The sequence below is a fragment of the Leptopilina heterotoma genome, unplaced genomic scaffold, assembly GCF_015476425.1.
Source record: "Leptopilina heterotoma isolate Lh14 unplaced genomic scaffold, ASM1547642v1 Lhet_479, whole genome shotgun sequence".
In the NCBI taxonomy this organism is placed as follows: domain Eukaryota; kingdom Metazoa; phylum Arthropoda; class Insecta; order Hymenoptera; family Figitidae; genus Leptopilina; species Leptopilina heterotoma.
In genome coordinates, this window is record NW_025111102.1 from 36,934 (window position 1) to 107,482 (window position 70,549).

Consider the following 70,549-nt stretch of genomic DNA (forward strand, 5'->3'; position numbering starts at 1 on the left):
ATTTTGAAAAGGTTTCAAATTATAATCTTTGAATGTTTGAATTTTTTATAAAATTGTGTAGATTTAATTTTTTTTAAAAGTTTAATTGAATTTTTTTTAAGTTATTTTAAGTTTTCATTTTCTAATATATATATTTGATTGAAGAATTTCCGAATAATTGATGAAATCTCGTAAAATTGAATTGTAAACAAAAGGATTTGAAAATTATTTTTTTCAAAAATTATTAAAAATAATTAATTTAAAGAAGAATTGTAGTTAAAAATTCTGAAAAACAATAATTGAATTGTATTATGATTATATTTTATCATTTTTAATTATTATAAAACATGAAAATATCGATGGCTTAGAGTCGAAGACTCGAAGTGATCGATTTCTTCATGTCTTATAACAATTTTTTACAAGTTGTTTAATTTCAAAAAGCAGGTTTGAATTTAAAATTTTTGAAAATCTTAATTCTTAGGGAAAAATTATAATGACTAATTATTTAATTTTGTAAAATATAAATGTAATTTTAAAAACCTGGAAAAATTATTGTTAGCTATCGCAGCTAATTTTTTTGCTGTTAAAGCTAATTATTAGCTATCATAGCTAAAAATAAGCTATCTGTATAAAAACAAATTCATTTTTCTCCGTTTACAGCGTATTAACGCTGTAATTATTTTGGAATATGTGGAAGGGCGTCTGTCCTTAGGTCTGCGGTATATGTATATCATCTTTGATATTCAGTTAGAGAGACTAGACGGTTCGGGACAATCTCAATATATCTCTGACGGTATCGCAAACCTGAGATAATTGCAAATGTATAATACGTCTAATTGATAATCACAAGATTAATACAAGATAATAATATTATATGCATAACTATGTCCCCAAAGTTCTGAACGTTCAAATGAACGAAATTTATTTCGCTTTTAAATTTAAACTTTATTATAAACAATATTGAGTCACGAATTGAAAAATAATTTTGAAGTTTCAAAATTTGTAATTAATGTTTTTCAATTGTATTTCACTGAGTAATTTATCAAAATATTCATATTGAGAAAATATTTTATTCATTTGAACGTTCGAAATTTTTTTGAAACTAAAAGCGATAGATTTAAAATCTCAAAAAAATTGTAGTTTTAAACATTTAAAATGTGGTTATTTCTACTAAAAATTTAAATATCAACAACGTAAACTAAAAATTATTACCTTGTTGACTCTTTAGTTCGTCTATTATTATTTGATTTTGAGCTATCTCAAAGTCCAAATTTTCTTTAATTTTGTGAAGCTCTCTACGAACATCAATGATAATGTTACAATTAACAAATTGTTTTAACTGTACTGTTAATCTGACGATTTCCTTAGAGATGTCGTCTTTCCGGTATCGTAAATCGTTTCCCTCCTTATAATAGTGTCGTAAACTTAAAAAAAAAATATTTATATTAAATGTATGTGAAGTGGGGGACCAACTTCACATACATTTCTTTGTGAAATTTTAATTATTTTATGAATATAATTAAATGTTTAAGCGCAAAATTTCATTACGATTTTTATAATTGAATTCTTTTGAAAAATTTTAGCAGATATGAAAATTATTAAATTGAGGAAAATTTTTGAAAATAATTGAAATTTTTGCCGAGAATTTTTTCAAAATTTTTTAAAATAATTGAATTGATTCGAAGAATTTTATAAAAAATTTTGAAAATAATTGAATTTTTACAACGAATTTTATTAAAATTTTCAAAAATAATTGAATTCCTACGAAGAAATTTTATGAATTTTTTTGTTAAATTAATAATTTTAAATTGTGTACAGTAAATTATAATCCTTCAAATTTTCTTTTTTTTGTTACAGGTAAGTGCTGTACATAACATTTTCACAAAGTTTCCCATTTGATGAGTGTAAGTAGATAGTTGAAATTTTATTTTTTTTACATCAATGCTATGAGAAGGTAAAACCATACGTATAATTACGAAATAACTCGCGAGATATTATTGAAGCTTATCTCTTTTTCAACTGAACATGTAGAGTTTTAAATTAACTCACTTTTGCGGAGTCTATTTTTGAAAAAAAATATTATACTCCTAATTCTGGTTTTCATTCATTTTCGAATTTTTGTTACAGTACAAAATCAAATTTTACTTGATTTTAATTTGGATTTATATATAAAATATATTTATAATATAATAAATAAATTAATTATAAATAAAAAGTAAATTAACTACAATAGACTAGTGTATGGGCTTGATCTGAGATTATAAGAAACGTGAACGTCCAGGCTGTGTTGGCATGGTGCATTGGTAGGCGTTAGTCCCGCGAAAGGCAACTATTAACTGGGGTTCGAGTCCTCACAGATGCACAGTGCAGTCGTTCACGCAGCTTATTTTTTCAGATCAAAAATTAAATTCAAAAATATAATTATTTACCGACAACCATATCGGAATAATTATCTTAAGAATAACACCTGACTCTAAACCAAAGAGTTCAATCGACGTCTAATAGATGTCACTAATTGCTGATATAGTCGAAATCTTCCTTAATTAATTCTTAATCAGCAAATAATTTCCTACATTAACTACAATAGGATCTTTCAATAGTGCAGTCGTCGGGAATATTGTGCACTATTCGAAGAGTGCATAAATGTAATAATTTAGGTCCGTGTCAAGAAAATAAAGGGTCCCTCACTACTAAATACTGGGCACCACTAAATGACACTAAACAATTAAATGACCGACGCCATTTTATTTGACGTCACAGATTCCCTTTCCCTCCCGGAACCCCTCGTCTAATGACTGCACTGTTCAGAACTGCACTATTAAAAGATCCTACTGTATTTAAATTTTTATTTTTAAATTTCTTTTTATTTTTAAATTAACTAATTAAACGAAATCACTCTCAGCACTAAAAGTATTTTTGAACGAAAGCTATAGTTTATACAAAAGATACAAACAAAAAATAATCAAACAACTCTACCGTGTGTTTCCTTATGTATTTTTTTAGTAATGATATAAAAAATACATCTTTCCACAAATAATTATTTTATTTTTTTGTTTGTTTATTATAAACGTATATAATAAATATGTTTTTTTTGTTTTAATATAATTTTAAGCTACTTCAACAACAGAAATTCTTTTTGTTTGTGTGGTTAAGTATGTGAGTTAGTGAGGTTAGGAACATTTGTTTACAAAGTGTACTGCTGAGGTGAATATCTTTCAATATTTTCAAATTATGTATATTTTTGTAGAAAAAAAGGATATTATAATTATGATATAATTTTCGTATTTTTTTTTGTTCGTATTTTTTTATTTTAAAAGTGTATAGATTTATTTAATTTAAGTTATTTAATTTAATAAGTTAAATTCACTCCAAATTCAAATATTGGCGCACTACTTCGATTCAGCCAATCAGAGAAGTGTACATAATTCGACTTCCGATTTATTTCGACTTTTTTCAGGCCATATCTTTTTTTTATTTGAATGATTTGATTAGTTAGTTTTTATTTGTTTCAGATTTAGGGAGTTAAAGTAGACGTATTGGATCAAATACCAAAAATTTAATGAAATTCTAAATAATATTGTAAATGTAACTTCATTTTATCTTTATTTTCTTCATTTCTCTTCTTTTAATTTTTTTCGCCCTTCGTCCTATACACAACTCTGTTGCAATGATTGTCGTTTACTTTTAAAATTTATTTACAGCTTCCTATATTATCTCTTTTACGTTTTTGCGTTGTTTTAAAAGCCAATAAAATATTTAATTGCTATTGTGACAATTAATTTTTTACATTCTCATAAAAAATGAGAAAGTCTCTTGGATTTGTGCGATTTTGAGCAATGTCTAATTTTTAGTAAATCTTCACGTTTCATGACCCCCTGATTCCAAAAAAATTAACATTTATCGTGCAAATAATAATAGATCGTTTTTTATATTTTTTACTTAACTTTGCTACGTATATGAAAAATTTTTTGTAATAATATTTTTGAATAATTGTTATTTTTATTAATTTTAATTTTTAAAGGTTAAAAGATTTCAATATTTTAGAAAAATGGTGTTCCTTTGTTTCGACTAGTGATAATTAATTATATTATAAATGATATACAAATATAATAAAAGATTTTTAATTGAAACATCTCATCAGTCGCTGGAGCATGCTCTTTCAATAAAGTAGATGAAAATCCTTAGGAACAACAAGATTGTCTATAGCTCTTTGTCTATTAAGAACAAGTGTATCAGAGTATATACGCATACGATTCATGGTTGTGAGTTTCCGACCCTTTTAACTATCGAAAACGATAAGTTTGTTTTTGCATTGTCAATGAGTATCATGATTGACAGTTTATCAAATTTCCTGAATCTATTTATTTTCTGTATTCACAAGACTGTCATCCCAAATCCTGTTGTTCCTGTTGTTCCTTTGCGAGTGTTCGATATGCCTTTATCATAAATCAATCATTTTTTCCTTTAATAGACAGTTATCCTCAAAATTTTTTATTCTAAAAAAAGTGATGAAAATATGTAAAGTATTGTTATCAAGATGATAACAACTTTTACAGAGTCCTTCTTCTCGTGCCAGAACTTAGGCCAACTATATAGAAATGATAATGGTTCACCGTCCATTGGCAAGTATCCCAGTAATAAGGGGAGAATTAAAGTGGATTGGCACTTTTATGCCCTTAAATTCCAAACCAATTCTATTTTTGTCCGCAAGCTTAATGAATTCCTTTTCTATTTTTAAGTTTCAATTCAGAATCTGAATTGATTTTAATGCTGTTTAAGGGAATCATTAATTGCGGAGTTAATGTCCTTCCATTAACTTGAATTCTTTAAAGGGCATTAAAGTGGATTAATATTCTGGTCTCGTGGTTACAGAGAATTGAATTGGATAGAAATGAACAACTTAACAATAAAAAAGGAATTCATTAAGATTGCGGGCAAAAACGGAATTGATTTGGAATTTAGGGGAATAAAAGTGCTAATCCACTTTAATTCACCCCTTATTACTGGGATGGTTGATAAAGTGATCATTATACTCCTGAGTTGCATAAAATGTTTTTATATTATGGTTAAGCTGTATAATTAAAAATAATTATTTAAGTTATCTCTAAAAATAAGTTTTTTTTCTTATATTATTATAATACTGTAATTACTTCAACGATAATTCTGTAATTGGTCTTTGTGACTCTAGGATTTATTCGATAAATAAATAAAGTTTATTTATATAAATATAGGATATCCACATGTTGATGACAATTTTTATGATAACAAATGGTCAGTGATAATTTTCATAGGGATTGTGTTTGACTGAGCCTGAATTCTTCTACATAAAAAGACTTTCGTTTTGCTATGGAACGTGGGAGGTTGGCGAGGTAGGCATCTATTCCGAACTGTGAGGGGAATTAGTGCATCCCCACCATATGATCGCCATGCCACCCCGTTGAGAGGACAATTCACTCCTCTGAGTAGAAGTAGGCTTCCTGCACCATGCCCGTTACTCGGGGGTTTCGGGGTCATTAAGAATTCGATAGCAGGTTTTCAAAATGTTCAATGACGGTACTAATATGTCGAAGAGTTTTTTTTAAAGGGAGTAAGACTAAGGAGATTGAACTGAATGTCTATGTCTTATTAAAACCACTCGGACGTTAAAGACTGCCTATATGTATTCTTTTAATTTGAATTCGTCATGTCATGTTTTTCAAAGCCAAACCTTGTCATATTTTTCCACCCAATCAGCGATTTCATGTTTTTTCCCATATCCTAATTTCTTAAATAAATTCAGAAATAGGTTTTAAACAAAATTTTTCCTTGAAAGCTTCGGCTCACCTGAGGTGGGAGCATGAATTGATATGATACATTCCCGTGAAGAAAAGACTGCTTCCCCTCACGGAACCACTGCCCGAGAGGTATAAGATACAACACATCACAAAAGAACAAGAAGAGCCCAACCGGGTCGAGCTACCTGCACCAGTGCAGGGATTATGGACGCCAGGTGTTTTCTCTTGGTTTGGCTCTCCTTAGGCCCCACCCCTCAACCGCTTTATTTCTTTACTTTTCTTCTGGCCTGACCCACACCGCTTTGGTCCTTCTCGACGATTAAAACTGTGTCTTGGATCAATAAGCACAAATATCAGTTAGATTGCACACTTGACACTCGCCGTACACCCCAGTTTTGGCACAGACGTATACTGCCTACTCTGAAAAATGTGGTATAAAATATTTAAAAAATCTCTTCTCAGAGATGGTATGTTGTAGTTCCTTTATTTAATGTTGTAAAAAGAGGTTATGTTGATTTTTTAATTAAATTTTTTTTATTTGTGTAATAATTCGAAACTTGTAAAAATCCAGTGGTTCTAAGTATTGAGAAACAAAGGTATAAAAGTTGTATTTTCGGCGGAAGTGACGAATAATATTGCGGCGAGCATATTGTTCATATATTATAATGAATCCAACTAGTCCAAGCGCCCTGTCAAAAAAGGTCGATTTTGTGACATAAATCCTATCCAATAGAAAAAAATTCTTTATATTATTTATTTTCCAATATAGCTGTTCCTCACCGTAAAATTTGTTTTCCGTCTAAAATGATATTCTGGAGAATAAAATTCTAAGAAATAAAAATTTTAACAAATTCGTTTTAGGGCCATTTTTATACGCTCCGATTATTTATTTTGTTAAAATAAATGACAATGTAATAAACGATTTCATTAAATTAATTGTATCCAATTAAACTGCGAAAGAAATTGTTGAGGGTCAGGTTTATCGGAATTAATAAAATAAGGGTCATTGATCGAAACGCGCGCCAGACTCGTGACACTTATCGTTTTATATTAATATTGTGTTGTATTTGATGGGGCCGTCCATATAGACCTCTTTTTACTTTTGTCCACTTGCGTATTGTACATTTAAAAAAATTTAAATATTTCTTGTATTTTAAAACCCTATATAAGTATTTTTAAAAATAATAAAGTTCATTTTTTATATTTTCAAATAAGGAATTACTACACTGAAAGAAAATTTAACTGAGCCAAGAAAGTTTTACTTGGACGATGTTAATATCTGAATTGCATAGGGACTAGTCAGTTATTTGACAAAATTTCAATTATCTTTAGAAATAATTAAATTCTTCTTCGAATTTCAATTATTTACAAAAATTTAAATAAAATTCTCGATAAAATTTCAATTATTTTCAAAAATTTTCCTCAATTCAATGATTATTAAAATCTACTATTTTAATAAAATTTTCCAAAATAACTCAATTATTTAAAAAAATTTTAATAAAATTCTACTCAAACCTTTAATTATTTTCATAAAATAATAAAAATTTCACAGGAATTCAATTATTTACAAACTTTTTATAAATTTCTTCCCAATCATTCAATTATTTTTATAAGTAAAAAAATTTTTACAGGGATTCAATTATTTTCGTATTAAATACAATTTTTTTAGGAATTCAAATATTTTCATAAATAATAAAACTCATCGCAAAATTTCAATTATTATTTTTAATACAATTTTTATCAAATTCCTCGAAAAATGTAACTATTCTTAAAAATTTTATTAAAATTCGTCAATAGAGTTCAATTATTTAAAAATTTATTGTTAAATCCGTTTTGGTGGATTTGTGGCCTTTGGTCTTTGTTGAAGTAAAAACGAGTTTTTTTTATATATATTTCAAAAATGTAGGTCAAAAAGTTTTTATAAGTCATCTAAATTTTCTATGCATTTCACCATGAATATGGATTTTCAGGACTACAAATGCACAATACAATTTTTTCCATTATCTAGAGGAGTGTGTCTAGAAACACACTAGTGAGACGGGTTTTGTTTTTGACCCATAAATTCTAAATGGGTAAACGAAAATGTAAATAAAATATACCGTTCGAAAAGTAACTTAAATAAGCAAATTTTATTCAAAGAAAGTATAGTGTTCAGATGGACTCAAGAAAAGTTATGATCAATTTTCCGAGCACATCACTTTAGTCAACAAAAAAAATATGTTCAGTTGTGAGACACTTATTAAAAATTGCTAAAATTTAAAAAGTTTGTCATAAAACGTTATGTTTAGTAGAAATAATTAAATATATTAATAATAATATATATTATTATATACTAAGTAATAATATTTATTCGTCAAAATATGACTATCAAATAAACACAATTTAATAGCTTCAACAAGAGCATTAAAATTGATTTCTTCTGAATCGGTTGACTTTTTGCCATTTGACGTGCCCAAAAATACGAAAAAAACAATCAAAACAACATTTAAATAGTATGCCTGCAAAGTCGTTTTTTTATGCTGCCCGGATGGGCGTTGACACCGTCTCACAACTGGTGATATGCTGTGTCTCACACCCAGAAATTGGCGCTATTTTGAAAAAGGAAAATTAAATTATCTTCAACCGTAGATTGGAACAATGCAAAATTGCATCACAAAATATAAGGAAAATACTAAAAGAAAATGCATTTCATTTACCTTTTCCAATTAATTAACTTGGAAAAAAAGTACTTTGCATTTATTGAAAAGACGCTTTTTAGTCGATTATCACATATTGCGTGTTCAAAAAATCGACTGTCTCACAAATCGACCAAAGGCCACAAAACTACTAAAACGGATTTATAAAAAATATTAAGGTCTACAAATAAATAAGAAATTATCCAATAAATTGTTTTTTTTTGTATTTAAATAATTAAATTCTAGTAGAATTTTCTAATGAAAATTGATTTAATAATGAATTTCAGTTAAAATTTTAGATTATAATTGAATATTAAAAGCATTATAGCGTGAATTCTTAAAAATAATTGGATTTTGAAAAGGTTTCAAATTAAAATCTAACTTTGAAAGTCTGAATTTTTCATATTATTAACAATTCTATGGTATCCATTTTTTTGAAAATTCTAGTAGAATTTTCTAATGAAAATTGATTTAAAAATGGATTCCAGTTAAAATTTTAGATTATAATTGAATATTAAAAGCAATAAAGCGTGAATTTTTGAAATAATTGAACTATGATATTATCATCAAAAAAAATTTCAATGGTATTATTAACTATGACCCTATAGTTAATCTTAAGGGGACATTCCAGTTCAAAATGTCAAAAAAATCGATTTTTTTTTGTTTTTATTTTCGGATTTCTTATAGTGTAAAGAATACTCTCCTAAAATATTATTGCAAAATTCGAAGTAAAACAAAAGTTATACATCCTTATTCTTCGCCATGTCAAAGATGTTTTTGTATGCGGATAAGCAATCGAATGATTTAAATGCTTTCTCATTTGCATTTTTTAAAAAAGACAAACAAAAATGTAAATACATTTTTTTTTTTTTTGTTGCTGATTACAAATTAGATATCAAATTTTCAAAATTCAAAATGGCGGATCCAATATGGCGGAAAAGAAAATTTTTTTTATTTTAATTTTTTTCCTTTAATTTTTTGTTCGTCTACCGTATTGCATCCGCTATTTTTAATTTTGAAAAAATGATGTCATATTCGTAATCAGCGACCCCAAAACCCCCCCGTAACGATTTTCAAGCAAATCCAATGATTTAAAAAAAATGTCTGCCATATTGGATCCTGGATCCGCCATTTTGAATTTTAAAAATCTGATTCCATATTCGTAATTAGCGACCTCAAAAACCCCCGAGTAACGATTTTCAAGCAAATCTGATGATTTTTTTAAAAAAATTTCGAATCTTATGAACAAAAACTTTAAATGTGTTTTTCTCAAAATGTCTTTTTTTTATCTGGTAAGAGTGATATCTCGAGTTCTTCTTTTAAGCGATTTTAAAAAATCGAACGGCTTTTGATTCAGCGTCATCATGCCTATAAGTGGAACCTCAAAAACTGGAAAATTTCCAACTCCCTTGTTTTATAAGAGAAATTCTGAATAAAAACACCCTTTTTTTTGCATATTTTTGGGAAAAGTACTCTAAAAAAAGGGAGGGGAAGAAAATTCCACTTTTTTGAGGTTCCACACCTAAAGAAATATCTAACGAAGAGAATGTCACTTCGTTTTTGGTTTTATCTGTTTTAGAAAGTTTGGAATCAATCTTACCACCAAAAATGGGCATTTTTAAAAATGGCGTATATCGACACCATTTTGAAATAAAAATGAAAAAATTTTTTTTTACAAATTCTTAAATAAATTATTTATTACATGTAAAAGAAATTTTTTAAATAAATGTCATATTTATTTTAATAATATATACTAAAAAAGCCTTCTTTTTGCCTGTTTTGAACTGGAATGTCCCCTTAACCTAGTAAAAGTAATAAGGATTCCTAATCATTATGGTTAGGATCGCTAGGTTGATTCGTTGATTCAACAAATTCAAGCCTGGCAAAAACAACCCTGCAAATCCTAGTCAAATTGACTAGGATTTTAGTAATTTTGCCTATTTCCATAATGCGCACGCGTCTGCTTCTGTTCTGACAGTGTTTACCTCTATATCTTTCGCGTCATTTATCGTGATTTCGTAAAACGATTTTTTATCATTACTCGCGTCTATTTTTTGTACATAAAATGGAGTTCTTACATACATCAAAATTGCTGGTTTCTCGGAACCTCTGGAAATATAGATAGTCCACGTTTTAGAAAGCAAACTATTTAATTATATTAGTCAATTCTTTCAGACTTTTTTGGTTAGGTTTCAATATAAATCGTCGAAATTTTTACGCACGTGGTGACAACATTCTTACTATTTTAATCGCGCAGTGTGTTTGAAAATTTACCTTTGCAATAATTTGTGTATTTAAATTTATTTTCATTTGAATGTCATAAATAATTAAAAATAAATAGTTGCTATAGCGCGATCCAATTAATTGATTAGTACATCCAACTACTGGATACTGTTTCCATGCGAAAAGGTACCTCAGCTATGTATGTAATGCAGCTAAGGTAATGCAGCTAAAAAGTTGGATGTATCAACCAAGAAATAGTTGCCCCATCCAATTAATTGGATCGCGCTATAGCAACTATTTAATTGGCTATGGCAGCCAACTCTTCTTCTGAGTGTAGTGTCTATTAAAAAATTAAAATACTAAGTCGTGTTTAGTGTAATAGTGGTTATCGTTCCGGGTTTCAAAGTGCGTATTCGTTAGGTTCAGGTGTTCGCGTCCCCCCTGCGTCAAATATTTATTTCATAAGTTTAAATTAATTCTAAGGTATATAAATACAAAGTCAAATATAAATATGTTCAAATACAATAATTAATTTTTTTTATTTCAATTAGTTTTTCTATTTTATTTGATAATAAGAATTTGATTAGCAATTTCAAAAAATTATGATACACAGTGTAAATCTAATATTATTCTCCTAGTTAATTTGACTATTTTTTCCTGATTGCATCGACTAATTTTCCTGGTCACTTTAACTATGTTTGAATTTTATTACTTTAACTAGGATTCTATAGTGGGTTCCTCTCGTAACTAGAAAACCTAGTCAATTCCTGGTATACGGGTCCTAGGCATTTTTTCGGTGTAATTTTTTTTTAAAGTCTAATTGAATTTGTTTTATATTATTTTAAGTTTTTATTTTCTAATATATATGTAATTGGAGAATTTACGAATAATTGAAATTTTGTAAAATTGAATATTGTAAACAAATGGATTTGAAAATTGTCAAAGAACTTTTTCGAAAATTATTAAAAATAATAATTGATTTAAAGAAGAATTTTATGAAAAAATTCTTTAAAAGAATAATTAAATTGATAATGATTTTATCACTCGGTAAAATGTTCTCTTTTTTGACTCGGATTGATTATATTTTTGTCAGTAATTGGTCCGTAAATGGTCCGTAATTTTTTATCTTTGATCCGTAAAATCCGCATTTTTTAAATATTTTCACTGGTTCGAGCCCTGGACTCGTTTTAATTAAAGAAAATACATATCCCTAAAAAGTATGCATTATTAACTTTAGATTGACTTAAATCATAAGATTTTGTCTCGGATTTTGTTTTATATTTTAGTAGAGGAAATATTTTTTAGTAATTACATCAAGTATCAGAACTATCTGGTTAATCGACGCTGTTAATACGTACATATATATATATATACGTTTGTAAATATAGAAAGATAGTGAGAAAATACAGTTAGTTGATCGGGCAAGTTATAGAGGGGTCGAAGCTTGCGTGCATTATCGTACAGGGAGTCCTCGTTACCATAGCAACCCCATCGAGAGAAACGCTTGGCGGTCATCATCAACATTTGTCATTTCATGTTGAATCGCCTACGATACCGTCTTCGATTGTACCCTCTTATTCTGAAGAATAACGCCAATACATAACTGACAATATTTTCATCACACAATTTCAAAATTATAATTACTTTATTAAATATCTCTGGAGAAAATAAATATTAAATTTTGTAAAAGTATTTTACAATTTGCATAGGGTTGCCACAAAAAATTAATTTTGTTTTTCCCTGATATTCAGACAAAATTTTGACTTTTTCCCTGACCCTAAAGAATATTCTGAATCACTCTAAAAATTATTAGATACTCAAAAAAACATTCTATTACATTTACTTACGAATTTCTTTAATTGTAAAGTTTTTCACAGACATCAATAACTTCATTTTTAAAAAAGTATTTAATTATTATTTTTATTTATTAAAATTCTTCAAAACATTCAAATTCAGACATTTTTAAAATTTAACAACTTATAAGAATATTTTCATGCTTTATAAAAATTTAGATTTCCATAAAATTTTTCAAAAAAAATTAAATTATTTATAAAAATTATAATAAAATTCTTCACAGAGTTTGAATTATTTTTAATACAATTTTAAATAAATTTCTCGAAAAATGAAATTATCTTCAAAAAATTTTTTGCAAGAATTAAATTACATTTCACAAATATAATGAAATTCTTCGCTGAAATTAAAAATAAATTTTAAAAGTTACTATGTTAATAAAAGTTTTCAAAAGAATTAAGTTATTTAAATAAAATAGAAATTGTTACGTATTATATTTTTCGTCGAACAAACGTTGGTAACTTCAGTTTCATAATTTGGAGAAGAAATTTATTATTTTTAAAGATAATTGAATTATTTAAAAAAAAATTTAATAAAATTGTACGCAAACATTTAATTATTTTCATAAATAATAAACTTTTTTATGAATTCAATTATTTTTATAAATAATAAATTTGTTTCAGGAATTCAATTATTTTCATAAATATTTTGAAAATTATTGTAATTTGGAGAAGAATTTTATTATTTTTAAATATAATTGAATTTTGATGGGAATTTAAAAAAAATTTTCAACATAATTGAATTTCTGCGAAGAATTTTATTACTTTTGAAGATAATTGAATTTCTGCAATATTATTTGTAACTTCTCCAAATTCAATTTTTTCCAGTACTTTAATAAAAATCCCTGACTTTTTCCTGAAATTCAGGATGGCCACATGTCAGTAAAGTCAGGGAAATGTCAGGGAAACAAATTTTTTGGCAGTAAAGTCAGGGAAATGTCAGGAAAAAAATTTTTGTCAGGGAAATTAAGAAAATTGATAATATTTTCGACATTGCAACAAACTACAACAATTTTTAATACTTAAAAAAGTGAAATTTATTTTGATTTTTATAATTCGAAAAATAACTATAAACAAACCTGTCAAAAATTGTTTGTGAATCATTTTTTAATATAATTAAATTTTTTAAATATTTATATAATAAAAACCTTTTTGAGTAGTTGAATTTTTGTAAAATTTAATTGCAAATTTTGAAAATAATTGAAATATCAAAAATTTTAATGATAAATCATTAAAGGTAAACTTAACAATGAAAATTAATGAAAATTAAATTCAAATTTTTGAAAATTCAATATTTTCAGTATTTTCAATTACATATTTCCAAAAATTCAAATACATACAAAAATAATAACATTTTAGAATTCTTTTTAAAATTTTGGAAAAAAACAATCAAGTTCAAAAATTTTTAATTAAAATTAAAAAAAAATTAATTAGTTTTTTAAATTTTACAAAATTTTTTTTAAGAAATTCAATTATTTTCGAAAAATTACATGAAAATATTTTTAAAAACTAATTAATAATTTTAAATAAAAATTTGTGAAAATTTACTTTTTGAACTTATTAAAATTTTTGAGAAATCATGGTCCTGTTTATAATTAAAATTCTTTAAAAATTTGATCATTTTTATTTATATTTTTCAAAAATTTAATTATTTTTAAAAGATTTTAACAAAAAATTGTTTGGAAGTTTTTTAAAATTGAAAATTATTATCTTTCAAAAATATAATTGAATTCTAGAAGAATTTTTGGGAAATTATTTAAATTAATTGATTCAGAGATAAAGTTTAGTTGAAAAATGTAAAAATTAATTGAACTCAGGAAGGGTTATAACTTTAATTTTTAGAAATTATTAAAATTAATAAATTTTACCCATTTTCCGTAAACATTCATATTTTCCTGTAAAAATAATTTTGTCAGGAAAATGTCAGGGAAATTGATAGACTGAAACTTGTGGCCACCCTGTGAATTCCCTGATTTCCCTGACCTGTGGCAACCCTGTGATAACTGGGTGCCAGCTTCAGCTTCATAAAAATCACAAAAAAGGTGGCAACAAATATTCACGTGCCTCATGTTCTGTTAAATATCACAAATGGATGATATTGGTAGCTAGATATTTTTTGCAATTGGTTAAAAAGAGGAGATCACGCACTGGAGGTTTAATTGGAGAAGATTACGCAGCCTAGTACTGTCCGAACACGTAGTATGTACTTTATGGAAAGCAGTGTTTGTGTGTGTGTGTGTATGTGTACCCACGTGCTTTATGCTAATTATTGCATTGCAGTTAATACTCGTGTGCAGCATACTGTATACGAGGCAGTTGCATCCGTTATATCAACATGAATGCTTTCTCGTAACTATTAGTATAACTACAAGAGAGAAAACTCTGATTTATAAATGAAATTATACTGTATATACATACATAAAGTTGATGTAAAACTTTAACTCCACACACCGTTGAAAAGTCATTATAGTTACTTTTTGCTACGTGACAAACATCGCACAAGCAGTTATCACTCACTAATGTTGGTATAATAACCTTGTGCACACAAACTTTGTCACGTTCACAAATTAGCATCTCAACCATCTCAACTAACTTAACCACAGCAACCACTAAAAGTTTCAAGATTAAAATTATTACCCTACTTTACATTTTTGTTTAAATTTAAATTAACTCTTGAGAAATAATTGTTATTCTAATACTCAAGGGATAAAATAATATGAAGCATTTCATTATGATTACATTTGCGAGGAAGACGTCAAGCAATCGATACGTGCATATCGTATACGTATTGGAAGTCTATTGTAATGCAAAACCCATTATGTTGCCAGATAATTCGCACCTACAGGAAATACGTCAGTACACGCGAAATGCTATGACGTCTAATTATGGAAATGATTAATGTCGAATTTGATAATCGATCGAAAGTGGCTGAAGATGACGAGTTACATCTCCCTAACAACATGGACACATCGGTATTATGTCAATTCAATTCGGGGAAAAATATACAATTTCAGAAGGATTATATTATCTACTTCTTTCTGGAAGGTGTCAAAAATTTTTTCACTTTTTGCTTGCTGGTTATTTAAAACAACTTCACTTTGCTGCACAATTTTTCTTCGTACGAAAGTACAGTTGAGTTTTAGTCACAAAGTTTCAAACTGAACCATACCGACTTTGTGTTGAGTTAATAACCAGGGCTCGAACTAGGTCCGTAAATCCCGTAAAAGTCCGTAAATTTGTTTAAAGTCCGTAAAAGTCAGTTTTTTTATAAAAGGTCCGTAATTTCATTGAAAAAGGAAGAAAAGTTCGTAAATTTAACGATATAATTTGGAGAATTTTTAGAAGTTACAAATAATTGCAAGAATTAAAATATTTTTCAAAATAAATAAAATTCTTCTCAGGAATTCAATTATTTTTAATACAATGATTATTAGCAAATTCGATTCTATTCAATAAATTAAAGAAATTTTTCAAAGGAATTCAATTATTTTCTAAAAATTTTAGAATAAAATTCAAGAACTAAATGTTTAATTTTAATTATTAAGAAAGAGGATTGTTGTAAAAACTTGAAAGAAATTGTTTATATAAAATTCAATTACTTTGAAAACTTTTAATTAAAATTATTAAAGAAACTCTATTATTGTAAAGAAACTCAAAGAAATTCTTTAAAAGAATTTAATTAAGATTATGAAAAATTTTAATAAAATTATTCCCAAATTCAATTATTATCAAATTTTTTGATAAAATTCTTTCTAAAAATTCAATGATTTGCAAATTTTTTATAAATTTTTTCGTAATAATTCAATTATTTTCATAAATAATATAAATTTTTTACAGAGATTCAATTATTTTCGTAAATATTAAAATTCTTTTTATGAATTCAATTATTTTTATAAATAATAACATTTTCGCAGGAATTTAATTATTTGCAAACACAATTTTCAAAAAAAATTTCGAAAAAAATCAATTATTTAAAATGATTTCGTTACAACTGAAGAGTTTTCGAATAATTGAAATTTTTCAAAATTGAATTGTAAACAAATGAATTTAAAACTTCTCAAATAACTTTTTCAAAAATTATTATAAATAATGAATTTATAGAAGAATTTTAATTAAAAACACGAAAAAATAATTTAATTTTGAAGAAAGTAGATACAAATTATTGCAGAAATTCAATGGTTTCCAAAAGTAATAAAATTCTTCTTACAAAGTTCAATTATGCTCAAAATTTAAAAAAAAATCTCGTCAAAATCACAATTATCTTTCTAAATAACAAAATTCTTCTCCAAAAGCAATTATTTTCAAAAATTTTCCTCATTTCAATGATTTTCAATAATCTACTATTTTAATAAATTTCCCAAAAAAATTCAATTATTTAAAAAGAAATTTAATAAAATTGTACGCAAACATTTAATTATTTTCATAAATAATAAACTTTTTTATGAAATCAATTAGGTATTTTTATTATTAGTACATTTGTTTTAGGAATCCAATTATTTTCATAAATATAAAAAAGCTTATCGCAGAATTTTAATTATTTTTAGTACAATTTTAATCGCATTCCTCGAAAATTGTAATTATTCTTAAAAATTTTATTAAAATTTTTCAAAAGAATTCAGCTATTTAAAAATTTGTTAATAAAATTCTTTATGAGAATTCAATTTTAAGAAATATTCAATTTTCAATAAATTATTTATTTGCATTTTATTTGTATTTAAATAATTGAATTCTAGTAGAATTTTCTAATAAAAATTGATTTAAAGATGAATTTCAGTTAAAATTTTAAATAATAATTAAATATATTAAAAGCAATATAGCGTGGATTTTTAGAAATAATTGAATTTTTAAATTAATTTTTTTTGAAAAGTTTAATTGAATTTTTTTTTATATTGTTTGAAGTTTTTATTTTCTAATATTAGGTACCTATATAATATTTAATTGAAGAATTTACGAATAATTGAAATTTCGTAAGATTGAAACAAATGAATTTGAAAATTGTCAGAGGACTTTTTCGAAAATTAATTGATTTAAAGAAATAATAATTGAATTAGAATGATGAAAATAATTTTGAAGAAGTACTCATATAGTTTTTATAATATAAAATAATGATTTTATCTTTCGGACATTTTTAATTATTATAAAACAGGAAGAAATCGAAACCTCCGAGTCGAAGATTCGGAGTGATTGATTTTTTCATGTTTTATATTTATGAAAATATTTAATTTATAGTTTTAAGTAAAATGTTCTCTTATTTGACTCGGACTGGTTACATTTTTGTCAGTAATTTTTTATTTTTGATCCATACTTAAAGTTCGTATTTTTAAATACTTTCACTGATTCGAGCCCTGAACTTTCCTAAAAATTTATTAAATATTTACTTGCAAAGTTTAGTGACAATTGTGTAAAGATTTAAATGTCCCACTTCAATAAATGTTTAGCGTGAAACTTTCCTGGACATTTAAATTACATTTTCACGTAAATCTATTATAGGCGAAAATTTATCATGCAACTTTCCTGAACATTTAAATAAACACAATTTTTACTAAACTTTGCAAGTAAATACTCCGAAATTCGCAAGTAATTATGAAAGTTTCGGTGCTGTGTAGGTAATTTAATATATATATATTCGAAGGAAAATTTTGAGTATGTGTTTACTTTTTCTTATGTTCCTCATAAGAATTGTAGTTTATAGAAAACTAATGTATATAGCAAAATTGCAATCTCAGCCCAAATAATTTGTTAACATTTATATTGATTTCATATTATAATTTATTCTCCACAAAGAATTAAAAATGACATTTAAAATTGAAAGACGAAGCTAAAGATTTGTTTACTACAATATTGACCATAAATATAATTAAATTCTAACATATATAACAATGCGCACGTTCTGTTCATTGATGGATTGGTGATGCAAAGTAGAGGACAATTACAGGCGATTCGCTCTCATCCTATATGTATGTATACGTGTATATCTAGGATTTGCAAAAGGGAATGTGGGGAAACGTGCGAACCGGTGAACTGAGTTTCGGCTATAACTGATCGATTGGCAACACGATCCGTGCCCATGGACTGACTGGAGTAGTAATTTACAGTACAATTCAGAATTCTATGTTGAATATATGGCATATACTCCCATATTTGTGTCATTTGTGTTACCTTTGTACGTGTTCTCCAATTTATCCAAAGTCCCTGTTTACTCAACCATATTTCAATTATAATTTCATAAATTACTTTCAATAATTACATTAATCACTCCAAAAATGTGTGTTTCTAAATAAATAATTTTAAGATATTTCACTTTTACTACTTTAAATGTAAAATGTAAATAAAATTCTTATACTATTTGGGTGTATAGTTCGTAATTTTTTGAGTCCAATAATTGTGAATTTGTACTACCCTCCGTAATCAAGTGGGCACTTTATTTAACAATGATAAAAATTAAGTCTAAAGAAGATTATGAATGTTGTGTGTTAAACTACAAGAAAGTGTAGCTTGAAATAGCTATTTAGATGTAAAAGAGCAAAGATATGTTTATTTTTTAAATTGAATTTATAACAGTTTTAATTATACCTACGAAATGCATTTCAATAGCAATAATCAATAGCAAATGTTATTAAACGAACAGTATATATATTCGAACGATATTGAATATGCCGTTTATTGCGACAAACAAATATGTCATTGATTCAATAATATTTTTTTCTCTCATTGCATCATCATTATAATCTAATATTAATATTACTATTTCTTGATATTTATTATTTAATTTTCTTATTAATTTACTAATAAAGGAAAAACTTAGGCGATATTTTGACGAAAAATGAGTTTGTGATATCACTGGGTTCATTGACAAAATGTTCCATCTGATTGTTATAATTTAAATTATTTTAAAATTTATTTCTTGTAAAAAATTGTTATTAAAATCTTAAAAACTCTAGAAAATAAAAGAATACTTGACAAAAACAAAATACACTTTCCTAGTCTGAAAATCGTACGAGGCTTCGTGCTCGAATATAAGATAAGAAGGAAAAACTTCGTCAAAGTCACTCCTGTGGTTTTTGTATCGAAAACGTGGTCGAAGCTGAGCGCTGGCTAAACTCGGATTGCCTTCGGGTTAGAAGTTAGATGATTTGAAGCACATTGGCGCAGACTTTCCTTAACTACTTACATCGTATTTGCATTTAGAAAAACACGTATATCCATTTTGTCATATAATTTTTTTAAACAACGAACTTTTTATAACATATAATTAAATAAGGCACCACCACTTTACCCAGTACGTGAAATTAAATTAAACAATTTTTCAGTTTAAATTTGGATTCTTAATGTTAAAAATTATATATCAACTAAAATTTTCTGCTTTTATTATTAAAAAATATTAATTTACTCTTTTTTATGGAGTAAATTTTTTCCCATATTTAAAAATGTATAATTTTTAAAAATAATAATTATGATTAAGAAATATACATTTATTAAAGCTTTGTATTTAAGAAGTAAATCTATTAATCAATTTTGGTTAATATATAATTTCCAATCATATTCTTGTTTCTACAAAAACAGTTTATTTTGAATTAACAGGATTTTTTTTATATTTTTACGTCATTACAATATTTATATTTTTTTTAATAAACTAGCTAAAGTTTCTTATCTCAGCTATAAGTTATGATAGAATACAAAGGTTTTTTCAAATAAAAAATTACCGTAACACAACTTTTTTTGCAATTTGAAGAATAAAATTTCCAATTTCCAAAAAATAGAATTTCTATCAGTATCAACTATTTTGAACTCTCTAGGTGAAAACGTGAGCGTGAGGGGGGTGGTACATGGCCATTTTCGTAACCGTTTTAATAATATTAATTTTAATTATATTTTAATAATAATTAAAAATATTTAGGTTTTTTAAAAAATTGAGAATATAAAAATTGCGAATTGTATAAAGGAAATAAAAGTAATAAATAAAATGAGAAGATTCTTCGTATTTAATATTTTTTATTTCCATTGTAGAATTGAAAATCTTTTTGTTCTCATTCTTTTAACAAAACATAATATTTTTATCAAGTATTGCGAGCACAAATGATGATCAAGAAAGATTCTCTACCATCTGTGCGTGAACAGCTGCTCCAATGTCGGATGCATATACAAAAAACACACAAAAGCCCTCCCCCTCTTCATAATGCACTTGCATTATATGTTATTCTTTTACAATTACCTGCATCTCAAATTTAAAATGCGGAATATTGTTTTTCACAAGTCGCACGTAAATTTTATTTTGCAATAAATTATTCAATTTTATATTTTGCACATCTTGAGACTAACCTGAAAATACGTGTGAAAATACATAAGACAGTGGGGTCATACATTTTTTTTCAAAATTCTCAAAAATTTCTAGTCTTTCGCTGAAAACACTACGAAGATCAAATCCAATCATTTTTTGCTATATTTTCATTAAATCTTTACATAAAAATACATAAAAAACAAAACTACAGTCTATAGGTCAAGAATTGTGAGCGCTATACTAGGAGGGGTACACATCAAAATCGATTATTTTTTATAATAATTTTATAATTCCCATGACATTTTGCTCTAAGTTAAAAATCCAAAAAGTTACATGAGTAAAATTTTCAAAAATATAAAATATACAGAGTTTTTAGTCATGTAAAGTTGGAACTACTTTTTTGAAAAATCAAAATTTTTACAATAGTTCTGGGCACTTTAGAAATAGTTCTAGATTTTTATAACGATTATTTAAATAGGTCTGATGATTAACAACAAAAAAAGAGACATTGAAAAATCATAGTCCTAATTTTGCATAGCACTATTATTTTTCCAAAAAAGAGTTCTAACCTAATATTCTGAAGTAATTACTTTCTACACAGTGATCTGCAAAGGGTATTCGACATCTGAAATTTTTTTTTTTATCTAAACAGTCATCAGCTCTATGAGAAAAAGTGTACTGAGAGCTTCTAGATTTTCTCCTCGGGTTTTTTGAAAAATTCTCTTTAGGGCATTTTAGATTACTAATTTAACTCCTAATTCTGGCATCAAAAAATATTGTTTGAAAGTGGTATATTTGGTATTATCAAACCTTTTGTTTGATAATAATTAGTGGAAACTTTTTTAAAAATTATTCCATCTTATTATCGTATAGAGCAAGACACGTTTTACAATTGCCTCAACACTTTGTATGTATTTCGCGTAACCCAAATTTAACAAGATATCGACTTGTGAATTAGCAGCAGTATAAGTGCTTTGCACCAGTATTTACATGAATAAGCTGAGACTTATCTTTCGGCCAAGTAGTTCAAAACAAGGACATCAACTATTTGGAGAAACTACTTCCGCTAATTGCAGATTATGGTTCAATTTTTTATACAGCTTATTTAAAAAAATTAGGCATCAATTCACAAAGAAAATTCTAGGAACAATTGAAAGTTAAATACAACGGTTAATTCCAGAATCAACCTTATGTTTATTTTTGCAATTTGATTTGATTTATTTCTGCTTTTTTCAAAAAATCAATTCTTAGAATTTAAGGGGTTACGCTACCCTGAACGCATTTAAATTGGACGGTTTTTTAAGAATTTTTTTTTACGAAAATATTTAAGATAAGACATTTTTATTGTTTTTTAATACATATTGTAAGCTATGTAAATACGAAATAGTTTTTTAAAAAATTAAAAATGTCGGAGATACACGCATTCCAGTACATTCCTTGATGGTGGACATGATTGGCATTTCAATTTTGATCTGAAACTAGTAAAAAAACATTTTTTCTAAAAAGTGATAAATTTTGAACAGAGTGCCGTAGCTGTTTTGAAAACAGCAATGCCGTTTGGCCGCTTGCCAATCTCTACCTACATGGCCATAGTCAAGGCACCTATGACACCTTGTGACCATAATTCTTCTACTAATTTTGCAGGACACGAAACCAATCTTAACGTGTGACCTATTTCCTCCAGTTTGTGAGCGTCCTCTTGGGTGATGACCACGGCAGCGAGTTTTATACCTAGCTTATTTGGTCCAATGAAAGTCACCTTCCTGCACCGTACATAATTTTTCTAGGGCCTCCTTGACGTCTTATTGTTCGGTAAGGATGTCCATATCGCGAATTTCCAGCACAGTTCGCCATCTGCACCTTACCTAGGTCACCGATTACCTTTTTCACCTCTTCGGGGAACAATTTCTTGTTTGAAGACCCTCCACTTTTAATAACGTAAAGCTCCCACAACTCTTGTCTGACTGGCCTCCAGGTCAGCCTCTTCACGAACTTTCTCCAGCACTTTGGTGAATGTAGTTCCTTCATCCACTTTGACGATCACTTTGACATCACTGTGGTTCTTCCTTTTTTGCCTGAATTTGCCTTTGGTGTTGTTTTGGTCCCCTCACTTTTAGTTCTTTTAGAAGGTCCCTCCTCCTTCTTCCTTTTTGTGTCCTTCGCAATCTCAGGATCGCTTCTCTTCCGCTTCTGACTCTCCAAGACAACTTTTTTTAATATTACTGCATTAAAACGGTCACGTCTCAGCCTTCGGTCCTTGCGTGCTTCTTCTGACCAAGTTAATCCTTGGTAGGACATTTCGTCTACTTTTGTCGCTGCTGCGTGTTTCTTGTTCACATCCTGTGTGAGCGATGTTAAGCTTCTGAGTCCATCCTTGATTGTCATATTGACATTCTTCTGGACTTCACAGGACTGCAGCATCTTGCTGACCTCTTCCTTCCGCAGCTTAATGCATTTGTCTCGACCTTCATTGCAGCTTGCAATGTCAATCGTAGAAGCATTACTGAAAACTCTGTCCAAGACAACTTTTGGTACAACCAACGCGTTGTTGCACTCCTGCTTCCTGGGGCCACTGGCCACCGTCCTCACGCCAGGCGCTTGACGATCGGAACCAGTGAGGGATTTAGCCGAAGCATTACCCCGCGGGTACTCTTCCTTGTTTTTACAATCGCTCATAGTGGATGTTTTCTTTTTTGCTAGTTTTGCTCCGCGACGAGTGTTTGATTTCCTCGATACCACCTATTTCTAATAGTCACACCTATCCGCCTTTTTGGTACGCGTCCGATAGAGGTTCAGCAACCCCGCGCAAGAGGACAAATCCTAATGCGCTCCACTTAGAACGAAAGTTCCAACCAGACACGGTCAGGGAACCGAGGTAGCTGGAATAGTTAAATATTAAATAGCTACCGGATATTTTGGATACTTGTACTTTACTTCTTCCCAGTATGCTAATGGATTTACAGTTCTAGGAGCTAGTGGTTCTTGTAAAAACCGATTTAATTCAGGTGTGATTTCTTGTTCTGATTTGTCGCGCTTAAATAAAGAACAAGTTATTAGGTCGTGGAATTCCCAAAGATTATCAGATTTTTGACTGTCATCAGTACAAATCTCTGATAGTTCTGTACTTTTTATGCAGCTTTTAACCGTTTGGAGATTTTAACTTCAGCTTTTAAATCAACCTATATTTTTATCAAATGAAGTGGCTGAAAATAAATTTTTTTGAATCTAGGATCAAGAAGGGTGGCTTTGGACCAAATAGCCTTCTTAATTTCTATATCTTTGAATCGATTTTCGACCGAAGTTTTTAAATTACTTTGGAAAGTTTCTCCTATCAAAGTTGTATAGGTATCTTTCGTTCAAGAAATGCTGTCAATCATTTAACCATAGGAATAGTTTTGCTGCAGGTAACGTTTTTTGAGCTAAGTTCTCTTGTTATTTGCTCAATTGGCTTCAGAATCTCCATGATATCTTTTGAAATGTCCATTTCCACAGAAAATAACATTTCTGGAGCATTTTTAATATTAAACAGAACCGAACTTAAAATCGGAGACATTAGAAATGAAACGCTCTATCATGTAGTAAGTCGTATTCCACCTGGAATCTTCTTCTTGTATTACTTTTAGTCGTTGACCTTTAGCTTTTCCTCCCTTCATTTGAAGTCGTCCTAAATAATCTGCTGCGTTGAAACTTTTTTTTACAAAAAGTCACAATAACTTTAACTTTTTAAATAAGATTAACGTTTGAAGTATTTTTAATAGGCATCTCAGGTACTAATTAAATGGAGTGGGCAAAGCATCTGAAGTGATGAGTGGATCCGAATTTGTTGCAAACAGCTTTAATAATATTAGGAGCGTTGTCTGTTATTATTGCGACTATTGCAGATTTTGAAATATTCCATTCCATACACAGACTGTAAAGTTTATCCCCCAAAAACTCCGAAGTGTGTCTCTCTTCTAAGGAGAATGCTCCAAGATTGACTGACGCTATTTTTAAATTTTCGGAATAATGAGCTGTAAGAACCAGAAAAGACTTTATATTGAAATCTGTCCAACAATCAGTTGTTAAACAGATGTATTCTTGTTTTTTTTAGAAAATTTTTTAATTTACTGCTTAACGTTTCGAACATGATGTCCTTTAATTTTGTAATGGTTTTCCTAAAAGGAGTTGTATATGATTGAGTTGCTACTTTGATAAAGTGTTTAAAACCCCTCTTTTCAGAGGGGTCCAAGTCAGTCTATCTGGAAAAAGGTTTATAAAATGCAAGAGATGATACTTCGAGTAATTTTGATAATTTATCGATGGTTTCTAGATCAATATTAAAGCATTCATACAACAAATAAGTTTTTTCGAAATTATACTCAATTAAATGCAATAGATTCAGAACAAAATATATGTTCGTCATCCCTATAACCAAGATTCAAAAGATTATCACTTCTTTTACTGTTGTGAACAATAATCTTTTTACAGGGTTGTATTTTACGTCTGTCGAGTTTAACATCTCCTTCACCCCATTTCAAATACTGTATGGATTAAGTAATTCGGACTAAAGTTTTATTAACGATTTATTTAGAGCTCTGCCCGTAAAATCCTCATGTATAGGAACTGAATCATTTATGGTATCAAAACTATATGACTCCATTGCTTCTCAGATATGTAGACCTCTAGTATGGTGGATAGTAAATTTAAACATTATTTTTAGCGCGACTTTGCGTGAGAAAATAATTATTCCAATGTATGTAGGTCCGGTAATAATCCTGAATTTTTTATAAATATTTATCGAAACTTAAAAATCTTGTTTATATATTATATTCATATTATTAATTAATAGTATAAACAAAGTCATTTACAAATAAATAAATTTGTAAATTTTGTTATTAGTTATAATATTTAATTATTTAATTAAATTCTTTACATTTTTGCTTACAGGGCAGTTACAGATCCCAGAGATGGTAGGAGGGTAGCTTTGAAGAAATTACCAAATGTCTTTCAAAGTCTGGTCAGCAGTAAAAGGGTCTTTAGAGAATTAAAGATGCTGTGCTTCTTCAAACACGAGAATGTAAGAAAATTCTCTAAACATAATTTTACACTTTATAATATCAAAAGAATGCATGCACCGAAATATATAAACAGCTTTAAAAATATTCTCATTTTATGGGCATTTGAACTATTATGACGTCACAGTCCGTACAAAGTATGTGTTCTAAAACTGTGACGTCATAATGGTTCAAATACCTTTAATGCCACAGCTTTGACATTCTCGATCTGAAGTTTTTTTTTAAAAAGAAAAAAAGTTTTTTTGTTTTTTTTTTGTTTTTTTTTTTAAACACTTATTCATGTTGTAAATTGCGGTATAGGAACAAAAGGTCGAACACTTTGAAGATCCAAAACACAAAAAGTCCAAGTTTTTTCAGACTAGAGATCTAGTAAAAATCTAGCGAGGGCCGCACTAGAGACAGGGACAAATGGGGAAATTTTTACACGGTAGACTTAGTTGAGATTTTTTCTTCCATAAAAATTGTCTTTCTATCTAAGTGGCTCTTAAAATAAATTAGTTGACTGGATTTATATTGTTCAGGGAGCTGCGCTTTGAGTAGGTCGATAAGATGATGCTCTTGACCAGTTTGTCAAGAAACACTTTGTTTTTTTTCAGGTCCTTTCTGCATTGGATATATTGCAGCCTCCGCATTTGGACTTCTTCCAAGAAATGTATCCTTTACTTAACAGCTTTAAATATTTATGACTGAAATATAATTTAATCTCTTCTGTGTCGTAGAAAAGTGAAGAGAATATTTTTAATTTAGGATTAAAAGAAACTTCCCAGGTGATAACTGATGCTCGGTTCATGCTTTCACAGAAAAAACGATAATCTAATTTTAAAAAGCACCTACTTAAATAGGAGCCAAGAATATTCCCTACTTAAATTAAGTGGCCCCACTTAATTTAAGTAGGGAATATTCTTGGCTCCTATTTAAGTAGGAGCTTCTTAAAATTAGATTATCGTTTTTTTCTGTGTTACGAAAGCATGAAACAATAAAACAATTTAACCATTTATTAATTAAACAATTATTTAATAATTAAATTATATTTTTATTAATAATTAAAATATTAAGTATTATTAACTACTACCATAACTTTCGAGTGCGGAACCAAAGGTATCTGTATGCAGATTTCTCAAAAGTCCCTAAGTAAAAGAAAAATATATTATAATATATACCTACATAAATTTTGTAATCTGTTATCTACTCTAAAGGATAGATAACAGATTATAAAATGTATCTGTCACGCAATGTCTTTAAAGAAACCTCAACTGGTAGAATAGAAGCCCTAAGGAACCTTGATACCATGATTACTTATCCCACGTTCAGAACTGTAGGTATTGATTCTGTAACTAACTCTAAAAATTTATTTCTTAATTACATCACTTAAATTACTTCTTGAAAATCTAAAACATTCTTAATCGTAATTAAAATATTTCTATCATTTGAAAAAATTACTTTTTGTTTATTTATTTTACTATTTTATTAAGTATTTATTCATTTTATTTTATTGCATTTATTTGTTTTAATTAACTACGAAGGAGCAACCTTACAAGCGGCACTCACCCTTGAGAAACAGATGGATTCACTTGTTTGAAAATAAATTATACATACCTTGAATAAATATATGTGAATGTGATAATTGATAATTAAGGACCTTTTTATGTTTACTATATTACTCTATTCCCCACAAATTATTTCAGTTATTTATTTTCTTTTTAATATTTTTAAGTAAAACTGTTTTTACACTTATTTAAATAGATAGATTGTTACAAATTGTTACTTGTTATAAATTTAATACAGACAAATTTTAATACTTTTAGTTTTATTGTCGACCATATTGGATTCGTCATTCTGAATTTTGGAAATCAGATGCAAGATTTGTAATGAGCAACCCGAACGCAACCTAGACTCATCTGGACGGTCTAACTGTATTATATATAAGGGATTTATCTGGACGGTCTAATCTAGAGTGTCTAACTGTATTCTATATGGGATTTCATTGGCATCACTAGAATTCAAAATTTTATAATTATTATCAAGACAGTCTCTTTAGTGCCTGATTAGCCGGTCTTCTTTGAATTTATACATGCGCAATGGGTTGTCACTTAAAAATTCAATATAATCATTTAGACAATTTAAAGAATTGTTCCAAACTTTTATGTAAAGCCCACTTGAACTCCTACTAAGCTATATAATGTGGGTTTATATTCATTATTATAAATAATAATAAATTTTAAATCTATAAATGATAAATTACAAAAGCCCACAAAAAAAATCGATGAAACTTTGACCAAACCTGGTGTATTATATTTTTTTGGGGTCGCTGAAAACGAATCTGAAGTCCGTTTTGCTCCATCACGTAAGGATTTTGCCTAACCTCAAAATACATATCAGATTTTACGTGAGAGACAAAATTTTATAAATATTTACGGATTTACCTCAATGTTGTTATCGAGGGAGAGTTTATTGAGGTTGCTGATTACGAACTGAGAGGCAGATTTTAAAAATACAAAATGGCGGATTCAATATGGCGGTCGGATTTGTAAAAGTTTCTTGAATTTTTACAGAACTTGGTATCTGCGAGTTTTCGAACTCTGTCAGGTCACGGAATGACTCCGTTGCCCGCCGTCACCACGTGGAGGTATCCTGGATACAGGCCCACAAAAGAATTCGCGGTCAGTGACCTTAAAAACACCTAGATACCAAGTTCTGTAAAATATAATGTTATTTAAAATAGGTACTAAAAGTTTTATTTCTAGCCCTTATACTATTTGAGGTTATTTTTAAAAAATATTTTTTTATTTTCTTTAATTAATATAGACAATTATATTTATTTAAATTAATGACTAAATTATTATTATTATTGTTAATAATTATTTAAACTTATACTTTATGTAACACTTTTAAGATGAAAAAAAAGTTTTGAACGTTCAAAAGAACGAAATATTTTTTGTTAAAAATATTTTCATAGATTATTGATTACAATTCAAATTAAAAACTCAAATTTTACATTTAGAAACATTATAATTAACTTGCTTAATAGTGACGCAGAATTATAGTAATAAAAATTTAATTTGAAGAAGAAATAAATAAATTTCGTTCATTTGAACGTTCGAAACTTTAACCTCCTCTTTTAAGAATTGTATACAAATAATTTAAACTAAGGAGGAAAAATATCGCACACACCGGGGGATCGAACCCTAGACCTCAAAGACGCAAAGCGGATACGCATACCGCATAGCCACGTAAGCTTGAAAGTAAGCTCACTTCAACTTCCTTTTGAATTTATGGGACTTACTAGATCACATATTAATAATAATTAAATTAAATAAATTTTTAATAAATATTTTTGGAAGTCATAAATATATTAATAAAAGATGGTCAAAATCCTTTTTTTTGCCTAATGGCTTCTGTATAAATTCTAAATAAATTTATTTATACAGATACGGTTGCCTAAAGTTATTGTTATAGAAATAGTATTGGAAGTCTGTTTGTAATTAAACAAATGTAAATATTTGAATATTGCAATAATGTAATTGGTAGAAAATATTAGGAAATTCAAGGGAGAAAGGATTCTCACTCTCTCCCTCTTTATTGTATATTCTCGGCGCCAAGCAGATAGGGTTTGCCGGTGTGCTAATGACATTTCATCTACGTATCAATAGCCATGTCATGCGCATTAATAATTTGTGGTTATATGTAACTAGGATATTCGTGATCAAGAACAGAGCACTAGATTCGTTATAGTATCTGAAACGTCGTTAATTGGGAACTACACAATATATACGTATACTCACACGATTGATTAAATACCCTGACTCTTACTACATGCACACATAGAACATATAAATTAATTGGTAAAATTATATCTACCTTCAATCACAATTCCATTTTAGTTTCATAGATGTATACATATATTATTTCCATTAGCCTACACTCAGAGAAAAATTTATTTGCAACCACTAAATTTTGGCTAAATCAAACAAATTAATATAATAATAGTACATAGCGTTAACGAAAAGTTTGTTTAATTCAACTAAAGTTATCAAGATGAATTTTTTTAATTAAATGAATTATAAACGTTGTTGCATTCAGGTACATTTTTATTTCCCTAAATAAAAATTTTGTTCTGTGCAAGTTAAACATTTAATATAATAATGAATTAATACTAACAGTCACACAAAAAATTTTGGTACTGATTTGGGGGTCTGAGTCTGTGTATCTGTTTTTGGGGTCGCTGAATTCAAATCCAAGGTTCATTTTACCTCATTAGATCAGGGTTTTGACATAACCTCAAAAAACCAATATGGTGGTTATTTTTTAGAAAAATCCATCTATTTTTAACTTTTGGAGTTTTTTTAAACAAGAAAAACAGAGTGTAGGGTGTCCAAAAATATAGTTTTGAAGTACAGCTCAATCACTAGCTTCATGAATTTTTTTAGAATTTTTCATCCACTCATAAGCCAGGAATAAACATTTTCGAAAAAACGCATTTTTAGACTCCTTAAGGGGGCCAAGGGGGCTTTTTCCCATATGGACCCTAGTTACCTTATTTTAGTACCCGAAAATACCCATGAACCGGGTCAATTAAAAAATCCAGACATAAGGGCATTTTGCCCATCTTAACCCTGTATACTCTTTAAAGTTTACTATAAGTCTACCACAAGTAATTAAGAGTCTTAATTCAGTCTTTTTAATTCTTCGCATAAAATTGGGTCTCTCCGACCAAACACAGTATTTTTGGTTAAAAAATGTAAGGTATTAAATTAAATTTAAATTATAAAATAATAAAAATTAAATACAGTAGAATCCGCTTATAATGACATTGAAGGGGCAGAGTAATTTCGTCATACTAAGCGGTAGTCACAATAAACGGATAATATAAAATTCTATAGTAAACCAATCACGTAAGACATTTTAAATTTAATATTATGTATTCACACCTGACATTCATAAAATATTGAAAACTTATTATAAAAAATCACTAATTGATTTCCAAATTCGCTTCGATTTTAGAACATTTGAATTGATTTCAATTAAATGAATTCTCAAAATTGTTTTTATTCTTGAAAATCATGGAAATAGTGGAATGTCCAACACCAAATTCTTTTGCAAGTGATGAGTTAGATTCTCCATTTTCCAATCTATTTAATATAATTGCTCCTTTTTCATCAATTGAGGCTCCAGATAATAAAAGAGCACATACAGCATTGATTTTAAGTGGTAAAAGTGTCCTTTTAAGATCCAGAGTCTAAATTTTGAAAACTTCGCGATGATGAGGCATTTTTGTGTAAGACTAACGAAAGATTACTGATCATATGTACAACTTAATCGTGACTGTGGGTTTAAACTGAGTTTTTTGCATTGTCAATAAAGTAAGACTAAAGTATTTTCATAATAAAATGAATCTGAAAACAAATAAGTAATTATGGCTTCGTCATTATAAGCAGTGTAACTAACCAAAATATTTCAATATAAACTTCAATATAAGCGGTATGTCACTATAAGCAATGTCATTATAAGCAGACTTAAAAACATTGAAATTGTTACGAGACTAAACATTTCATCAAAATAATGTCACTTTAAGCAGTTCGTCAATGTAAGCGGAGTCATTATAAACGGATTCTACTGTATATACTGAAAAAGGAATGTGAAAAATATACTTTGTAATTTCCTAATTTGAAAATGTCGATTTTGACAGGTAAAGCTGTGAGATTGGCATAAAGATATGGAAACAGAGTATGAAATAGGATAATGGTGGAATAAGGTCGATACGATGGGTAGATTGGAATGCAGGTAGAGGTTGTTTGCCACTTGCCCAAGTTGCCCGACTAGGTCGCGATCCAGTCCAGAAGTGGTATGCAAGTCGCCTGGTTCGGTTCAAGTATGTACCTCGGTCTCTCACTTTGCAATCTTTACTTCCCATTCCCACTAACATTATCCTTTAACCATTTTAGCATTCAGGCATGATGGGGTCAAGCGAAGAAGAATAATCAAATTATTTCCATTGGTTTTTTTAGTTTCTTGTACTTTATTGATACTTGGACAAAAATAAACCTGTGTCCTTCTGTATGTGAGATTTTACGTTTGCGAATGACTTTCATTCGTGTTGAAGAGATTCGCTTCAACTTCCTCACTTTATACTTGGTTTAAATTTATGTATGATTTGATCTTCCAAGTCAGAAAAATAAAAAAAAGTCATCTTCAGAAAGTAAAATTTATTAAATGTATGCAAGAACAATAATAATGATTTATGAAGTTATTATTTTATAAGTAACTTTTTTTTACCGAAAACGTGTGTGAGATAGAAAAACGATCAACCGTTTAAGACCTTGATAAACACACTGAACGAAATCAAATAAATAAAAAACACGAGTATAAGATAACAAATCAACTAACTTAGTAGTGGTGTTTACAAATAGTAAGTGCACAAGTGTATACAAAATAAAAGGTGAGTGATCTCTGAAATTATCTGTACAGAAACAGAAATAAATTGAACCTATGTTGAATGAAATTGATTAGAAGAAAAGTGTTCATAAAAATGACTCGTAATGTATAACATTTCGCTGCTTAAGGTTACAAGCGAGACAACAGCGATGACACCTGTTTTATAGCTATTTATAATTTTGTATTGAAACAATTTTTCTTAACAATTTACTTACACAGATACGTCATTACAGAGCTTCTTCAAAGTGATTTGCACAAAATCATCGTCAGTCCGCAGCACCTTAGTCCTGACCACATTAAGGTCTTCCTCTATCAAATTCTTCGAGGTAAGTCAACCAACATGTTGTGGACGTTGTGGTCAAAGTCTGGAAAATCCTAGGATACTTCGCAGTTTACCGACCCCTTTGGTTTTATTCAAATTACCCTTTTTTATAAAATTTATAAACTAAAAAATTTTTTTTAGTTTCTAAACATTACTTTGTAGGTGGCGTATCATAATTTGGGGCAAAGCCAGAAATAAATTATAATTTATTAGTATTTCCGACTTCGCTTATGAGGGCTCGGGCAAACTGCGATGTGACCGAGCACTTCTAGGATTGCTCGCACTCCGGACTTTTGACCACAACAAATCTTTTCTTTAGTTCAATTTTTTAACAATATTTTAATAATGGGCGATTTTAATTGTAATTTGAATACTTCTTCTCCTAATACTAATTATTTTGTTTCTATGGTATATTTGGTTGGACTATGTGTGGTACCTCACGACTCAACCCATTAAATAATCAATTCTAGCACTAGAATTGATGTAATGCTGGTTGATGATTTGGATAAGGTGCTCTCAGTTGGTCAGCATCGAATATCATTCTTGTCCAGTCATGATTTGATCAACATTAAATTTCACTTTGAAGGAGATTGGTCACAAACTGCTAATAATGCTGTTTTTATTCGTAGTTTGCACAATATTCATGCGACTGAGTTTCTTACTCATCTTTCAACTTATGACTGGGCAAGTGTGTATTCTGCATCTGATATTAATATTAAAGTATATAATCTTAGAATTTATTTGACATCTGCTTTTGAATCATTTGCACCTCTCCATGTACCTAATATTAGGAAAAGATTCGCCCCATGGATGACTGACGACTTGAGGGTGCTTATATCAAAGAGAGAAACACACTTTGTCGAATTGCTAAACAAACTAAAACGATTACAGATCATGATACATTTTACAAAAATTCGCAATTTAGTAAAGACTATTTTTACGCATACTTCTCCACCTGTGCCCTCTTCCACTTTTGAGCACTATCCAGTAAATACAAATATCTTTAATGAAAGCAACTTTTTGAATCTATAATGAGTATTAAATCTAATGCAGCAGGACCGAATTGTATATCTATTAAAATGATTAGATTAGCTTTATCTATTATATTTCCGGTATTGCTGCACATCTTTAAATTCTCTCTTAAGACAAGAGTCTTTCCTAAGATGTCAAAGATGAGTAATATTAAGCCTATTCCAAAGGTGTCTAATCCGAAAAGAATTACAGTTTTTAGAGAAATTTCATTAATTTGCACTTTATCTAAACCTTTGGAAAAAATTGCGTGTAAACAGCTTAAAAATTTTCTAAAGGAGAATAATTTTCTTGAACCTCTACAGTCTGGTTTTCGCGGTAATCACAACACGGTGGGTTTTAAAACATTTTAACCTAAAGGTGCTCCCACTGTATATGTCTTTCCACATATTGAATCTGGACACTTTTCTAAGTATTTTACCAAAAAAAACCAAAATCTTTCATCGAGCCTTTTTTAAGAAAATCGATTGTTTAGATTAAATAATTTAATTTTTATATTTTTATTTAAATTATGTGCAGAATCGTAAGGCAAATTGATACTAAAGTTAATTTTTATAAATAAAAAGATTTTGTAAAATTATTAAAATTTTTTGTGTAGAGAAAATCACCGAAAAATAAAAATTATTAAATATAAAAAATAATAGTCAAAGTTGTTGACCCTGTCCATTAAAAAAAATTTATCGATATCACATTTATACTCGAATACTGATTCCTTTAAGATTTTTGTCTGTTGATTACGAATCTAAAGTCAAACTAAGAATTCAAAATCATGTTTCTATCCAATATGGAGTATCTACTATGACACTAAAGTTTTGCAAAAATTTAAGAAATTCACTTGAAATTCGTTACTCGGAGGTTTTTGGGGTCTATAATTTAATAGCAGATCCCATATGGTAGACAAGTTTTGTAAAAAATTCAACGAATTCACTTAACCCATTAAAGCTCGGTAACAACTGATCCCCCATATTTTGTTCGTTATTTTGAATTTCTGAAATCAAACATAAAATTCGTAATTAGCGACCCCAAAAAGCCTTGTGTAACGAGTTTCAAGTGTATCCGATAAATTGTTGCAAAATTTGAATGTTAAATAAGATCTGCCATTTTGAATTCTTACAGTTTTGTCTTTAGATTCGTAATCAGCTGCTAATAATGTTAAAAGAACCATTTAGTTTTTTTTTAAATTAATATTCGAGTATAACTGTGAAATCGATAAATATTTTTTATTAGACATGGTCAACTTTGACCCCTTATATGCCTATATTTTCTAAACGGGGCACATAGTCACCTTAACATTTTTCAGAGATTATTGAGTCATTAAAAGTGACCACTTAGCAAAAAATGTTTAAACATTCGAGGTACGAAAACAATCATTTTTTGCGAGGCTCTTCAGAAGTCGCACTTTAATGATTTTCATTGTTTCAGTGATTTTATGTACACAAAAAATTGTAGTAAATCTACAAAATACTTTTATTTATAAAAATTAATTTTTGTATCAATTTGCATTACGATTCTGCACATACTTTAAATAAATATACAAAAATTAAATTATTTAACATTAAAAATAGATTTTTTTAAAAACGGCTCGATGAAAGATTTTGGATTTTTTAGTAAAAAAAAGAAAAGTGTCCAGATTCAATATATGGAAAGACATTAAATAGTGTGAACACCTTTGGGTTAAAATGGTTTAAAACCCACCGTCACAGTACATGTACGGCATCTTTAAAATTTGCTAGTTCGAGTCATACATTAATTTTAGGTTTCAAAGGGTTATTAATGGAAATGGCATTGAATCAGAATGGAATAGGCTGAAATGTGGTGTTCCGTTCCTCAGGGTGCTTCACTGTGGGGGGGGGGGGGTAAACCAATCGTATTCTAAGAAGCAGTGAAGGATCTTGGGTTGATAATAAATAGAACCTTGTCTTGGAGGGAGCAAGTTTTTGACATATCGCGCAAAACATTTAGTACTTTACAACAGTTAAATAGAAATAAAGGCTCGCTTCCCACATCAACTCGTTTAGTGTTAGTTAAATTAAATCTTTGATTCTTCCTTTCTTTGATTATTGTTGCCGTGTTTATGATGATACTATCAACAATTATTTAAATCAATCCTTAAATGCTTGCATTCGTTTCATTTATGATATTCCTCGGTTCGAACATATTACGCAGTATAGAATTAAATCTGGCTTATTAAATGTTGCAACTCGACGTAAATTTTTTATGGGTAATTTACTCTTCTCAGTATTTAAAACTAAGGTTCTTCTTTACTTATTTAATTTTTTCTTGAGTTCAACAAATTTGTTGAGGAAAATTATTACAGGCTTCGAGAAAGAAAATTGATCTTAATAATACTACCGCATCGAACTTGTATAATGCAACGGTCTTTCATTGTTAGAGGTGCAAGATTATGGAATATATTGAATCCAGCTTTAAGAGATGCACCTAATTCATTAGCGTTTAAAAAACTCTTTTTTGAATTATTATTTAGAGGAAACATTCATCCGCCATCTTGGATTTTTAAAATCGTCCAACGGTATACAAAAATAGACATTTTAAGCTAATTGTTCCAACAGGTTTTGAATTTTTTTTAATGAAAACAAAAATGGAGAGATGGGGTGGCCCGTTTGGTAAAGAATGTCCCAAATACACGGAGAAATTTTTATTTGTAGCGGTTACAAAATTTGTCTGTACTGCTCGGACGAAACTACCATTTTAGACCACTTTTGTTACAGCTACAGAGCAGTTCTACTACTTTTCAAAATAGATCTGCTTACAAAATAGATCTGCTTAGATTACAGAACGCATTTGTAACATGTCACGAAGCCTGCTGTACTTTGCTTCCGAATTTAAGTTCCGTTCTTAGTAAGGTTCGAATGGTAAGCGATTACAGAACTGATTTGTAGCGTTGTTAAATGTGGTGCCTTAGTGGTGTGTTTACGTGAGCGCCTGAAGTCAAAGTGTCGAAACAATTTTTTATTTGACTAAATTACAGGACGATTTTAATTACATAAATAAAATTTGGACTTAAGTAATCCTGTAATTTTTATATTTTAATTTAATGTAATAATTTTCTTCGCAAATAAAATTTGTAACAAAAGATTTACAAACTTATATTCATTTTTAAATGCATGATAAAATGCCCTAAATTAATAAATAATTTGAATTTAATTATTTTTTTTTTTTTTATTGTTTATACTCCTGCCCTATTGGCCTTACGCACTTCGACAAGAGTCCCCGAGAAATACTTTTTTGGATTAAGCATAACCATTCTACTTTAGAAATTTTCTATATATTAACCTAATTTTGCGTCTACAGCCGACTTTATTAGGAGTACTCGCATTACGCCTGGACCACCCGTCAATGGGTTTTCTCGCCAGAGAAGAGGGAAACTGTAGAAAACCTCTCTGAGTACAACCGGTTTATCGACAGTCGAGTTCTAATGGTGTGTACCGGACAATAATCGACGGTGCACATCATTATACCTCGACGTCAAACCTCCCGCTCAGATTGTCCCACGTGCCGGAAAAATACCAAGCCAAGTGGGCGCGAACCAAGGATACTTATACCCTTGGTCCTTAAACGACCACCAACGCCAGGCACTTATCCGACTGAGCCAATCTTTCGGTTGAATTTAATTATTTATAAAAGCATATAAATAATTCAAATGAATATAAATTATTAATATTTAATTTTATTAAATTATTAATTTTTTATTGACAATAAATTATTATTAATTTCAAAGATATAGATTTAAATGTTAAAATACTGTGAAAATAAAAGAAATTAAAACTTTAATAATTACAACTAAATAGAAAATTTTTCGAAATATATAAATAATAATTAATAATTTTATTAAATATAGTAAAAGATGTTATTTGTTTTTTAAAAAATCAATCCACATTTATTCAAACGATTATTTATGTCAAATGTGAAGCTTTTCGTCCATCGACGAAAAGCAATTATATTAAATATAATTGAAAAATTTGTGTAAATTCAAATTTATTATTATAGAATAAAGTAACTAATTTTAAGAATATTAGTAAATTACTACTTTCTTGTCATATAATTATAAAATTGACCCTGATCATAATTGATTTTTTAAAAGCTTTAATTAATTTTTAAAGTTAAAGTTTTATCGAATTGATAAACTTCTTATTATGTATTACGTTTCTCGCAAGAGCAAAAGAATTTGAGAAGTTAGTATATAAGAGCAGTTCGGAATATACTTAATATAGCGAATGTAATAGTATAGTGCGTTTATGTTTATACTACTGCGTTAGTTTAGGTTGGTGTTAGGAATATATGTATATATAAGCGAGCGAAATTAAAATGAATGTCCCAGTAAACGAAAACTAATTGAAATGAATTAAAAAGAATTCACAAAGAGCTTTCGTGAATCCCGCTTTGTGACAAATACGAATTGGAGCCATGATGCAATTTTCCTGAATTCGTGAAACTGTATTGAACTTCCGAACCTTCTATCCGTACCAATTCACTGGACAAGTTTTGAGCCTTTAATTTTTTTCAATTCGTTAGCACGAATTCAATGCATTCCTTGGCCATTTCTTTCGAATGCGAATTCGTTTGGACAAATTGGTACATATTAAATTAAATTCAATTGAATATACAAAGAGCTTGAGTGAATCCCGCTTTGTGACAAATACGAATTGGAGCCTACCAAAAATGTTAATTCGTTTCAATTCATTTGAATTAGTTTTTTTTTACTGGGGTGTGAAGTGAGAATGTGAACAAAATTTGAACGTGGTTGTATGCCAAAATGGTACAAATGTGTGAGTAAATGTGAAGAAAATAATTTTTATTTTTTACTTTATGAAATCAGAATTGCAGCTGTGATCTGTTATGATTACAGAACTGTTTGTGAACGGGGCACGCCTGCGCCTTTTCTGCGCAGGTGTCACCGGTTTCTTATTTTACAAAACAGATCTGTATTGAATAAGGGTACGATAATAATTTTTTCCATTTTTATTCCGTCTTTATTAATAGGCAATTTTATTTAACCATTATTGTTCGTGGCATTTCGTCCGAGCAGTACCGTGACAGTACTGTAATGGCTACAGATAAAATTTTCTCCGTGTATTAATTAATAGTTGGAGTTTTTTGTTGTGGCCTTTGGTCAATTAATTAATGTAAGTAATTAACCCTTTCAGTCACGCATTTTTCTTTTCACTGAATTCGCTTGAATCTCGTTACTCGGAGGTTTTTGGGGTTGCAAAATACGAATCTATAGAGTCAGATTTTTTTTTCTACAAAAGAGAAGTTTTTGGAAATATTGAAAGTTTATTGAAACGAAGGAATCGCGCTTCAACTCCCGCTGTAGCCCTGTGTTTTCTTTCTACTTTCGAGATATATCAAGCGCGAGGTCCAGTACACACCATTAGAACTCGGCTATCAATAAACTGGTTAGGTTGCACTGAGGAGAGGTTCTCTGCAGCTTCCCTCTCCGCTGGCGAGAAAACCCATTTAGACGGGTGGTTCAGGCAAATATGAGTACTTCTAATTCTATGTCGTGCTGTAGACGCAAAAATATAGGAAAATAAGATATAGTTTGTAAGACATTTCCACGGAGACACTTTACTTGTAACGTTAATATTAAGGCAAGAAGACTAGTGAATAAATAAATAAGATATGGACATTAGGCTCGAACTATCTGACAATAAAATATCTGAACAATCATGTTTAGGAAAAAAAAAATTTTATTCGTTAAAATAATTAGTAAATAAACAAGTAAGAATACGACAATAGTCGGCCACCTTCAAAAACCGTTAACATTTTTTTTCAATCACAAAAGCTTAGGTTTGTTTATGATGATATTAGAAGTGATTAGTAACAAACAAATTGTTTTTATCTCATACGGTTTTATAGCTACCTATTCAAAATTGAAAAGTGGCCGACTACTGTCTGGATTTACCCTATGTGGGCAATTCTTCGTGAAATTTTTCCATGACATTTTAAAATTGGTTATACATATTTTTTTGGATTTTTAAAAGTAGTGTTAAGACGAAAAATTATTATAGGATGTAGACATTCAAACAGTCATTTGTAAAAAAATCATATTGTGAAGCGCAGCGTAGTCCACGAGCAACTTGCAAGCTCGTATATTGTCAGGTACAAATAAATAAAGAAAAAATTTTAATTAATCACGCCCAAATTCAAAAAAAATTAATTTGTTTATATAAAAAAATAATTTTTTTAATTAAAAAATTTTTAAAATAATTTTTTTATATTACTTAAAAGTTGAAGAAAAACAAAAATTTTCTTTCTTTGACCATCTTAATTTTAAGGACAGTTTTGACCTATATGTCAAATCTATGTTAAGTTTGACGTAATTTTGACCTACAGGTCAAAAAGGGTCTTAATAAAAATCTTACACGGTGAGTTTGAATTCAATTTTAATTAAAAGTTTATTAACTGCAAATGTCTTTACGGATTTTAAAACTACATGTTTTTAGATTTATTTTTTTAAAAAAATGAAAATAATCGGCGGAGGGCTTTTTGAGGAAAACGGATTACATTTTATTTTACAAAAAAATTGTAGTTATAGTACGCTTTTTATTTTTGCTCTGATTGTACTTTGTTATGTAAATATTTTACTCACTTCACAAGTAATAATGTCAGATATTTTTCACTTTTATATGTTATATTATTGTGAATATTACTTTAACGTTGAAATGCCACATAAGGCATTTAAGGGGGACACTCGTGTAAACGCACGTTTTTTCAATAATTTTTTAATCAAAAATAGTAAAGTTTATTGAATTTAAGTAAAGCACATATATAATGTAATCTATAAAAATTATTTTTTTTTAATTAAAAATATTGCAAAATGGCGGCGTATGGCGAATTAGCTGCATAATCAAGGCTGTGAATCAAAAAAGTTTTATTTTTCAAAATTTTAGATTTTTAAAAGTAAAAATACTTTTATTTCGTGTCCCCCAGGAAAACCTAAATTTAAAAAAAAATGTAAGTCTACCTTCCTGGTTCTGAGATATTGAGACTAATGTAATGTTAGTACACACACATACTGACATTTCTCAAAAACACGTTTTTTGGACTCCTGCGCTCAAATTACACCAAAATATGTAAAAAAAAAAACCACAGTCGAAAACTGGGTAAATTTCTCGAATAGGTTCACGAAAAAAATTGTTGTGCATCAATTGCTCTGCCATGAGAAAGAACATCTTTTATCCCAGAAAAGGTTTAAATACGTCCCTTTTAAAGTACAAGATTTGTTTCGGCTTTTGGCACAACGGATGTACTCATATGTGTATCCAACGCACCGAAATTTTTCCCCTGTTGGCATTGATGATAATGAAAAGACACCCGGTATATGGAGCTTAATGTCCTACCAGATAAGGTTCCTCTTCTTGTAACGCTGGGACCAAAACCAGTCCTGCACCGCCCAACCGTGACCCCAGACCTCGTCATCCGGTCTGTTGGTGGTTATAGCATAGCTCCTTTCTTGCTTAGCAGCGTGCACTTCTCGTTTTTTCCTATCCTTATATACTTGTTTTTATTCTTTTCCATCACACCTATGACTCTTTACTTAACTAATATATTTTATGCAACGCACGCGCGTTATGGGTTCTTTATGATATCTATTTACCGGATCATATGTTTCTCTTTATAGCATAGTATATACATATTTTAGGGACGGTGGTGTCACTTTAATCCTCCGTGTTGGAAAATTTTATTATAACCATTATAGGCCGTAGTCCTATGTCAGCAGAAAGCTTTGTCTTGCTATGTCTCTGCCACTCATGAAATTTTACCTTTGGATGTATGCTTTTTTGCGCATTTTGGTTTCTTAAAACTTAACTTAATATTATCTTCTCAACATTATCAGGGTTGCCACAGGTCAGGGAATTCAGGGAAAAGTCAAGGAAATTAGAATTACTCAGGGAAATCAGGGAAAAGTCAGCGATTTTTATTAAAAGTACTGTAAAAGATTAAATTTTTAGAATATATAAGAATATTCTGAATTTGGTGTCTTTTTTGTTTGCCTCAATAAACTATGAAATTGACAAGAATTCTAATACAAACTCTTCAATTTTTCTATTTCTGACAATAATTTCTTTTTAAATAACTTAATTCTTGAACAACTATCATAAAATTTTTACTTAGAAATTATTTAATGAATAATTTTACTTAAAAATTTCAAAATTAATTGGATTTCTAAAGAGTTACGTTTACCATCTTGAACTTCAAAGGTTTATTACTTCATAGGTTTAAAATTTAAAATTTTAGAAAATTTCAATTTTTAATGAATTTAAATAGAAATTTTAAGAACAACTGATTCCAGAAATTCAATTATTTTCAAAAGTGATAAACTTCTTCGCATAAATTCAATTATGTTTAAAAATTTATTTAAATTCTCGTCAAAATTTCAATTATCTTCATAAATAATAAAAATCTTCTCCGAAATTCAATTATATTCAAAAAATTTAATAAAGTTCTTGGCAAAATTTTACTATTTTTTTGAACCGAAAAACTGCCAAAAAAACCTTAATTTTCGAAAATCTTTGTTTAAGTTGACGCCATTTTGTTATTTTTGCATAAAAATTAAAACTTCTAGTTTGGGCGATTAGTACAGTCCTACTGAACATAAATCAACTTGAATTTTCTGGTTCTGGTTTTTTTAACCGGAGAAATCAATTACGCAGCTGGCATCGGTACTTTCAGCTGGTCTAAAAGTATTGTTAACTTTTAAATAAACAAATAATATTTTTTTAATAAAATAAGGTTTTTTATAAAGTTAAAGAGTATATTTATTGAACTAAAAAAGATGCAGATCAATATAATCCATAAAGGAATCGTAAAAAAAATTCTAAAAATAGCTTCACTTTCAAGCGTGTAAAGTGGTATGAACCACTAAACAAAATTTTAATAAAAATTTCACAGGAATTCAATTATTTTCAAAAAGTTTTAAAAAATTCTGAAAACTTCAATTATTTAATAAATTATTTATTTTGTATTTAAATAATTTAATTCTCCACAAATTTTCAAATAAAAATTTATTAAAAATGAATTTCACATAAAATTTTAAATTATAATTCAATATTAAAAGCATTTTAGCGTGAATGATTTTATCACTCTGTCATCTTAAATTTATTATAAGTTATTGAATTTCAGAAGGTTTCAATTTGAAAATTTTAATTTCTATAGAAAAATAATAAATGAGTAGAAGAAGTTTAGGTATTTAAGAGGTATTTAAAAAGGGGTAGGTTATTTATAAAAGATTGTAGGTTATTTAAGAATAACTTAAAAGAATAAAAATAGAAAGAATAACGCAAATATGTGAAGCTCGGATTTTTTATATTTCGCTATTTTGAAGAAAGGGGATGTTTTTAAGAAAGGGATGATTTTTGAAATTCGGACAATGGACTTTTGAAGAGCCCTAAAAAAGACCAAAAATATAGCGTTTTGGTTTTTTTTAAATTCCTGTATTTTAGTTAGAGGAGGTGCTAACTTGATTTAAGTGGGCACCTCCACAAAAAATTTGTTTTTTCTGAAAATCTAAACCAGCCCAAAAATTGTCTCTACCGCTCAAAAATAGCCCTAAAAAGCCCTAAAATCTGGTATAGTAGATTATTGAAAATTGCTGCTTACTCTTATAAATTTGTTGATTAAAATTTCGATCATTTTAGCATTTCATAAAAAAAAATTATGTATAAGCTAAAATGAAAATATAATATAGGGATATAATATAATAATATTAAGAAATTCGAGAAGAAATTTGTTTCTCCAAATCAACAAAAAATAATATATATTTATATTCCAATATTCATTCGGTTTTCAGGTCTGAAATACCTTCACTCAGCCAGAATTCTTCATAGGGACATCAAGCCTGGGAATCTTTTAGTGAATAGTAATTGTGTTCTGAAGGTAATTTTCTGCAAAAAATGTTATTCTTATTTGTTTTAATAGAGTGATTAGAAATATCATTATAAGTAAGATTAGACTTTTATTTGTACATTGCACATAATTGAATTTTTTTTTAATATATATTTTTCTTATAACGTAACAGTTATAACCCTTGTGTCCATACCCAAGTAATTCTACGTTGTATACATCTATACTTTAAACTAATTTTTTATTTATTTATAAAAAAAAAAATTTTTTTAATGAAGTAATTGCTTTTATTTGTCATATATATAACGTAGATCTGGAGCGCTGAAAAGAAATTTTAATATGTATTTGACTAAAATGAAAAATTGTGTAGTCTTGTGGGTACCCGGGTATGAACACAAGGGTTAAATAAATCATTTATAATAATTTTAAATAAAAAATGTATAAAACAAAATATTACCAGGTTATGAGAAAAAAACAGTTCGGTTACTTTAGAGGACCAACGTATACTTTGATGTTTTTATTTGAAAGGCTATGTTTGTACCTGTGAGATTAAAAATTATTTATTACTGATCTTTGTAATTTTCCTTGAAGATCTGTGATTTCGGATTGGCAAGGGTTGAGGAACCTGATCAAACGAAACACATGACCCAGGAGGTGGTGACGCAGTATTATCGAGCACCAGAAATTTTAATGGGCGCACGACATTACACTGCTGCAGTAGATGTTTGGAGTGTAGGTTGTATTTTTGGTGAACTTCTGCAAAGGAGAATTCTCTTCCAAGCTCAGAGTCCTGTGTTGCAGGTATTTAATCATATTTAAAACTTCATTTTCAACTTATTAAAAATCTCTTTAATTAAATAATATTAAATAATATCTTTTTTTAATTTTATTTATAAACTTATCACTTAGTCGAGAGGTGAAAAAAACTCAAGTTTCGATGATTATTATGATCCTCGTCAACAGCTCCATTTTTTAATATTTTTAAGATGTAATTTTTGTTCGTTTACTCAATTTATTTTTTTACCGTTTATTATTTGTTCTGTATTTTTTACTACTGTTAATTTATTATACCTCAATATTGTTTAATGCATTAACCAATAATCTGCCCAATAAAGTTTTAGTGTCTGATGAAAACGACAATAGTAATCGCCGAAACGTTACGAGTTATAATCAGATTAAAAAACTTGTTTCCTATAGTTTACTTTAATCGATGTTTTAAAATGTATAATATTTTATTCTGAAGAATATTTTCCACAAAGATACTCAAGTAAAAATGTTTAATTATTGTTCTTGATAATTGTGTAGTTGGAGTTAATCACAGAATTACTGGGAACGCCAACCATCGAGGACATGAGGTACGCCTGTGTAGGAGCTAGGGCACATATGCTGGGACGCGCTCCTAAACCTTCCTCGCTCACGGCACTGTACACCCTCAGCAGTCAAGCGACGCACGAGGCTGTACATTTGCTTTGCCAAATGCTTGTCTTCGATCCCGTAAGATAGTTTTCACATATTTTTCATTAGAAATTTTGTTATATTGTTTTCTCTAATCCTGTTGTTAAATTATTTGTTATATTATTTATTTAGATATTTTTAAAAAATCGTTATTTTTAATGTTTTACAAAAATTTGAATAACTTCTAAAATAATGAACGCTTTTTAATGATCTTAGGCTTATTTAAAAGGTCATTTTCTACAGAATGAGAATTACTTATAGGCATTAATGTGTAATTTTTTTAGAAAATGCAGGTCGTCAAAGTTGGACCAAAAGAATTCCAGGGTGGAATTTGGTCTAGTAAAAGTTCAAATCTATCGGGTTGTAAACTTTTTTTAAATTCTTAGCGGCCAAATTGGGTAAAAAACTTCAAATTTTGTATATCTGACTTCAAATTCGTAATCAGTGCCAAAATAACTCTCGGAATTCAAATTCCGAGAGTATTAATAGTGAAAGAAGGTCAATGAAAATTATTTAAAAATACAAAAGGATACATTATTTAACAAAAATATTTAAAAATTTTTTAAATTCTACTGTTATAGGTGTACTTATTATGACAAGATAATTACGATGAGTAATTTTGAAAATAAGATAGATGCTGAAAGTTTGAATTGTTTTGTAGGACAAAAGGATTACTGTGGGGGACGCTTTGGCGCATCCGTACCTAGATGAAGGAAGACTGAGATATCATTCGTGTATGTGCACGTGTTGTTATACAACAAGCGCTGGCATGAGGCAATACACAGGAGACTTTGAACCAGCTACGTCACATCCTTTCGATGATTTCTGGGAGCGAAAACTCACAAGCGTTCATCAGGTGAAAGGTCAGTTTAGTTAATCTTTAACAAAACCTTTCTTTGAAATTTAGGTGGTTACCTTATCTTATTTTTCCAATTTAAATCAAAAATTAGAACTTCCCAGTTGACAGATCCTAAGAATGTTCTAAAATGGCCAGGTTAACTTTTCATCTCCTTGAGGTATGAAAAATACGACCATAAATGTTGTCCAATTATCGAATTATCGTTGTTTTAAATTTAGAAAGTAGTGAGACAAAAAATTAAAGAAAAGTATCAAAATCAATTACACATTTTTTAATTGTTTTTATGTTACAGAGGAAATGCACAAATTTATTGCAGAACAGCTCAACACATCACGTGTACCGCTCTGTATAAATCCACAATCCGCGGCATTCAAGAATTTTGCAAGGTAAGTACATATGTGCATTTTTCACCATTGAGAATGGTAACCTCCCCTTAAGGGTCAGGCTTTCTGAAGTGTATCATAAAATTTCGATGGGTAGTCTAATTTACTTCAACCTTTTTTTTGGTAGTAAATAATGATATAACAACATTCATAAATAATCGAAATCGAAATTTTATGATACACTTTTATAAAACTTGATGTGCAGCTAGATAAAGTTAATATAAAGGCGTAGTTAAAGTTTTGAGATCTCAAGTTACCTATGAAAAAAGTTATCAACCTTTTTGTTTCTTAACATTTAACATTGAGTCTTATGAAAAAATCTCGAAAATTTAGGGTACTTGAATTCGAGCACTCGAAATATTAAAGCAATAGTGAATTCGAGTACTGGAGAGAATTTGAATTTTAGAATTATTTCAAATAATTAAAAACATTTGGGAATTAGAAAATTTAGTCAATTGAACACCAACTACAGGGAATTTAGGTTTCCATCAAATAGTCATAGCTTTAAATTAATTTGTATAAGTGGCTTCTTTTGCCCTTTCAAAATTCAAATTACTGAAATAGTATATTAAGCAACAAGGGGACAAAGGCAACCATTTATTTACGGTGATTTTAGTGACACAAAAATCATCTTAAACAAATTGTGCTGCCTTTGTTTCCGTGTTACTGACAATATTTTTTTATTCCTAATGCACAAAAGTGTCGATTTCAGATAGCAGACGTATGAAAATGGTGTTCATTTTCATACAGTCGAACAAATGAATGACTTTACTCCCTGTCGTCAGCTATCTAAAAGCGACATTTTTGTGCTGGTGGGATAAATCATTTTTACTTTTTAAAGGAAACTAAAACTTAAAATATGTGATTTCTTACTATATTTCAATAGCAGAAAGCCTTTCTGCAAAATAATCAGTAGGGGAGATTCGAGGGAATTGTGGGCCACCTACATTATTTAATAATATTTGAAAGTTTGATCATACAATTTTTTTTATTTTCTTTTGTTTTGTGACGATATAGAAGCGAAATCAAAATATTATTGTTTAATTGTTTTTGAAATATAATTTTACATGTATTCGACGTACGGAATTTTGTGTACGCTCCTGAGCGCCGATAGTGCGCGTGCGCTCAGTTACGACCAATGGTGAGCGGTGAAGTTCTCTCCCACCGAGATCTTCTCCCTCCAGCGCAACCAGAATCGAGGACCCCGAATGCACGGTCCAAGAGCGTCACTTCTCGAAGCGGTATTACCGCGATAGGGTCTCTGATGTGGTATTACCACGATGAGATCGAAGTGGTTTCACCACAAGCGGTATCACCGCATAGGAGATAAAGAGGTGTTACCTCACGGGTAGGAACGCGCTCTCCCACGAAATCGTTCGGTGCCGTTTCGAAAGTCGTCGTTGTCCGAAATGTCGTTTATTGTATTGTAACTCGTCGCGTTACTATACTAAAATCCACGTTTGCTTCATGTTATCGTTTTATCGCTTTGTAACTCGCCGCGTTACTCTTTTACGGAAATCCGCGTCTCGCACGATAATGTTTTTATTGTAAATTAAACTAATCGTCAACGTCGTCGAAATCACAGTTAACGCACGAATTTATGTCGCTTTACGTACTTCGTTAATGTTCGCGATATTACGTTTACGTCGTTTTTCTCGTCTCCGCGTAGATGAGTTTATTCAGTTCTTTGTACTTTTATTTGTGTTTTGTAAATATATTTTGAAGTTTCGATTCTGTAATTAAAATGTTAAAATTATTTAAACGAACCCTGACCGACGAGCAATCCACACCCTTAACATTCATTACAGTTTGTCTAAAGTAAATTTTTCATAAGCAAGTAAGAATTTCTGAAACAGGCCATACCTAAAACTCGGTTATTTTTTCTTTAATGTTAATTTTCCTACAGCATTTTACATGAAAAAACACTATGAAAAAGGATTTTGCCAAAAATTTTTTTTACTCTTGTTATTAAAATTAAATTTTTAGAATTTATAAGAAAATTCTGAATTTTTGTGTCTTTTTCGTTTGCCTCATAAACTATGAAATTGACAAGAATTCTAATACAAAACCTTCAATTTTTTCTATATCTGCCAATAATTTTTTTTCAAATAACTTAATTCTTGAAGAACTATCATAAAATTATTACTTAGAGATTATTTAATGAATAATTTTATTTAAGGAGGATGATGACTCAAATAAAAATGTTAAGAATTTTTTGAAATTTGGAAAAACTCGTTGTTAAGAATGTCTAAATTATAGAACAATTTTTTTTTTAATTTTTTACTGTCCCGTTTTTGAGAATTTAATTGTTGAAATTGCATGTTTTTATATGGGCTCTTATGGGGAGTGTTATGTGAAGTGCACTATTTTGATAATAACTTGTGTAAAAAAGTTAAACTTTTTTTAAAAATCATACTCTTTTAAAGTTTAATACTTTTGGAATAATTTTAAAAAATAATTGAGTAAACCGACTGTCCTGATTTTTAGAAATAACATTAAAACTGACGTAAAATTACAGATTTTCTAACCTCTCTAACATAATACACAGAAACGTGGCAACGTCGCAATGTAATCATATACGAATGAAATCTTATTCAGTGTTACCAACACTGTTTCTAGCATGCATATGGAATGCGCTGTTGTCACGATCTCCATGCTCATAAAATTTTTTTACAAAATTTTTTTTACGTAATTAAATAATTATTTTTTAAAATATTTTTTAAGAATAATGAATTGGAATTATTAAAAATACTATTTTTTATGTCTAATATATTAAGTATTGCATATTTCACTTATAAAATATATATTAAAACAGTTGGTATTTGCAGTTTTAATCCCATATAAAAGCATGTGAATTCCCCTCTCGCCGCCTGCCCCGAAAAGACAGTCACCATCCTCCTTAAAAATTTAAAAATTAATTGGATTTCAAAAGAGTTGCGTTTACCATCTTCATAAATAGATGAAATTCAGAGGTTTCAATTTGAAATTTTAGAAAATTTCAATTTTTAATGAATTTAAATAGGAATTTTAAGAACAACTGATTACAAAAATTCAATTATTTTCAAAAGTGATAAACTTCTTCGCATAAAATCAATTATGTTCAAAAATTTTTAAAAACTCGTCAAAATTTCAATTATCTGTATATTAAATAAATAAATAAATAAATAAATCTCTATCAATAATAAAAATCTTCTCCAAAATTCAATTATTTTCAAAAAATTTTAAAAAATTCTTGGCAAAAATTCTTTACAAGAAATCTATTATTTTCATAAATAATAAATTTTTTTTCGAGAATTCAATTATTTTAAAAAATTATAATAAATAAATTGATCATAGAATACAATTATTTTAGTAAAATATAACATTCTTCCGAGGAATACAATTATTATCAAAAATATTTATAAAAATCTTCGAAACAATTCAGTTATCTACGTAAAAATTAAAATTCTTCGAAGCAATTCAATAGTTTAAGAAATTTTAATAAAATTCTTCCCAAGAATTCAATTATTTTCAAAAATTTTCCTCACTTCAATTATTTTTAATATCTACTATTTGAATAAAATTTTTCAAAAGAATTAAATTATTTAAACAAAATTTTAATAAAAATTCCACGGGACTTTAATTATTTTCAAAAGTGATAAACTTCTTCGCATAAAATCAATTATGTTCAAAAATTATTAAAAATTCTCTGCAAAATTTCAATTATTTTAGATATTTTAATAAAATTCTTCCCAAAAATTTAATTAAAATTTTCAAAAATTTTCCTCATTTCAATTATTTTTAATATCTACTATTTTAATAAAATTTTCGAAAAGAATTCAATTATTTAAACAAAATGTTAGTTAAAATTTCACAAAAATTCAATTATTTTCAAAAAGTTTTAAAAAATTTTGAAAAATTCAATTATTTATAACATTTTGAATAAAATTCTTCACAAGAAATTAGTTATTATTATATTATAAATATTAATATTGTACTTCGGAATTCAATTATTTTTATAAATAAAATTTTTCACAGAAATCCAATTATTTTTAAAAATTTTAATAAAATTCTTCATAAGAATTCAATTTTAAGTAATATTCAATTATTTAATAATTTTTTTATTTTTGTATTTAAATAATTGAATTCTCGACAAATTTTCTAATAAAAATTTATTAAAAATTAATTTCACTTAAAATTTTAAATTATAATTGAATATTAAAAGCATTATAGCGTGAATTTTTATAAATAATTGAATTTTGAAAAGGGTTCAAATTAAAATCTTTGAAAATTTTAATTTATAGTTACAACATTCTTATGATATAAAATAATAATTTTATCAATCTGTCATCTTAAATTTATTATAAAACATGAATAATATTCTCATAAGTATTATTGAATTTTAGAAAGTTTGAATTTGAAAATCTGAATTCCTATAGCAAACTAATAATCATTAAATATTTATTTAAAAAAGAAGTTATTGATGCTTTCGAATAATGTTCTTTTGAAGAAATTTTAAAATAAATGTAATTGAAATTTTTTTTGAGTATCAAATATTTTTTGGAGTGAATCAGAATATTCTTCAGTGTCAGAGAAAAAGTCAAAATTTTGTCTTTAATTCAGGGAAAAACAAAATTAAATTTTTGTGGCAACCCTGTTTAATAATGAAGAAAATTGTTTATTTATAAAAAAATATGTTAAGAAGTAGCTAAAATAATTATTTTTGATATTGCGTACGAAATAATTTCACACGTAACACAGACATGCGCATGCAAAATCCTTTTACGTAGTAATTTTTCTTGTAAAACGCTACAGGAAAATGTTTACTTAAACTGTGTGATTAATGGAGCTTATTTTACTTGTCCAAATTGTGATTCCGATTAATTTAATTTTCTTATTTTTTCTTTTCTAATTTTAAACTAATTAATAAACATTTATAACATTTTTAATATTTCTAACCATTTAATAAATATATTTCATCGTTATTTTCGATTTTGAACTTAATTCAGGCAGGGGCCTACAATTCCCCATACATTTTTAAAAATCATAAAACTGCATTTTTTAGTAAAACTTAAAATACTTTTAGATAAGTGATAATTTTGAGAAACTGACTATGATATTTATTATTATTTTATATGTTAGGTTATACCTCCTACTGATAAAAAATTGATATTGATTGATATTGAGCTAAGAAAAAATGTGGCCCACAATACCCCATTCTCCTCTAGATTTTAACTATTCAACTATTTTGATTCAACCCAATTTAAAATCCGATTTTATTGATTATTTTTACAAAAGAGATTCTTGCTGTCGATTCCAGAGGCGATTATCAAATTAAAATGGCTTTTCGCTTTTTCCAGAATCGATGGCATATCCCGCGTAAATCGCAGGCAGAATCCCCACTTAAGTGGGCCAAGAGACCACTAATTGGCGAAGATAATCCCCATTTTTCATGAATCTCGCGTCTTCACATCCTCTCTCCGCTAAATCGCGCCAAATTATTAGATGCCTATTTTCCAAAAGAATCGATCCTTTTGCAACCCGACTCGCATCTGATGTAGGAGGAATATTCATATCCGCTTCAAGGGTAATTCACTTCTATGACTATTTGTGCTGCATGACAATTCATATCTTTGACTAAAAAGAACATAAAAAGTAAACGAAACTCTCTGCTCAAATAAAATTCTAACAAAATGAACATTTGAACTCTTGGGAATTCTAACAAATAAACATTCTTACTTTTGGAAATTCTAACAAATATACATTCTAACTTTTATTAATTCGAACACATAGACATTCTAAGAAATGAACATTTGAACTGTTAATAATTCTAATTTCTAACAAATAAACATTCGAAGTTTTAGCTATTCGAACAGTAAGGCATTCTGACTTTTAAAATTCTAACAAATGGTTATTCTACCTTTTGATATTTAGACAAAAAAAGGCGTCTCCCTCGACATCCGGGTGTACCTTGTTGTTAATCTATAGCTATGATTATGCGATGCAAACCAAAATTCCCTGAAGATGATATTCAATAGGGTGGGCCGAAAAATAACTTTTTTTTAGAATCCTATTCTAATAGTGGGGAAATGTTGCCTTTTTAGCTCAATAAAACATGTGCAAAACAACAGCTTGATCCATGAACATCTTGATTATATTTGCAGTCATTTTAATGCATTTTATTTCCTTTTTATTAAAATGAATTAAAGTGTCAGCAATGTTTATGTCATAAATGGAATTCAAATAATTACAAATTTTATGGTATTAAACATAATTAAATTGCTTTCAATTCTAATTACCCTATTTTAATTTTTTAATTTTAATTTGTTTCAATCAACCTCTTATATATTATATTGGAATATACTGGGACTAAAGCAATGTTAGGACACACACATGGACATTTAAAAAAAATGTTTTTTGGACCCTTCAGGTCAAATTATATCAAAATACACAAAAAATCACAATCGAAAATTTTCACTAACACATCATTCGTCTATGAGAAAGAAATACAGGGTTGCCACAAAAATTTCATTTTGCTTTTCCCTGAATTCAAGACAAAATTTTGATTTTTTCCCTGACAATGAAGAATATTCTGATTCACTCCAAATATTATTAGATATTTAAAAAGAAATTTCTATTACATTTATTTACAAATCTCTACAAAAGTAAAATTATTCGAAACCATCAATAACTTCTTTTATAAATAAATATTTAATCATTATTATTTTTCTATAGGAATTAAGATTTTCAAATTCAAACCTTCTGAAATTCAATAACTTATAATAAATTTAAGATGACAGAGTGATAAAATCATTATTTTATATCATAAGAATATTGTAACTATAAATTCAAATTTTCAAAGATTTTAATTCAAACCCTTTTCGAAATCCAATTATTTATAAAAATTCACGCTATAATGCTTTTAATATTCAATTATAATTTAAAATTTTAAGTGAATTTCATTTTTTTTTTATTAATTTTTTCTTTTAAATTTGTCGAAAATTCAATTATTTAAATACAAAAATAAATAATTTATTAAATAATTGAATATTTCTTAAAACTTAATTTTTACGAAGAATTTTATCAAAATTTTTTAAAATAATTGAATTCCTGTGAAAAATTTTATTCATGAAAATAATTGAATTCTGAAGAACAATATTAGTATTTATAATAATAATTAATTTCTTGTGAAGAATTTTATTCAAAATTTTTTAAAGAATTGCATTTTTCAGAATTTTTAAAAACTTTTTGAAAATAATTAAATTTCTGTGAAATTTTTATTAAAATGTTGCTTTAATTGAATTCTTTTTGAAAATTATATTAAAATAGTAGATATTAAAAATAATTGGAATGATGAAATTTTTTGAAAATAATTGAATTCTTGGGAAGAATTTTATTTTTTACGAAGATAATTGAATTGTTTCGTAGATTTTTATAAACATTTTTTACAACAATTGTATTCCTAAGAAGAATGTTATATTTTACGAAAATAATTGTATTCTATGATCAATTTATTTATTATAATTTTTTAAAATAATTGAATTCTCCAGAAAAATTTTATTATTTAATAATATAATAGATTTCTTGTGAAGAAATTTATTCAAATTTTTTTAAAATAATTGAATTCTATTGGAAAATTTTATTAAAATAATAGATATTAAAAATAATTGAAATTTTGTCAATAAATTTATTAAATTTTTTGAAAATAATTGAATTTCAGAGAAGATTTTTATTATTTATAAAGATAATTGAAATTCTGACGAGAATTTTTTAACATAATTGATTTTATGCGAAGAAGTTTATCACATTTCAAAATAATTGAATTCCTGTAGAATTTTTATTAAAATTTTGTTTAAATAATTGAATTTATGTAATCAGTTGTTCTTAAAATTTCTACTTAAATTCATTAAAAATTGAAATTTTCTAAAATTTCAAATTCAAACTTCTGAATTTCATCTATTTATGAAGATGGTAAACGCAACTCTTTTGAAATCCAATTAATTTTGAAAGTTTTAAGTAAAATTATTCATTAAATAATTTCTAAGTAATAATTTTATGATAGTTTTTCAAGAATTAAGTTATTTAAAAAGAAAGTATTGTCAGAAATAGAAAAAATTAAAGGTTTTGTATTAGAATTCTTGTCAATTTCATAGTTTATGAGGCAAACAGAAGAGACACAAAAATTCAGAATTTTCTTATAAAATTCTAAAAATTTAATTTTTTCCAGTACTTTTAATAAAAATCCCTGACTTTTCCCTGACCTGTGGCAACCCTGAAATAGAATAATAAAAGATTTAAAAAAATAAAACATAAAATTTACCAATTTTTTCTAATGTTTTCTGTCTGAAAATTTTGCAGCTCAACAGTGGCGCATCCCTCGGAATTGCCACCATCTCCTCATCAATGGGAATAAAATGCTTCTTCGAGTTTGGAAAAAATCGTCTTGCAGTCTTCTTGTTCCGAAGGGAATCTTGGACGTCGACGCGCACACAAAACTTTTTTTGGACGAAACAAGAATAAAACTCAAGATTAAGCCAAGAGAGACAATAGACTGCCGAGCACTGTAGCATGAAAAAAATTTTCGATTAGCTGATTTAAACAAAATAACAAGAATTTTAGGACAAAAACGTAGCTAATTAATGTAATTTTCCAAAAAAAATCTACAATGCAAAAAATAGATAATTACATAAAATAGGGAATATTTTCAAGAGATAGAAGCGAGAGGCTGAATGATTAGTTTAAGGGAGAAAACAATGGGAAATGGGAAAATACGAGAAAATCTCGACAGTGAGAGGGCCAGTTTTTAGATTTAATTAACTTTTCATTTTGTAAATCACAAAGATGGCTGGCATTTAATGACTGTGAGTACTAAAGGTGGATACCTGGTACACCTTGACAATTTTTTTCCTTCTAATATTATTTAAATTGAGTTGATAAGATAGAAACCCTTTTCTACCATAATAGTTTCTTGTTTTTAGAGAAAAGGAACTCAGCGAATTAATATTTATTATTACATCGCCTGCCCGACGTGTTAATATGTAATTACAAAAATAAAGAAGAAACTATTGATCTTAAATTGCAAACGTCAAATATTAAGACTATTGTAGTTAAAATTATTAATATAAAGAAGATCAATCTGTAATTAAATCAATTGAATTATACTTTAATCTACTGTTCACCACAGTGACGAACGAGGCCAAGTAATAATTATATTCTAAGAAAGCGAACGCATTTGTGTCGATATTAAAAAAGAAAACAAAAAAATGATACATTGTGTACATTATATAAATATAAGTAGATACTCGTGTCCATCGATTTTTATATTATTTACGATTTTCAAAGGGAAGTTGATGATGACAAAAAGGGTTGACTAACACACTTTCCCTTCAAAAAGTGTTACTGATTTTATTAACACTCACAAATTTAGTAGTATATATTTAAAGAAAAAAAAGTTTAATCTAAACTTTACAGACAAACATTACAGACATTTGTCAAATGCAATTACATTTCATAAAAGTCAGTAATCTAATAAAAAATTACAATTAATGAAGATAAAAAAAGAAAAGAAAATTTTTGGTCTAAAACATTAGTTCCATTATTTGTCTTTTAATAAATATTTTTTAAAAATAAAATTTTTAATTCCCTTCCTGATGATTATTTCTAGTTGATTTTGTTTACAGATTAATCAAAATCGCTAAAATTTTGATTTCCTTGAATTTGTAAGCTAATAAATAATTATATTTTCTGAAATGTAATTGAATTTGAGAAAAATGTTAGAAATGTGTAATCGTGGGTAATTAAAATTTAATAGTTATGATCAATAATACGTATTTATGCGTATAAGTGAAATAAAAGAACAACTAATAATTAAGAATTACTTAAGGACGAAGTGTAAATGAGGGTGATAAGAATAAAGAAAACGAAAAAATTATTGATTTATGCAAACAAAAGCTAATAGACATTTGATAAATAATAATTAATGCTAAATGTAATTTTTTTCGCAATTTTGTAAGCGACTAAGTAAGGAATATTATGCGGCCTTCCACAATGACAATTTCAAAGTAAAGCACTGCCAAAAAACTTGAAATGTGATTTTAGATTAATTTTTGCGTCGTGCAATATCAGATTTTAAAAACAAATTCATCCGCAATATTTGCTTTCAAATTATAACATCATTCAAATCATTTTGAAAGACTATCTCTAACAGTTTTTTAATTTCGATTAAAAAAGTGACAATTAGAATTGAATTACATTAATATTTTCAGTCTATGATAAATTGTTTATCAATAAAAATTACAGTTACGTGAAAAAAATAAATTAATTAAAATTTTATCAATATTCAAACTTGGAAAAACACCTTTTTTATTAATTTATAATATACAGTGAGTTCTCCCGAGTTCAGGAATCCTTAGAAACTTTTCCACTAGTGATGGACAATACAGGGCTCGAACTAGGTCCGTAAATCCCGTAGAGGTCCGTAAATTTGCTTCAAGTCCGTAAAAGTCCGTTTTTTTAAAAAAAAAGTCCGTAATTTGATAGAAAAAGGATGAAAAGTTTGCAAATTGTACGATATAATTTGGAGAATTTTAGAGAAATTACAAATGATTGCAGAAATTCAATTATTTTCAAAAATTTTAATAAAATTCTTGGCAAAATTTCAATTACTTTAAAAAAAAATTTTCTCAATTCAATTATTTTTAATATCTACTATTTAAATAAAATTTTCCAAAAGAATTCAATTATTTAAAAAAATATTAATAAAATTCTACGCAAACATTTAATTACTTTTTCTAAAATAATAAAAATTTCACAGGAATTCAATTATTTACAAATTTTTTATAAATAGTTCAATTATTATCATAAATAATAAAATTTTTATAAGAATTTAAATTATTTTCGTAAATAAAATTCTTCTTAAGAATTCAATTATTTTTATAAACTCAATGCTGAATTTCAATTATTTTTAATACAATTTTAATGGAATTCTTCGAAAAGTGTAATTATTATAAAACTTTTCTTGAAATTCATCAAAAGAATTCAATTATTTAAAAAATTTTGATTAAAATTCTTCACAAGAAATCAATTATTTTCATAAATAATAAATTTTTTTTCGAGAATTCAATTATTTAAAAAACTTGTAATAAATAAATTGATCATAGAATACATTTATTTTCGTAAAATATAACATTCTTCCTAGGATTACAATTATTGTCAAAAATGTTTATAAAAATCTTCGAAACAATTCAATTATCTTCGTAAAAAATAAAATTCTTCGAAGCAATTCAATAATTTGCCAAAATTTTCCTCATTTTCATAATTATTATTAATATCTACTATTTTAATACAATTTTCCAAAAGAATTTAGTTATTTAAACAAAATTTTAATAAAAATTTCACAAGAATACAATTATTTTCAAAAAGGTTTGAAAAATTTTGAAAAATTTAATTATTTAAAAAAGTTTGAATAAAATTCTTCACAAGAAATTAATTATTGTCATAATTAATAATATTGATCTCCGGAATTCAATTATTTTCATTAATAAAATTTTTCACAGAAATTCAATTATTTTTAAAAATTTTGATAAAATTCTTCCTAAAAATTCAATTTTAAGAAATATTCAATTATTTAATAAATTATTTATTTTTGAATTTAAATAATTGAATTCTCGACAAATTTTCTAATAGAAATTTATTAAGCAATGAATTTCACTTAAAATTTTAGATTATAATTAAATATTAAAAGCATTATAGCGTGAGTTTTTAGAAATTTTAGAATTTTGAAAAGGTTTCATATTAAAATTTTTGAAAATTTTAATTTTTCATACTTTTAATTAACAATTCTGTAGAAGAATTAATTTTTTTGTAAAAGTTTGTTTCAATTTTACTTGAAATTATTTTTTTTTAAGTTTTTACTTGCTAATATATATATTTAATTGAAGAATTTCCGAATAATTGAAATTTTTGAAAATTGAATAGTAAAAAAATGAATTAAAAAATTTTTAAAGAACTTTTAAAAAAATTATTAAAAATAATGGATTTATAGAAGAATTTTAGTTAACAACACGAAAAAAAATTTTAATTTTGGAGAAAGTACTTGCAGAAATTCAATTATTTTCAAGAGTAATAAAATTCTTCGCAGAAATTTAATTATGTTCAAAAATAATAAAATTCTTTTTAGGAATTCATTTATTTTCATAAATAATAAAATACATCTCAGAATTTCAATTATTTGCAATACAATTTTAATCAAATTTCTCGAAAAATGTAGTTATTCTTAAAAATTTTATTAAAATTCGTCAAAAGAATTCAATTATTTAAAAATTTGTTGATAAAACTCTTTGTGTGAATTCAATGTTAAGAAACATTCAATTATTCAATAAATTATTTATTTGCATTTTATTTGTATTTAAATAATTGAATTCTAGTAGAAGTTTCTAATAAAAATTGTTTTAAAGATGAATTTCAGTTAGAATTTTAAATAGTAATTAATTATAAAAAGCAATAAATGTAGTGTGAATTTTTAGAAATAATTGAATTTTGAAATTAATTTTTTTCGAAAAGTTTAATTGAATTTTTTTTATATTTGTAAACAAATGAATTTGAAAATTGTCAGAGGACTTTTACGAAAATTAACTGATTTAAAGAAGAATTTAAGTTAAAAATTCTTGAAAATAATAATTCAATTGAAATGATGAAAATAATTTTGCAGAAGTACTTATATATGTAGTTCTTATAATATAAAATAATTATTTTATCTTTCGGACATTTTTAATTATTATAAAACATGAAGAAATCAATCACTCCGAGTCGAAGACTCGGAGTAATTGATTTCTTCATGTTTTATAGTTATGGAAAAAATTAATTTCTAGTTACAAGTAAAATGTTCTCTTATTTGACTCTGACTGGTTACATTTTTGTCAGTAATTGGTCCGTAATTTTTCATTTTTGGTCCGTAAAGTCCATATTTTTAAATACTTTCACTGGTTCGAGCCCTGACAATATCGATACGATACTATTAGTGTCGAAAACCCCTCCTTCTCTTCTCTAAATCTTCAGTTGCATTGTGTTTGAAATTTTTTTAGGTAATATACGTAAAAAAATCACATGTAATTTACGTGACGTATATTAAGTCGTCTATTCTTTTCTATTTTATACTTTTGTTCGCTTCCCGTTTTATTCTGCTCAGGCCTTCAAACGCTTAAATCGCGCATCTTAGACGATTTTAGGGACGCGTATAGTTCACAAATTGCCAGTAGTAAATAATCAAAAATTTTATTTTTGTAATATACAGTTACTTTGTGAACATGAAGAATAACTCATTTTTATTATAATTTATTATTTAATAAACAAAAACATTTCGAAATATTTTAATTATTTAAATTCAATATAAAAACGTTATTTTCAACAAATGAGAAATCAATTATTTGAATTGTGATATACGAAATAATATTATATAATAACAAATGATAATTAATGTATTGTTTATTTAAACAATAACTTTATAGTGCACATACCTTTCAGAATTAAAATTTCCTAGTACAAATTTTCCCACGTCAACTTCTGTGGAGGAAAGGCATCGCAGCACAACCACATTAATTTGTCATTATTTCGAGATAAGCGAGTTTTAATATTCTCTTACTTCTTTGAAATCGAAAAATCAAAGGATTTATTTGATTCTTGATATTTAGACTTATTATTTGATATATTTTTAAAACAGGCTCATCCTATTTATTAAAATATACGACTTGATGTAAAATTTAACATATTTCTAGTTTAAGAATGTTCGATGATCTCTGAGATTTCTTAGTTATGTTCGACCAACAGTTATCGCCCAACAAAAACGGCACTGTCTGGTTCAAATGACGTAAAATTGGTAAACATTCGTTTTCGAAAAGTTTTTCTCTGCGCGCAGAGATTTTTTAAAAAATCTCCTAACGAATCATCGGCACGTATCTTCTTAATTACCTAAATCAGGGATGCCACGGGTCAGGGAAAATAGAATTGGTCAGGGAAATCAGAGAAAAGTCAGGGATTTTTTTTTTAAGTACTGGAAAAAATTAAATTTTTAGAATTTATAAGAAAATTCTGAATTTTTGTGTCTTTTTTGTTTGCCTCAATAAACTATGAAATTGACAAGAATTCTAATACAAACTCTTCAATTTTTCTATTTCTGACAATAATTTCTTTTTAAATAACTTAATTCTTGAACAACTATCATAAAATTTTTACTTAGAAATTATTTAATGAATAATTTTACTTAAAAATTTCAAAATTAATTGGATTTCAAAAAAGTGGCGTTTACCATCTTCAAAAAATAGATGAACTTCAAAGGTTTCAATTTGAAATTTTTGAAAATTTCAATTTTTAATGAATTTAAGTAGAAATTTAAAAAAAAACTAATTACAGAAATTCAATTATTTTCAAAAGTGATAAATTTCTTCGCATAAATTCAATTATTATGTTCAAAAATTTTTAAAAACTCTTCAAAATTTCAATTATCTTTATCAATAATAAAAATCTTCTTCGAAATTCAATTATTTTCAAAAAATTTAATAAAATTCTTGGCAAAAATTCAATTATTTTTAATATCTACTATTTTAATAAAATTTCTCAAAAGAATTCAATTATTTAAACAAATAATACATGTCTTATGGAAATTCAATTATTTAAAAAATTTTGAATAAAATTCTTCACAAGAAATATATTATTTTCTTAAATAATAAAATTTTTCTCGAGAATTCAATTATTTAAAAAAATTCTAATAAATAAATCGATTATAGAATACAATTATTTTTGTAAAATATAACATTCTTCCTAGAAATACAATTATTGTCAAAAATTTTTATAAAAATCTTCGAAACAATTCAATTATCTTCGTCAAATTTTAAAAATAAAATTCTTCGAAGCAATTCAATTATTTAAGATATTTTAATAAAATTCTTCTAAAGAATTCAATTATTTTCAAAAAATTTCCTCATTTCAATTATTTTTAATATCTACTATTTTAGTAAAATTTTCCAAAAGAATTTAATTATTTAAACAAAATTTTAATAAAAATTTCACAGGAATTCAATTATTTTCAAAAAGTTTTAAAAAATTCTGAAAAATTCAATTATTTAAAAATTTTTGAATAAAATTCTTCACAAGAAATTAATTATTATCATAAATAATAATATTGTTCTCCGGAATTCAATTATTTTCATAAATAAATTTTTTCACTAGAATTCAATTATTTAAAAAAATTTTGATAAAATTCTTCATAAAAATTCAATTTTAAGTAATATTCAATTATTTAATCATTTTTTTATTTTTGTATTTAAATAATTGAATTCTCGACAAATTTTCTAATAAAAATTTTTTAAAAATTAATTTCACTTAAAATTTTAAATTATAATTGAATATTAAAAGCATTATAGATTGAATTTTTAGAAATAATTTAGTTTTGAAAAAGGTTCAAATTAAAATCTTCGAGAATTTTAATTTATAGGTAGTCACAATATTTTTTTAATTTTCTTTGTCTGACAATAATTTCTTTTTAAATAACTTAATTGTTGAACAACTATCATAAAATTATTTAATGAACATTTTTACTTAAAAATTTGAAAATTAATTGGATTTCAAAACAGTTGCGTTTACCATCTTCATAAATACATGAACTTCAAAGGTTTCAATTTGAAATTTTAGAAAATTTTAATTTTAAATGAATTTAACTAGAAATTTAAAGAACAACTGATTACAGAAATTCAAAATTATTTTCAAAAAATATAATAAAATTCTTGACAAAATTTCAGTTATTTTTAATGTCTACTATTTTAATAAAATTTTACATAAATTCAATTATTTAAAAAATTTTGAATAAAATTCTTTACAAGAAATGAACTATTATCATAAATAATTATATTGTTCTCCTGAATTCAATTATTTTCATAAATAAAATTTTTCACAGGAATTAAAATATTTTTTAAAATTTTGATAAAATTCTTCAAAAAAAAATTCAAATTTTTTTTTGTATTTAAATAATTGAATTCTCTATAAATTTTCTAATAAAAATTGATAAAAAAATGAATTTCACTTAAAATTTTAAATTATAATTGAATATTAAAAGCATTATAGCTTGAATTTTTAGAAATAATTGAATTTTGAAAAGTGTTCAAATTAAAATCTTTGAAAATTTGAATTTATAGTTACAATATTCTTATGATATAAAATAATGATTTTATCCCTCTGTCATCTTAAATTTATTATGAGTTATTGAATTTCAGAAGGTTTGAATTTGAAAATCTTAATTCCTATAGAAAAATAATAATGATTAAATATTTATTTAAAAAAGAAGTTATTGATGTTTTCGAATAATTTTACTTTTGTCAAAATTTGTAAATAAATGTAATAGAAAATTTTTTAAAATATTTAATAATTCTTGAAGTGAAAATCAGAATATTCTTTAGTGTCAGGAAAAAACGAAATTAAATTTTTGTTGTAACTCCTATAAATCCAAAAGATTTTTAATCCATGCAAAAGCATAAATGATTTAGGTAATTTAGAAAATATGTGCCTATAGTTCGTTGTCAGATTTTGTAAAAAGTATGAACACTCCTAACCACAAATTTTGAATCAGTTGTGCTATTATATATATAGTTCACGTTAAAATATGTAACCAACTTCAGTTAATTTTTGAGTGTAAAAATTTTGAAAAATGAATCTAACAGCGTCTAAGTCTGATTTTGAAATTAAAAAACTGAATAATTAAATTTAATAAAAGTACAGTCGAACCTGAATGAGCGAGAGTCATTTGCTGGTCCCGTCGCTTTTACATGTAATATAAAGCGAGATTCTGTAATCGCGAGTCGTTTTTCTCGTCTAGACTTCTGTAAGTGAGAGAAGCCACCCTTTTATTAGCGAGAGTCGCTTCTCTCACAGACCTCTATAAGCGAGAATTATCTTTACAGTATATTTTAAAATTTTATTAAACTATAATCTGCCTTAAGATCTATTAGCAAAAACAAAAAAGCAAACAAAAATGACCGAATATTTTAAAAATAAATAAGTAAAATATTTCAGTTTAACTTAAACATTGTAACATTTATTTATTGTACATTCATTCATTAAATTAATTAAAAGACAATATTAATTCATAAACCTTTCTAAGCGAGAGAAATCGTTAAGTGGATAACTGGATAAGCGAGAAAAATTGCGCTTATCCAGGTTCGACAGTGTCACAAAACACACATATATAAACTTACACATTTACATAAAACTCATACACATAAATTTACACATATACAATCATATGTATATTCCCTTCTTTCGGCTTTTCGTATCGAATTTCGTATAATTTTCCATAATATCTTTTAATTTTTCATTTTTAATTATTTTTCCAATCGGAAGGGTTTCTTCTTCGAGACATTTTATGCAATTTTGACGTACTGATTATTTATAATCTATCTTAAAAAATTGACTAACCTAAAGAGTTAAGATTTTTCTTCGACGATAGACAATTTTTAATTATAATGTTGGTTTTTATAATATTAACAAGTTGTGAATCCAGATGTTTATTACATTAACATTTTGCTTCCTCTTTACGATCAGCAAAAAAATTTGCTTCCTCGTGAAGGTAGCATTAACGACAAGTAAATTTAATTTCTAAGTTATTTTCTGTACAATCTAACATTTATAAAATCAAGTTCATTCATCTTAATAGAAAGAATAAAATTTTATTATACAGCAATATGATTCTAAATAAACAAACAAATATTTAGTAGATATTTTGGATTTTTTAATTTTTACAATGGATTCGGAGTCGACAACATCCAAATTGTCTGAGTCAGCATTTCCAGCAGAATTAATTGAATAACGTTCTTTGGTGAACATTTTGAGTTTTTTAATCTTGACTATAATAATTTGGTCGTTACTACTTTGATAAGTGAGACTAAAAATTAAAAAAAATTTTTTTTGCAAAATATTATTCTTCTTTATTCATGTAAAGGGCTTAGGGGGTTGAGTGTGCAAAAACTGCTCCGCATCTATTTTCCTTAAATTTGGCCCATATAATTATTACTTTCCATATGAATATAACTTTCTGCAATTTTGAACTCAAAATTCGCTTTTTTGGGGGAGTAATGAAAAATGGAGGGGTAAAAAATCGAAAAACTCATTTTTCTTAAAAACTACTGTATGCATTTTAATGAGCTTTGGATATATTAAAAAGACAATTAAAGAGATTCAAAAAAAAATTCAAATTTGTTTTTAAAAAAATTCCAAATATTTTTTTTAAATTTCAAAAAATTTTCATTTTGAAATTTTCAAAAAAATTTTTTTAGTTCTTTTGAAGTGTGACATTTTTATGTATTTTCTCATTTTACTCCCTTCTGTTCTACTTAAAAATAATTTTTACTCGACATGATTTCAGGGAATGTCACGGTGAATAAGTCAAAAATCCCTACCCGGTTCATTTTTATGTTGTATGTGAATGGTTAATTTTAAAAAGCCTGTCAAATTCTTTTGCAAGTTATTACTAAAGAGTTATTGAGGTTGCTAAATACAAATCTGAAGTTGACAAAAAAATATTTTTTAAACAAACAAAAAAATTTTGAAAATTTTAAAATCAAATTTTAAGATTTTTTGAGCTTTTTTACCGCGACGCACGCTAAAACCATCTAGGCCATTATTTTTTAAAAATTAAGACTCCCGTGTGGAAAAAGCCCTCATCAAGCCCACACGACGTGAGGGCCCCCGGCGGGGGCCGACGAGGGCTGATCCATGTGGGCAAATCCATGAGAGCCACACAGGGGGCCCGCATGGATTGCCCACATCATTGACTTGCAAAAATTTCAAAGTCCAAACTTCAAATAATTTTTTATTACTTTAACATTTAATGTTTATAATGATTATAAACAATGAAAAACACATATTTAACATCAAATTATTTACATTTTTTTGAAAATATTGAACTCACATGAGGGCAAATCCTTCAGGGCCCACGCGAGAGGCCCGCATGGATCGCCCACATCATTGACTAGCAAAAATTTCTAAGTTCAAACAAAAAATTAATGTTTACAATCATTTTAAACAATGAAAAACACTTTTTTAACAAATATTTAATGCTACTTTTTTGAAAATATTGAACTCACATGAGGGCAAATCCTTGAGGGCCCACGCGAGAGGCCCGCATGGATCGCCCACATCATTTACCAGCAAAAATTTCTAAGTCCAAACAAAAAATATTTTTTTACATAACAAAAATTAATGATTATAATGATTTTAAACAATGAAAAACACGTTTTTTGTTATGGTGTATTAGTGTCAACAATGTTTTATTGAATCATCAAAAGCAAGTCAGCAATTCACCTACAATAAAGCAATAATTTTCAAGTAGGTCCCGTAGCACAGTGGTAAAGCGTTTGTCTGATAGTCCGTAGGTCGTAGGTTCTATTTCCGAGTGCGTCAGATTTTTTTTTTTTTTTGGTCACGATTTAATAAAAAAAAGTAAAAATCGTTAAGTAACAATGTTATTTATTAATAATTGAACTTGTTTATTATTAATAAATAATTAATTTATTAACTTAATTTTGAAAAATAAAGGTGAGGGTAAGTTGAGGGCAAAGATGAGGGCAAACGCGAGGGCCACCCGCGTGGATCGCCCATGCGGGCACCCTTATCGATCAGCATGTCGTTTCCATGAGGGGCCTCGCCTGGATCACCCACGTGGGCCCCTCATGGATGTGGGCGATCCATGCGGGCCCCCGGCGTGGGCTAACACCACTTTTCCACACGGGAGCTGTTAAAAAAGTAAAATAAAAAAAGTTTGATGTACCGCTTCAATGATCCAAAAGAAAAAAATGTTTAAATGCTAAAATAAAAATATTTGGATTTTTTTGAAATTAATTTGTTTTAACATCAACTTCAGACTTGTGTTTAGAAAACCCCTAAGTATTAATTTGTAATTAAATAATTAATTAATTAACCATTCACATACTAAATAAAAATGTTCCGGTTAGGGTTTTTTGAATTTTTCACCGAGACATTCCCTGAAATCATGTACTATGTCAAAATTGTTGCATTAAGTAGAACAGTTAAAATAAATAAAAATGTCACACTTCAATAGAACTAAAAAAAATTCTTTTGAAAATTTCAAAATAAAATTTTTGAAAAAAAAAGATTTTTAAAATTTTTTGAAAAACATATTTGAAATTTCTTTTTGGAATCTCTTTAATTGTCTTTTCAACATATCCAAAGCTCATTTAAATGCATAGTAGTTTTTAAGAAAAATGCGTTTTTCGAATTTTTACCCCTCCATAACTGCCACAAAACTCAAAATTTTAAGTTAAAAATATCATAAAGTTATTTTTAAGTGGAAAGGAATGATACAGTGGTCACTTCATAATTAACCCTAAAAAATTTTTTTGAAAATTAAAAAAATTTTTTTTTGACTTTTAACCCTCCGTCACACACTTAGGGAGGGATTCCCTCTACGGTTTCAGTATTTTTTAAATAACTTTTGTTTTCCTCATTGCAAAATAAAATCAGTTTCTATACCTTTCGACAATTTACTCCTCAACACATTTCTAAAAAAACATTTAGTTTAAATATAATTAATATATAATTATGAAGCTTTAAAGCCAGAAAAAACTCGAAAAAGTGAGGTTATGTTAAATAAAAAAATCAAGTTTTCAAAACATCTTTTGTTCCACTGTTGGTTAATGACAAAATTATATTATAAATATAATTAAAATGAATTGTTTAATGATTTTTTTGCTTATTTGTTAATGTTACATTATTTTTACGTGTCAAGTGGAATTCCTTCGAAGATGTCCATTCGTGTAATTAATTTTTATTTTTGAGACCGAAAATTATTTTTATTAATTTCATAATTTAGAATAATTTACTACATATTTGTAAGTTTGTGTTAAAACTAAATTTTTGTTGATTCCTTTGTTTATGTTGTAATTTTGCTTATTTTACAATGTGGTGAGGGATTCCCTCTAAACGTGTGTAAAGTCGTAATTTTTTCCCATGTGTTGTGACGGAGGGTTAAAAAAAATTTTTATTTTATTTTCTAGAATTGTCTTGTCTACATTTGAAACATATTCAAATTTCATTAAAATCGATTCAGTATTATTAATATTATAATATTAATCTTTCGTTACCAAAAGTGCAGTTGTGCGATTATGTTATGTAATATTTTTTGCACTAATTTGCATTTTTAAATTTATAATAAACTGATAATATCTTAAAATTAATAAAAATTTCAGTTGTGCTGTTATGGCTTTCCACCACAGAATTACAAGCAGCTTTGACAAAAATTTTTGAAAAAAAAATAAAAAGTATTACAAGTTAACCTGCCTACAATTTTAACAACCTGTTAAAATTCACAACTCGTAAGAGCTAACTGCATATGATTTTAAATTTAATTAGGCAATCGAATTTAAATAGAAATTTAAAATTCACATTTAATGTAAAATTCAATTCGAAATTGAAATTCGTTGAGTATTGCAACTTATATTCAATTTCAAATTACAATTTAAAAAGAAATTGTATTCATAATTTTATTTAGGATTTAATTTTTATAAAAATTAATTGAATTAACTATAAAATATTTCTCTAGCATTTGAATTGAAACTTCAAAATTTAACTACACATGGCAAATTGATATTGTATATTAATTCCTTTTGAAATTACAATTGAAAATTAAATTCTTTTCTCATTATAACCTTATAGGTTTAGAGTATATTTATATTTTACGATAAGTTTCTCCAGATGATTTGAAACATTATTTTTGTTTATTAAAATTCAATTGAATTCGTAAAGTTATTAAAAAATTTAACAGAATAAAGTATATTCTAAATAAAATTGCAATTATTTTTAAGTTATCTTTATTTTTAATTATCTAAAGATTTTTTTGCGCAGCTGTGCTTTGCTTTGAGTATATAGAGAAAAATATTAATGACGATACACGGTAGTTTTGAACAAATTTACATTTTTTCGTACTATCCATAATTTTCACAAATTTTGTTTCTAGAGATTTCTTATGGAGCTCTCACAGCTCTGCCTGCCTGCGCAGGCAGTAATTGGAGTAAGAGAGAAAATCAATTAGAGTGAAAGAGATAGTAAATGCAAATTTGTATGCTGCCTACTAGCTGTGAGAGCGCCTTTATAGAAAGACGAAAGCAGACGAAAGACGGTTGGTGTGGTACAAAAAAAATTTAAATTTGTTCAAACCTGCCGTGGAGAGCAAAAAGTCAAATAATTTGTTTTGACAAAACACTGCCGTAAAGATACCAGGAAATTTTTCAATAATTTTAAATTTTAATAAAGAACAAAAAAAATTAAGAAAACTAAAAAAATGTCCTAGATTGTCTTTCCTTTTCTGTAAATAAGCTTCTTTTTTTATATATTATTAGTAACGAAATCGAAACTTATTCTGTTTAATTTGTAAATTATAGATATGTACTTTTCTGAGTGTGATTTTAGGTTAATTTTTTTGTATTATTTAAGAAGTCATTTAAATAATTAACAAAAGTGTACAATTTTGTAATCACACTGGAAAGTTTGTACCTACAAGTACCACTTTCACAAAAAAATTTTTCTTCTGTACCAGAATTAAGAACTAATTTAGTGCTAATTTAGTACCATATATAAAAATTTAGAGCTGTTAAACTTTTAATGAAAACGTATGGTACTACAAGCTTGACGTATAGCTACAAGTACCATACCCTAAAAAATAACAATTTTTAAAAAACTTTTCGTCGTACTGAAAAATTTCTTAAATAAAAATTGTAGAGAACAAATTTCTCTACATTTTATCTAATTGGGCCCCTACTGTACAACTTAATGCGCGAAAGCTAGAGGACGCCAAAATTGCAAAGAATCAGTTTTTCCCCTTTTTCGTATAAAAAAAAACCATTTTTGCGTTTTGGTGTAAATAGAAAAGTTGTAGAGCTCAAAAAAACCTACAGAATTCATATACACTGAAACCCCGCTCGTGTAAACGGATCGGGAGTATGTTTACACGAGCGGGAACGTCCTTGAAAGGTCGTACATGGCCGTATGAAAGTTTTGAGACATGGTCTGCTAACACTAATTTTCACAAGTTCCTTTATGTGCTTGAATTTTTATTTTAAAAAGTAAACATTTTCATTTAAACATTCCGAAAAATGAAAAAAAAAAATGTTTTGCTTCTTTTTCTGGGTTTTATTTCCGACATTATAATAAATTTTTTATCAGCGCCCTTACGGAACACTATTTTCTTACGAATGCTCACGACACTGTAGCGCTCTCTACATTTCTTTTCCCCGCCTCACTACCTCCTCACCAAACTTTGTAAACATAGTCACAGCAGCGGGTTTGACACGAGCGAGGTTCCAGTGTACATAATTTTTTTTAAGTTGCACTCTTTCGGAGGTACACTCTACTTATGAATTGTTACGTATAGATAATCCATATAACACAAGACCACAAATTTTTTTTTGAAATACCATACCATTGACTGGACCATGTTTTTTTATGTTTTTTGGGTCGCTGAATTTGAATCCGAACTTAGTTTCCGCCATCACGTCAAATTTCTTCAAAATAGCGGATCCAATCTGTCGAAATTTTAAAAAATTTATTAGATTTACTTAAAACTTGTTACTCGGGGGTTTTTGGGGTCGCTAAATACGTATTTCACCTTAGTTTTTTAAAATTCAAAATGGCGGATCCAATATGTCTGACGAATTTTTAAAAAATTTATCATATTTACTTGAAACTTCTTACTTGAGGGTTTTTGGGGTTGCTGAATACGAATTTTACCTTAGTTTAAAAAAATTTTAAATGACGGATCCAATATGGCTAACGAATTTTTAAAAAAATTATCAGATTTTGAATTTTGAAAATCTAAGTAGAAATTCGTATTAAAAGCGACCCCAAAAATCCTCAAGTAAGAAGTTTCAAGTGAATCTGATAAATTTTTTAAAAATTCGTCAGCCATAAAGTAATCCGCCATTTTGAATTTTAAAAAACTAAGGTGAGATACGTATTCAGCGACCCCAAAAACCCCCCTAGTAAAAAAAATTCGATACACGGACTGCGGAGTTCGTATACGAGCTCGGTAGCTCGTATGAGAAATATGAGAAATCTCTGATACGAGCCTTTTCCGTAATGAGAAGTGTATACACTTCTCATTACGGAAAAGGCTTGTATACGAGGTGACTTTTAAAGCATTTTTATTAATGTAACACTATTTTAAAGTAAATGTAGATAATAGAAATGAATTATCTCATCTAAAACAAAGCTAAATTCATAAGGGAAATGAAGTTTTAAGAAAAAAAGAATAATTTTGTTCAAAAAATTTATTTACACTGAAAAAAGGTTAGAATTTGATAATTCCTTGTTACTCTTACTTACTGAAATTAGATA

The 70,549-nt window shown here is 27.4% G+C and overlaps 1 protein-coding gene across 1 annotated transcript; it reads left to right on the forward strand.

Moving 5' to 3' along the window:
- Positions 1–25,694: 25,694 nt before the first annotated feature.
- On the forward strand, positions 25,695–56,246 carry LOC122507607 (serine/threonine-protein kinase NLK; the record flags this gene model as incomplete). Its single annotated transcript, XM_043620410.1, has 9 exons — positions 25,695–25,835; positions 26,430–26,485; positions 32,485–32,591; positions 43,431–43,516; positions 44,075–44,284; positions 44,789–44,977; positions 45,600–45,801; positions 46,090–46,183; positions 54,518–56,246. Coding segments are annotated over 9 exons (1,140 nt in total), but the record flags the coding sequence as incomplete, so codon positions are not given.
- Between the last annotated feature and the right edge of the window lie 14,303 nt (positions 56,247–70,549).